Raw genomic sequence first — 72,089 nt, 5'->3', positions numbered from 1 at the left:
CAGCTCAGTGCTCAGGACCAGAGGCCCATTATTGATGTTTCTGTGATGTGTGTGTCCTTGCCTGTGCTGGTGAACCTTGCATTTGATGACTACAATCCATCTCACTATTGATAGTTGAGAGTGGAATTTATAATGAGATATCAGTAGTACAACATGCCCCAAAGACTAAGATTATTCTGATTTAAATGAAAATCAGCAAAACACAGCTATTAAACACATTGGTATTCAGTGGTCTTTTGAAGCCTCCATTTAAAATGTAAAGCTCAGGTGAAGTCTCTGCTAGGCCATGGACACTTTTGAGGATTGCTCCTTCAACATTACCCAAAAAGAAACAGAGGGTGAGACTGTTCAAATATTTAAATCATACTTTTTTATGACTTACTGGGAGGTAACTGAAGTTTTTCATAAGCATGGGGATTCGATTCAGATACTCTTAAAATTCCCTCAAAGTAGAAAAAGTAATATATTAGTATGCTTCATTTTAAATACTTTTCTTTTCTTGGCAATGTAATACCACAGGAGACATTGTTGCTAAGCTGAAAGTGTTTACATAAGTAAGTGCAAGAATAATAATGAAAATAACTTCTCAAAGTTCTAAATTATTGTTTTTAATCTTTGAAAGAGGCATGTTTATAAAATAACTGAACGCTTGATACTTGCTGACTATCTCTATTAGTGTTTGACCAGTCTACTTGCTTATTTTTCATGTTCTTCAACATCCTGCTAGTTGCTAATAGCTCATATGTTTGCCTTCTGCACAGGTTGGTTTGAGTGCAAGCCTAACACCTTTTGAGGCAAATGCTATTTTTAGTTATCAATGTATAATTTTTTCATTTTTCATGCCTGCAAGCTCCTCAAAACTTCCTCCTTCGAAAGCCCAGCACTGTCAGGGGACATTGAAAAAGGGAATTTTCCTTAGTATTCTCTAAGCCTTACCATAAAGGGTATGGAGCACAAATGCAAAATTCCCTTAACCCAACAGGGTCATAATTTCAGCCATGATCTCAATCCAAGGAGTTTGCAAATTAAGTTGAGGAGAGGCACAGCAAGCAAAAGGAGCGAAGAGAAAATTGACAATAATATAATATGTCTCTTACTGTTTGGTTTTTTTTTTAATTTATATGGGGCTCTGTTATTCAGCTCTAACATAAGGGGAAAGAATGTGAACAAAAGAGAGATTTCAGGTATGATATAGATACATTGCCATATTTTACTTTAATGTGCCACTATTAGGGTAACAAACAGTAAACATTCTGGTTTAAGCATTTAAGACATGAAATATTCAGATCTATCTTAAATACAAGTAGGAATACCAACCTTACTAACCAACCTATAACTGTTAGTGCACAGATATTTGAGGTGGAAAAATCTGAGTCTAAGAACAAGAACAAAGTACTAAGTAATTTTCTAATGGCCATACAGGAAGCCAGTGGCAGAGATTCTCCAGCAGGTATTTTCCTGAACACCTGCTTACTCAACCTTCTACAGTTGCAGGAAAGTTTTATTTCTCATATCTTCCTCAAAGAAGATAAAATAGGAAAATACCTTAGCTTAGTGGTAACTTTAAAATATTTTGGTTTTCAACAGTAGTTAATGCCCTTTTCTTAGTCTTTTTTATATATATATATATGTAACAAAATTATTCAAAAGTATCCCCAAATGTAAAGAATTATCGGCTTCAATTTTTTTTTTCTTCTTTTCAAGTTATCTTTGATGTCTGTGACCAGAACTCCAGTGCTGCTGCAGTCACGGCTTGAAGTACTTTCCCCAAGATTTGTGCCATTTCAAACATTCCCTTAATATTAAAACAAATGAAAATCAGGAGGTATCTAATTGTCCTGGTTTTGATTTTGTTAATAAAATGTGAAAGGTTAAAATGGAGCACAACCATTCCTTAAAGCTAAAGCCATAGCAGCACCAAGGCTTCAAAGATGACTTGAAAATGAAAGGCTAAAAAAAACCCCAAACCAACAAACCACGTTACAATAAAGCACAATATTTAAAATAATTGCAGGCCCTCAGTTTCCACTGAACTTAAAGGGAGTTTCATGATGACTTGGTTCCTAGGATCAGGCCCAGGCTGAATAAAAGCATATGAGGATTCTGCAGCAAGGCCAGCATCTGTGTATGTGCTTGTGTTGCAACATGCATTTTGTAAAAGAATGATGCTTAGACAACAAGACTTGTATCTATTTGTAATGCGGCCACCCTGTCCAACAGATAGATTGAAATACAAATTCACTGCGGATCATCTGAATATTTATTTACCTCAAATCATATTCCTAGCTTATCTTGTAGTGGCAAGAATCCGGCATTTCACTACTCTCTGTAGTGCCACAGTCTCCATCTCTCCCCATTTCCACTCCCAGATGCCCCTTCTACTAACAGTCAGTGGGACTGTGTGAGTGCCTCTGTTATTGCTCAGGGAAGCATCTAGTTCACCGAGGCAAGCTTTCTTGAAAGGGAAACCTATCGTCACACATACAAAAAGCTTGTCCATTAAAACCAGGAAAGATTAGTTTCTTCTTTACAGGAATTAAAAGGAAAACAAGAATGTTGCCTATCCTTTCCCTGTCCAAGTCATCAGAGCCTTTCCAACACTTGCTAGTATGCAAGTTAATCCTGTACACCAGAACCAAAGGTAAATCCATAGAAAAGAACCAAAGTGTACAGTTGCCACTACAGATGCACTTTGTATTTCAGTGCGTTCAGACAGCTTTTTTCTCTTTGAAACAATCATACGGAAAATAGGCACTCAGTTCTGCAAGGTGCTGATAAGATATCATTAGAAATGTGAAAGAGGTTTGTATGAGCAAAATCTGAAGGCATTGGCTCTGTATGGGTGATAGTCTAGGTTTTTATAACTTTAGCTATGCTCTTAGTTTGAAGGTCTTAGTTCAGTGAAACAGATGAAGATTATTCAGATGAGGCCAGCTGGGACCCCTGCCACATAGAGCCAACTATATATTTAAACAAGTGCTTCAGATGCCTGTGTCCTCAGGAACAGTGTATTATAAGGTACTATATACACTATTAGTAGCAGGGAACTTTTTTTTCCCCAGTCAGCTATGGAAAATCTTACAGAGATTAGCTTTCTGAAAATGAGAAATTAAATATTTACAGAAAAACAAGTTCTTCTGCTCTGGTGCTGTAGTTACTGACAGTGTGCTTGACTCTTTTATCATAAAGAGCAAAGCCTCCTTTAGGATATAGGCAGCCACTTATTACAAAGGGGTGATTAAGTGGCTGAGATATTTCTGAGGCAGAGCATGGTTTAGGTATTGTGTCCTTTTTAATCCCATAGCATGCTCCCTTGTAAGTGAAGTGGCAATTTCTTACAGGCCAATCTGAGTCAACAAGTGCTTTGAAGCCCCTGCAGACAAATGCTGTCTACAGTGTTATTTTTATTTCTTGATACTTAGCTATTCAAGTAGGGTTTGTTTTTTTTTTAAAGCACACCATTTCATATTAGTAGGAAAGCTCTGTTGCTTCTGCTGGTATCCATCTTTATCTATTTGCATAGCTTTTTGGTGGGGTCTGAGCATCCCTGTCCACCATTACAGTCAAATACTTTACAACATCTCTGAAAAGCAAGTGTTTTGACAGCGTCAATCATTTCCTACCTAGAAAAATTTTCAGTTCTTAATCAAGGTAGAGGTTTAGAAAGAGCAGTGACTGCAGAAGGACTACTAAATCTTCCCTATTAAGCAAAGACCCTGACTCAGAGGTCATGGAAGGAATGATAATGCCTGAGTCCTAGCAGAGAAAGGACCAAACCGCCTATTAGAGGAAGATGTTCAGCAGAGGTAGTATCTAATCACCTCTTGTCATAGAAGCAATACTGTAGAGTTTAGTACAATACTGCATTTTTAAGTCCATATCAGGAATTATAAAACAAAAACATAAATGTCTGCTAAACTCTACAACTAGAAAAATCTGTAGGAAGAAGCCAGGTCTATATGATATCATGTATGTTATTTTACTGATATCTCAATAGAAATTGATCTAATTGTTTACATTACTCATTGTTACTATAATTTTCTATTAAATTGTCCACTCTTTCTGTCACATCACCTTGTGACCTGCACCAGCATCAATGATTGTTTATCCCCCCAGTTGGGATTGAGAGCAGCCCTGAGGAAAAGGACTTGGGGGTGTTGGTTGACAAGAAGCTCAACATGACCTGGCAAGGTGCTCTTGCAGCCCAGAAAGCCAACCATAACCTGGGCTGCATCAAAAGAAGCGTGGCCAGCAGGTCGAGGGAGGTGATTCTGCCCCTCTACTCTGCTGTCATGGACCCCACCTGCAGTACTGCCTCCAGCTCTGAGGCCCCCAACATAAGGAGGACTTCAACCTGTTGGAGCAAGTCCAGAGGAGGACCATGAGGATGATCAGAGGTCTGGAGCACCTCTCCTATGAAGACAGGCTGAGACAGCTGGGGTTGTTCAGCCTGGAGAAGAGAAGGCTCCGAGGAGACCTTAGAGCAGCCTTCCAGTACCTAAAGGGGGCCTACAAGAAAGCTGGAGAGGGACTTTTTACAAGGGCAGGTAGGGATAGGACAAGGGATAATGGCTTTAAACTGAAAGAGGGTAGATTGAGATTAGATGTAAGGAAGTAGTTCTTTGCTGTGAGGGTGGTGAGGTACTGGAACAGGCTGCCGAGAGAAGCTGTGGATGCTCCCTCCCTGGAAGTGTCCAAGACCAGGTTGGATGGGGCTTTGAGCAACCTGGTCTAGCAGAAGGTGTCCCTGCCCATGGCAGGGGGGGGTGGGACTAGATGATCTTTAAGGTCCCTTCCAACCCAAACCATTCTATGATTCTATGATGATTATAGAAAGCAAAGAAATATTTTAAAGGTATTCAACCTCTTTGGTCCTTTTATTTCCACTGGTGAGACTGTTAAACTCAAAGAGAGAGAAAACTAATTCATCTAATCTAAACTTTTCCTTGCTTGCTTGTCAGCAAAAGTCCTATTATGGTTTTTGGTTTATTCAGAGCACTTAAAAGCCTCTGTCATAACCCTACAAATTTTAAGGTTGTATCTCCTCCTATTTCTGTTTTCTCTTTTAATAAAACAGCACAGAAGCTTTCATGTAAGAAGCAGTTTTACACGCAAAGGTGGTCTTCTTTAGTGGCAGAAAACATGCAGGATTTACAGGAATTGTTTTTCAGGTGATCCAGATGGACAGTGTTGGAACCCAAATTCAGTCCATATATGATGGAGTCAACAGGAGTTTCTCCATGGTGTGCTAATGTTCTGCATCATTGTCACTTGGGAGGAGGTATCTTTTTGGCAGAAAAACACTCCACTTTGAAGTGGCAGGTAGAAAGACAAATGCTGAAACTGTTCACAGGATTCCAATTAGTGCCAGTGTTGATGGGTTTCATTGCCTGTGTGAGCTTCAGCTAAACAACTAAGGCCCAAAATGGCATGCAGGATTGCAGAGTAATTAAACACTTTGTTTCATACTGCAGATAGCTCCTTCTGTCTTCTCTTAACAATATATGCACTGGGAACATAAAAAGAAACATGGAAGATTTTGCACTTTTCAGCTTATTGTGGATACAGACCAAAGACCTTACAGGTGGAAGACTCCATATCCAACAGCAATCCCTGGAGTCATGAAACCCCTGGGATGAAGCACAGAGGATGACCAAGTTAAAACCAGTGATTTACCCGACAGGATGTCAGGCAAATACATCATAAGCACAAAGCCTACTTTAGCATATTGGCAGCTGTTTATTGCAAAGAGGTGATTAAGTGTTTGAGATGGTCCTGAGGCAGCACATGGCTTAAGTTTTGTGTTCTGTTTAATCCCACAGCATGCTTCCTTGTAAATTATGTACTTGTGTTTGCAGGAGACAGATTTAGAATATTTGCTAAGTGTCACAAAGTCTGCATGGATTTCCTGCACTGTAGCTGAAAGCTGACTTATTTGAAAGCTGGTAAAAAAAATGGGTTGATATTGCTAACAAATTTCTAATCATTCACATTGTTTAATCATTTACAGGAATATCTCATGTGCATAAACTAATTGATAAGTCTAGCTCATTCAATTAAAGAAAATAATTGAGGTCCTTTTCTAAAGCCACGTAGGTCAGGCCAAATACTAATAAAAGTAGACTACTGTTCCTACCTGTCATTGACTGTGTCAAACAGTGCTTGAGTCAGCTTATTTTTCATAGGAAGCATTTTTTTTTTCTGTTCATTAGTTTGATCCATGCATTTTATATCCATTTGCGTGGACAGATACTTCTTTTCTGCTTCTTACCTTTGGAACAATACCTCAGTAGACCATGACATAACACCAGGCAGTTGTCACTGCAGAAACCTACATTTACTAGCAGAATTGAGTTCCCTACTTGAAACCTATTTGTTTTCATCTCCTTGCTCTACCTTTGACTTCAAGAACAGTGTGCTCTGTTTATCCAAGAGGAGGTAAAGACAAGACTGTCATCCCCACCCAAGATGTATATGTGCACACAGCTCATGCTGGTATGTACACAGGTGGAGTAAATTCCTCCACCCTAGGCATACATATCTCATACTTAATCCACTCTCCTGTCTGGGCAAAGATGTATTTCTACCTTCCTTTCTCCTCCCATAACAGTAACAGGTCTACGTGAAGAGAAGATATGTCAAACAGATGGCTTGTAAAAGCTGCAATCCCTGATGCCTGACCCCATCCAGCCACCCCTTCCTCCAGGCGAAGAGCCAGAGGAGGGGTTGAAGCAAGGTGTTGGAAAAGCTTATGTCAGATGAGCAGACACAACTGTATGTCCCTGATGTTTAACCTGCAAATGATTTCAGATCCTGAGCCTGGCTGCTGTCCAACCTCATACCATGATAAGATTTGAGCAGGTACCATCCTCCCTGTATGCAGCATGGCTAGTGCCTTTGGTGGGAAGCTGAGCTTGTTGACTTGAGGTATTTCAATGGATGAAACTCTTTTCTCCCTTCCTTTCACAGAAATAATTTGGCATCTTGTTTTGTTATAGTAGGCCAATGACACTTTGCTACCTCAAAGGGTGTTATGCTGGTATGCTTATGTTTGTAAATGAGGCAGGGAAAAATTTTTAATGAATAACAAATTTGCTAAAATATCTTTGGAAACCAAAACTATGTGAAAAAATTGTCTGAAATTAAAAAAAATATACACCTGGGAATATTTTGAAATGCCAAGAACTTTTCTTCGACATTTTCAAGTAAAACTTCTGGGCTTTTGTGTCAGGCAACTTTTTTCATTAAAGAGAACAACAAAAATTTAAATGAAAGAAGGAAAAATACAGGATTTAAATAATCTTGAAATATGTAACAAAACAAAAATGATGCGCTGAAAAAACAAGTTTTGAATTCATAAAATCCTAATAGGGAAGAAGTAGTTTCTCTTCTGTCCCCAAAAAGAACTACTTTCCTCAAAACTGATTTTCTTCCCTTATATTTTGGCAGGTATGCAAGCCACCAGACTGAAACATGCCATTATTTGCTCACCTATATTCATAAAGCACTTTGAAATACCAGAACTGCCAAATGTCATTTATATATTCTTAATCACTTTGTTCATTCCAATTACAGGTGACATTATCAAACAGGAATTGCTATTATTCTCTGTGGAAACAATTTCCTCTCCTAATAACCTTTATTAGACACTCAAATATCTGGGATAAACTGTACTAAATAATAGTAATCAAACAGTAAACTAAGATATTTGCTATTGAGCTTAATGCAAGTTCAAATCCTTTGTAAAAACATCTTATTAATCTAAAATATGAAAAAATATGAAGGAAGACACTGCAAAAAAAGGAGACCTTTGAATATAGTTGCAGATATTATATCACTACTATGTCAGAGGCCTCTCCACACAGCTTTATAGCCCACAATAAGTCTATTGTTTAATATAAAGACTTAGCTGTGGACAGAAATGTCCAACTGCATAGCCATAAATGATTAAAGACAAGTTTGGGGTCTGTGAGATTTATTTGTTTATGAATATAGTTCAGAGTGCTTAATCCCAACAGTGGTCTGTAGAAGACAAAAAATGAGAGAGTCATGTAAAAGTCTTTGTGGCCTATATTTGAAATGGAAAAAATGCCCTATATCAGCATTGAATATAAGTTGAAGATGGAGCAGTTAGGTGATTATTGGAGCAGAATGAAAGCAGCTGCAGTACAGGGTAGAGGGATTGCTGGTCTGGTCTGCTTTGTGTTAGAGGGTTTCATTGTGTCCTGGTTTCAGCTGGGATAAAGTAAATTTTCTTCCTAGTAGCTGGTATAGTGCTATGTTTTGGGCTCAGTATGAGAAGAATGTTGATAACACACTGATGTTTTCAGTTGTTGCTAAGTAGCATTTATACTAAGTCAAGGATTTTTCAGCTTCTGATGCCCAGCCAGCAAGAAGGCTGGAGGGGCACAAGAAGTTGCAAGTGGACACAGCCAGGGTAGCTGACCCAAATTGGCCAAAGGAATATTCCGTATCATGTGATGTCACTCCCAGTATATAAACCTGGGGGAGTGGGGGCCTAGGGGAATTGCTGCTCGGGAGCTAACTGGGCATTGGTCAACGAGTGGTGAGCAACTGCATTGTGCATTACTTGTTTTGTATATTCCAATCCTTTTATTATTATTATTATTGTAATTTCATTATTGTTATCATTATTATTTTCTTCCTTTCTGTCCTATTAAACTGTTCTTATCTCAACCCACAAGTTTTACTTTTTGTTCCGCTTCTCCTCTCCATCCCACTGGGGGGAAGCGAGTGAGCAACTGCATGGTACTTAGTTGCTGGCTGGGGTTAAACCAAGATAATCTGAAAAGCCAGAGGCATACTTGTAATCTGTCAAGTGGCAGTGTGTGTATACCTTTGACCGGGGAATTTTGCCTGCTAGCTGAATCAACTATTGATATGTGCATATAGCTGGAAAGCAGTGATGCATTTTTATCTGTTCATTCAACCTTAAAATGAGTTAGTGTTCAGGAATCCTTTTGATATTATTGCAACCTGTAATGGAGAAGACACTTTCACTCATACAACTACACACATGTTCATAGTCATGTAACTCGTGTCCTTTTTAGCTGTTCTTGCATAATTTGAGAAAGAGAATATGGGGTTTTTTTCTCTTTATAGAGAAGAGAATCTAAGTCAAGATAGCATCTAAGACTAAGGTATAAATCCGTCCCAGATTCACACTTTAAGTTGTGTTTACTATGGAAAAATCCTCGCCAAGCCTCATTCTTTCCCAGGTCTCACTTCTGCTAGGATAGCTATGTGCTATCTTGCTCACTCTTCTCTTGGTGGAAGGAATCACCTTCAGCAGAATGAAGATCCCTTCATCAGTAAGCTTATTGTTTGATGCTTAAGACAGTCTCCTCAGAAGCAGAAAGCAGAGGTTTGAAACTTCCTTCACTCTGGAGAGAAGTGATCCAAGTATTCACACTTCCTGAGTGCAGTAACCACTGAAGTCTCACATGAAAGACGCTTTTTTCTTGAATCGTTTTTAAAAGAATCTTCTAAAAACAAGTCCTGTACAGTTTGGTTCGGTTTGGGGCGGGGTGAGGGTGGGGGTGTTTTGTTTTGGGTTTTTTTGGTGGGTTTTTTGTTTGTTTGTTTTTGGTTTTTTTTCCCAGAAATGCTTGTATGTCTTTGTGGGATCTAGTTTGAAGATTTTAAATTAGTATCAGATGGCTTAAAAAAAGCACTTTACCTGAAACACCAATGCAAAATATTGTCTGATGTTCATTGGTCATTGGTCTGAGTTATGGAGGTCGAAGCAATCAGTGATGTCACCAGTCTTCAGATGTAGGAATCTAATGATACAGAGCAAAAGCATGTAATAGAAAGAGTGCAATATCTTTATTGATATATTCCCATGGGCAATAAAATCATTTTAAGAATTAACATGTAGTGTTATCCTGGCACACTTGAGCAGATCAAGACTTTGTGCTGAAAATATGTTCCCTTTTTTAAAACAAAATGAAACAAAAAATCTCTTTATCTGCAGGATGAATGAGCCCCTTCAATACACTGTAAATGTTACCCTGGCTGTGATCCAAGGGTTGTGATGTGGAAGGACTAAGTTGCTTAATTTCTGCATTTGAAGCCTTTGTTAAAAAATGTTTTAATCTTTTCTTGACTCCGCTATAGTTTAAAGCCTGGTTTAACATTCCAGCCAGGCCACAACAAAGAGCATCATTGTTTGACATGCTTTTCCTACAGAGCCTGTCAGATGTGCTGCATTATCTAAACAATGTTGGCGACAAGTACACAAGTAGCAAGTGTGAATCAAATCAAAGATGTCCACAAATCCAGACTCCAAGCCTGAACATTCCCAGACTCCAAGGGTATAGCAAGAGTGTCTGGTTATCAATAAGCCTAATCAATGATAATTCTATCATTTAGGATTCGAATCCTAAACTTGATGTCTTCCTACTGGTGGGGAATAACCCACGCTACTGTTTGACTTTGTGCTTCTGTCCCACGTTGGAACCACCAAATTAGGAACTCTTCAACTTCATTCTTTACCTCAAACACCCAGAAATAGGGCTGGTCCCAGAAGAATGTTGTCTGATCCTTGCTGACACACAATATTAAGTCCCAGGGCACAGAACAAACAGTGAAGCTACGGGTTTGGCTGCTGATCCTCTTGCACTGGCCTCGGCCTCACCTTCCAACCTACTCCATCCCGCTTGGCATCATCCTAGCAGCAGCAACCACCTTGCTAAAATCTGCCTACTCAGCTTTTTGGGTGAGTTTTTCCTCACCTATTTCCATCTAAATGAATTAAGCTAGCAAAGATCTCCTATTTAAACTTTGAAACTGGTCTGACTCACAATGAGTAAAATGCATTTGGGACTGATTGTATGAACAGTTCAGCTTGCAGGTGTGAGGAAAGCAGCACAGACAAGCCAGCTACGTTAGGTCTTTGATGCTATGAATATAGGCACCTTCCGAGAAAAGAAAAGTGTCTGTGGAAGAAATTCAGAACTTCATGAATTTATTTTATTGCTGTACCATCCCTACTTCCAGTGCATGATACTTTGACAGAGATTTTATTTTTAAAAAATATGGCTTTGAAAGCACACTTTAGTATAAGTTACAGTACCCCTAAAATAAGTTTTAAAGAGTGTTTGTTTCAGGGAAAGTTCCACTAAAGAACGAAATCAAGTGGTGAAAACAAGATTATATATATTCAGTGCAATCAGCTAATACTAGTAAATATGAATTGTGGTTCCATATGTTTGTCATGCAATAACAATTAGCTTGAGGTTCTGTGAGAGTATTAGAACTTTTACTGTGGGAGGTGCTACCATATAACACACAGTTTAAGGGGCCAGGATGTGGTAGATGCTAACTGAAGATCCTGGTCTTTGCAATAGGGTAAAATTAAGTTCAGCTGTGTGGTCTTAGAAGGGATAGAACCTGCACTCTATTTCAGCATACCACAGCAGGCCAAATCGTGCCTAAACAGCCTCTGTGAAAGAAGAGGATCTTCCCTTTACCACCTCATTACTCCATGTTGTCAAATATTTTACTTTCTACACTTACAAAAAGAAACCCTTATTAATTGACTGCTATATAGCATTTTGCTACTGTGACTAAACTTAAGCATAAGTATAAAAAGGTCTCATCTTGTACTGCCTTTTGGTATTATTCTTCAAAAGCCAGCTCTCACTTTTACATTTTTATTTTCTTTTAAACAAAAAAATAAATCTTCTATTGTGACTTTAAATACACAGCAATAATTTTAGCAGGATTCTGTAGCATGGCAGGTATTTACCAGCAATCCAAAACATACCAACTTCAGTTGTTCTTCAATGTCAGGTCTGCAGTCTTGCAAGCAGTTAAAAAATAAATTATAGAATACTTACTTATTAAACAATTTCAGCAAAGATTAAATCTATATATCTATTCTTTCATGTACTTTTAAAATAAGACACAAAAATTATATTACTTCATTTAAGTTTGAGCAAATGAGAAAAAAGGGTGTTTTCTTACTATTTTATGAAATTTGATTTTGTGCTCGACAACAAAGAAAAAAGTAAATACAGATATGAAGGACAATTTTTGTCTTTTTTTAAGAGTTAAAGGACTACACTTCAAAATTTTGTCTGTTCCTTGGAAAAAAACTGGTTCAGACAGCTAGGAGGAAAAGAAAATATTCTTACTAGCAGTAAGAATAAGTCTGTTCATTTAACATGGATTTTCTAACTCTTATTTTTGTTCTCCTTAATCTTTTAATTATATTTTATTGTAACAATGAAATGCAGCAATACAGAAATAAAAGATCATCATGAAAATGGAGAAAGACACAAGAGAATCTCCAACAGGATATAATAAAAAAGGATGACAGTATGCCAACAAGTGTGTATGTATCATTTCATCTACTTTGTAAGCAGGGCAGCAAGTTCTGTCTTTGTAAGAATTATTGGTTTTAAATTAAAACAATATTATGGTAAAAGTAGGTTAATTTATGGCTGAACCTCTTTATTTATTTTAATACTGTAATTATTAGTTTCAATCTTCTAAAAGATTTTAATTCTTGTTTTCAGGAACTCTGCATTTCAAATAACTTCTAAATGCCAAATTTTATAGGAAGGAGATATTTCACTAGAAGAGCGATGTCAACATGAATAAAGCAGGGCAAGAGGAAACTCAAATGAAAAACAAATGACATAAACAATAGTAAAGAGATTTAAGAAAATATTTGTTAATGTTGCCAATATGATTCATTTTCTTCTGCCTGAGGGAAAACCATGGTTGACCATTGAATATAGATGCAAAAAATTGTTTTATGTCCAAATTCTTATCCTAACTTCATGTCAAATCACAAAGAGAATAAAGACTTGCAGCTTTGCTTTCTCCCGTCTCTGAAACTTTAAACAGGTTACTTTTCTAAGAATTTTCACAGGAATAGAAATGTGATTGTCTCTTCTCTTCAAATGTGCTTCCCTCTCTGTTTCTTTGCTAGAATTTTCCTAAACTTGAATGCATACAAAAAACTAAAACTAACCAGAATCCTTACAGTCAATGACAAAGAAAGGCTTTGCATGGTGGATCTGGAAGAACAATACATTTCCTTTTATCCCAGCACTTGGGGTACTCTTCGAGATCTAGAAACAACTTTTACCTATCATGAGCTACAGGTCATCCAAGTAAGAGCGCACACGGTATGCAAGGACTGCAAATGCCAATCTCAGATCTGTGGTACTTCATTCTCAGAGAAATGAAATTTTCATTTCAGGCTTCCTCTTCCTTTGCTCATCAGAAAAGGACTAAGCAGATGAATGATGTAGCATGCTCAATGCACTAGGCACACACCACTAACTGTGCCACCTGCAAACACCAGTCATGAACAGAAAGTTGTCTGTCCTCTTCCACCCCTACTGATTCTGGAAGAAAGGCAGCCAGATCTTGAACGACACAAATTCCTCTTCCTCCACATCAGTATACCTCTATTGAGCAAGCATGTAGTTGATGCTCCATTTCTTTCTCTGTCAACCTGGGCAGAAGAGGAAAGCAGCCTGCAAAGCCTGCTCTCCTTCCTAGGCAAAAGTCAGCAGGGTTGATAACTAAGTACCTGGAACATTCATGTCTAGCCACCATTAGAAGAGGCCAACATCTCCTCTTAATCACCTAGGGCTGCTATGTGTGATTTCCAATCAATATTCCAGCTCAAAACTATATTAGTTAATTGTGACCAAAAGTTATTACATTTTTACATGACTATAAAATACAGATAATACATCCGCCCTCTTAGATGGCATCTCTAACAATTGCCATTGAGCAGTAATCCTTTATTGAAAAGTCTGGTTGGAGTTTAATGAAACCTGTGTAAAATTTTAAACTGTAATTATTTTAATCTTGCTTCCCTGGCAGATTAATGAGGAGCATTTAACACCCTTTCTCACTGATCTCTTTTAATTTATTCCTGCAATATTTATTCTCATTCTGTTTTAAGACTGGCCAGAAATGATATTGGATTAACTCAGCAGATATGGAAGAAATCAGGTAACTGCCTTGATTCTTTTGAAGTTGTGTTAAATTGCCCAATAACTGGCAGTGACCAGATGATGCTTTGTTTTTAAAGTGCTTGTAAACTGGCAACATCCATTTGTCTTACACAACTGAGTCATTGTTTTGGGGTCACAATCCACTTACACAGCATAATCTTACTGGCAGAAGGTGGCACAGGCCTCCACAGCCTCCAAGAATTTTCAGACCAGGGCCCTCATCTCTGGTAGGCAAAACCCTTCCTTTTACACATGAACTCCATTTCTTCCCTGCAATCTGAAGGAGGCTAGGAATAGGTCATTAGAAACCATAAGAAAAGCTGCATTTTTAGAAGTGAAAAATGTGGCAAGAAATGTCACAAAAGAAAATCCTGGGTAGTAATGACTCAGAAAAAAATGGTCTTAATCATAAGAGGGTTAAATAACTCCTTATAAAGCTCATCTTCTGTGATTTTAGTGGGCATTAATATATTTCAGGCTTTCCATGAGTGTCTTTGCACAGTAGAGAGGAGAGATTCAGAGTCCCCCTCTACAGGGAAACGTCACAGAAGGGGGACACCATTGAAAGGGTGTGCAACAGGCAGCACTGACAGGCCCACCTGTATTTTGAGGTGTTTCCTGAGGACAGTTTGTGCCAGAAGTGGAGAATTCAGCCACAAGACAGACACATGTTGTGGGAGGTCATGGGAGCCCACCTAGTCTTCTGGGAACTTCATGCACATAGGCCAGTTATGGGCTGGCATTGAACTAGCAGGTAGCCCAGATTAATCTGACAGATCTCTGATAGCATTACATTATCTACATACATATGGCTATCTGTTTGTGCCTATGTTTGTCAGACTTTCTGTTTATCTGACTGTATCCATAACTTTTGAACCTGTTGGCCAACCTCAGTCAGTGAGAAAAGGGTGTCAAAGATAAAATTCTACAAGTTTAGTAAAAAGGCATTGCTGTCCAGAAGAAAAAGCACTCCTTAACATGCTCCATTACTTCAGATGAGCTCACACCATGAGGGAGAGATGGCCTAAATGCCTGAAAAGCAAGAAAAACTTTTAAATGGGGCTTATACTTTACTAGACACCAGAGAATCCAACCGTGAGGCACAAATCCGTAGGAAACCAAGCTTCATTTGTTCCGCTCGCTGCACAGGGAGCTCCTTGTTTGTACTAAAAGCAAGGATGACTTTCAATGCAGTTTCACTTTCCGCCAGTATTGTTTATTTATACCACACTTCAAATGTGAGTGACATTTTGCCTTTCCTCCAATGTTTCTGTCTTGAGGACCTTGGCCTACGGGCCAAAATTTTGTCCTCAAATTCACTTGCTCCAGGAATGACTTGCTGTTAACTTGATACGGGAAGTAAGTCTTTCCATTGAAGTCAGTCAGAATATGTGCCTCTCCCTTCCATGGCGTGATGAGGATTCGTGACGGGGATAGATGGGAGGAGATATCTGATACTCCAAGTTCCAAGTCTTGCACAGGGGGCTCTGAAACAGTTAAGACAGAAAGGTGAATATTTTTAACTTGTAAGCAACTTGTCTTTAGAGATATTTGGATTTCTTGTTGAATTAAGCCCGTAGTTAAATATATATTTGCAGAATATTAGACATGTTACCACTTCTTTCATAGACGGAAAAAACCCTCCCTGAAGAAAGTAACATGTCCCCTCCTACATTTATGGACTCAGAATATCAAAGGAATTGTGACACAGCCCCACATGTTGACCTTGAATGCTGCCTTTCTATGCTGGGGTAAATCCTGCCAGAGGCTCAGTGCCCCTGATTCACACTGGAAGCTGAAGACACTTGTCATCTTGCCTGATGCTCAGCACAGGCTTTCTCCACAGTTTTTGTCAAAAGTAAAGAGAATTATTGACTAGGCATTATGTATTTTCTTACCTAATTAATACAAAGGCTTGGTCATTTTGCAGAAGGGTTGAAACTAGCACAGCTGATGTAACAGCAGTTCTGTGTTGTAATAAAAATGAGGAGTATTATTATAAATACAACAGTATATTAATGAGTGCTTTTACGGTATTCATTTCAATTGCTCCATCTTTAAAGAAGTATTTCCACTGCTAGTTTGATACAGGAAGTACATTTTTCCAGGTCACTCAGACCTTTATTCCTATGAACCACGCTTCCATATCGTCTTGCAACCACAGGGACTGACTCTCATTTGTGAAGGAGAAAGCTTCTTCACATTGTTTGGTCATTTAAAACCATTTCAAGGCTATTTTGTAGGGAAAAGAGGCTACAGAGTTTTACTAAGTATTCCAGCTGTGACGTTTAAGCACTGGGAGCCCTTGCATGGAGTTGAATATTTAAATATGTTCTAAATATATTGCTAGTAGGCTTCAATTAAGGCATGTGAGAAGCACAGTGTAGGGAGAGCAGAATATTCCTAACGTGTCTTAACCTTACCAACACGAGCTTCTCTCAGAGTTTACTCATTAGCTTAAGTAGTATGAAAGGCAAAGTCCACTATGTATTTAGACTTACCACATACAATAGTATGCCCAAGCTAGGGGAAAAAAAAGTGTGTTCTGACTCCATGCCAGGTAAAAAGAAATACAGAATTCTAGTGAAGATAGAGTTTTCACGTGTTTAAACAAACTGAGAAGAACATTGGGTAGGAGTTTATGGATTACCTTGATTTACCAGAATTTAGTTAAATTATACCTTCAAACTTCACTGTATGTTAATGACTATAACCTTCACTAACATAAGATAGAAATGTAGCTTTTATGCCTAGTGGAGACAAGGACTCAGAACACTGTAACAAGGTTGCTTAAGTAGCACAGTTGTATCATTGTATACATAAGACTAAAATTTTCAGATGTATTGTCAGCTTAGCATTCTAAACCAACTTTCACTTCTCATTCAGGTGTCCAAGAAATTCTTAATAAGTTAGGCACCTGTATTAATAGACTAATTAATGCTAATCTTTCGGTTCTAGCAAATTACTCAATTTCACTAAAGAAAGGTTGTGTCATTAGTGATGTGAAGATGGAATATGTATACCAATATATACCTATATGGCCTTAGGTGCCTGTAAGGAAAAGTTGAAGAGAGGAGAAAGTCATATTCTTCAGTTTGGGAATTTTCTGTTACAAGGCAAGCACCACAGAAATCTCTGAGTTCCATGGGCTCTTCTATGCTCTCCTCTTTTTTCAGAGAGGGGAAAGGCAAGTCTGGTATTAATTCTTTTGTACTTATGGTTAACATTACAACAAAGCAGTTTTCTATTAAAGTTCATCTCCTAGCTTCCTTTAACCATTGACTTCATCTGCCTGTCTAGGCTCCTCCTAAAACAAGGGAGATACTTTCTCCGTAAAATACTTACTTCCTAGCTGTATGGGCTCTAGGGTTCCTCAGTTTTCTTTAGTGTCTGCAGAGGAAGACTGAGCAACAAATTTTGACTAAACCTTTAAAAGAGCAAAGTTAAGTGAGATGAATTGCAGCCCCAGAATCTGAGGAGCAGAGGTGAAGAAGGTCTACTGACATAATAGCTTGTAGAGATGTTCTCTGGGAAGAGCAAAGAGGCTTTTCCAGTAAGGGGACATATAGCTGCTTCCTTACAACCATCGAAAGTGGAAAAAAATATAATGTTTTTGACATATGTTGAGGAATTAATTTTTTTAAAGTAGTTTTAAAAGACTTATTTTGGGTTTAATCCAAGAGTATTGCCTCAGTAATATCAGATCATTCTTGTCTGATTTTGACCATTAAAATGTTTTACTAAGCTTTTATTTATATTTAAAGACAATGAATTCTGTTACAAAAAAGATCTTTTGAAATGCTAAACTGAAACATACCTGGCCATTTCTGACCACCTCAAAATGCTTTTTCCCTTTTTATCTTTTTTTTTGAAACAAAATTTTGTAAAGAATACACATTTTTAAACATTTTGCCTTGAACCAAATAGTCATTTTCCACTGGGGAATGGTTTTCTTTCTAACTTGAAAGACATACAAGTCAATTGAGCACTGAGAGTAGAGAGGAAAGTGCAGGTTAGCCTGTGGCACTTGCTTGGCTGGTTCTACAAAATAATGCAGAGAACAGTATTACATCAGAATCAAAAGATGCCCTACTTCTTACAAAGAGCAGGTATTAAGGGGAACACATCCCTGTCCTTACAGGAGACTCTTATGTGCTGCCACTTTGAGAAGAAGGGGTGTAGGAAAGCAGGAGGAAAAAAGTTTTCAAATCAAACCCGAAATGAGTGCCACAAGGAAGTCCCTGAGAAATGCACAGTCGGTGGCATCCGAGAGCCCTGGAAGGCTCAGTGAGTTACAAAGGTAAGATGCTTCAGTGTGAGCACTGCCCCAGACTCCAGTTCAAAAAACCCAGCAAAGAAATGAGGGACTGAGGCCAGAGGGCTGAAAGGATCCAACCAAAGTGGAACAATAACTTGTCCAAGCACAGATCAGCCCTAAAAATTAAGAAAGCTAAGGTTTTACATAATTAAAGGTGTGGCTGCTCCAGAAAAGTACATGAGCCCAGGGGGATTAAGACTGGTCTAGACCAAAAAGGGTTACTTGGTGATAAATAACTCTTAGAAATGGTAATTATGTTATGCCCTAATGTTATTTACTGCCTAATATTGTTCACTGTGACTCCTTTAATTAATCTACCTGACATTCTCACTAACTCATTCCTTTTATCCTTTGCTGAGATTAAAGGTCCTTTTTATCTTATTGCTTTTATGTTCATTCTTGGGTGAATCCAGTATGAAATGAGATGCCCATGTGCATTTTGAGCACCCATGGCACTCACTTTTGGGGTTCACAGAGATCTTAGGGCCCCTTCTAATATTATTGAAAGTTCTTGACATTCCTGATCACTTTGAAATCATTTTACCCAAGGCAGGAAAGAAGTTCCTAAAGTATAACATTCCGCAGTTCACAAAATCCCTCTGAGTGAGTTCTTCCAGTCACTATAAGGCTAACAGAAGACCCCTGTACTTTTTTCAAATAAAGATTTCTCACTAGGCTCTGAGTCACTTTGAGAAGCTATCTAGCTAAATTACCCAGTAATTTTCCTTGGCTAGTTTGCCCAAAAAACTCACAAACACCCCACATTATTATTTCCCAAGACTGGTTTTGCTCTTTTAAGATATCTTTGAACTACTTTCAATTACTCTGACTGGTCAAGCTCTCCACTGAAAATGCTCCAGTTCCCTGAAGCAGATCCTCCTGATGACTTAGGCAAGAAATAAATATAATTATTTTACCTTGTGGTAAATTGCCCATGATCAGCTCTATGCTGCAAAGCATCATCTCATGGCCCTTTTTAATTGTGGTATCTAGTTCACCAGCAACCTTTTATCCTGTAACACGTACTCCAGGACAGATTAGACAAACAACTTGTTTACAAACAGTTTAATAAGGAATAGCTGTGATGCACGCAACTGTTTCATTTCCCTCTGCATATGCAAAGGAGCGTGTTTCCTATTTTCTTTATACAGATGGCAACAGCAGATTCCTCTTTGGAGGTGCCGTGGTTGAATCCCAGCCAGCAACTAAGCACCACACAGCTGCTCACTCACTTCCCTGGGGTGGGATAAGGGAGAGAATCAGAAGAGTAAAAGTGAGAAAACTCATGGGTTGAGATAAAGACAGTTTAAGAGGCAAAGCAAGAGCCATGTGCACAAGCAAAGCAAACCAAGGAATTCATTCACCACTTCCCATGGGCAGGCAGGTGTTCAGCCATCTCCAGGAAAGCAGGGCTCCATCACACCTAACGGTTACTTGGGAAGACAAACCTTGTAACTCCAAGTATCTCCCCCTTCCTTGTTCTTGCCCCATCTTTACATGCTGAGCATGACGTCCTATGGTCTGGAGTATCCCTGTGGTCAGTTGGGGTCAGCTGTCCCAGCTGTGTCCCCTCCCAACTCCTTGTGCCCCCCCAGCCTGCTCGCTGGTCGGGTGGGGTGAGGAGCAGAAAAGGCCTTGGCTCTGGGTAAGCACTGCTCAACAATAACAAAAACATCTCTGTATTATCAACACTGTTTCCAGCCCAAACCCCAAACATGGCCCCATATCAGCTACTAAGAAGAAAATTAACTCTATCCCAGGCAAAACCAGCACAAGAGGCCTTTCAATGAGTGACCCTGCAGCAACAGAAACCCGTGTCCCACTGATTTGCATCTGCCTCAGCAAGGGTGGAACAACTGCCAGGTCCAGCACTGCCCATCTCACCAGATAGTGTCTCACCTGCCTTCAGCCTCTTCCCTGCATGTTACACGCAAACTCCCCATATGTTACAGCACAAGCTCCCAGGACTGTTTACAAGGGAACCTTTTCACAGAGCGCTCCTCGAAGCCTAGTGCCAAGCTCTCAATAATTGACATGAGCATCCAGGCCCATGTCTCTGTTTCCCCCTCTCATGAGCTCTCTTTCTGCAGCCCCAGCAAATGTGTTTGATTCCACCATCACTCAGAGAATAACCTTCTGTCGTGGTTTAAGCCCAGCTGGCAACTAAACACTACACTGCCGCTTGCTCACTCCCCTCCCTGCCCAGTGGGATGAGGAGGAGAATAAGAAGAAAAAGGTAAAAACTCAGGGGTTGAGGTAAGAACAGTTTAATAGGACAACACAAGGAGAGGAAAAGTAATAATAACAATAATACCAATAAAAGAATGTATAAAGCGAGTGATGCACAATGCAATTTCTCACCACCCGGAACCCAATGCTGAGCCCATTCCTGAGCTGTGATCCCTCCTCCCCCTGGCCAGCTCCCCCACTTATATACCAGGCATGAGGTCGTGTGGCGTCAAATATCCCCTTGGCTGGTTTGGGTCAGCTGTCCTGGCTGTGCCCCCTCCCAGCCTCTTGTGAAAGTTAACTTTATCACAGCCGAACCCAGGACACCTTTTCTCACATCACCTAATTGCCGTTTCCCTCCTGTTCGCCTGTAATGGTATTTTATACCTGTGTGGTACTTTAGCCATTTTAAGCCTTACATAATAACAATTTCTCAGTGGTTTCTTCACAAAATGTGATGGTGAGCCAGACTGTTGCTCATTCTTTTACCTGGCTTGCCTAACAATGTTGTCTTGTGCTTTGATTTCTAAGTTTTTGGCAGGGATATCTTTTTGTTCTAACAATATAACACTGGGTGCAAAGGGAGATCTTGCCCAGGGGTAGAATGGTTACACATATATTCTCTGGAAGTACTACTAACAGTAATAATAATAATGATAATAATAATAGCAAAATTTCTTCAAGGATACCACACATGGGGAGTAAGACTAGTCAAAGGATAAGTGTTATTGAATTTCTGATTAAGTAGTGAGATGTTTCAGTGGAAAAAAATCATTTAAAGGCAATATTTTTTGCTCAATTTCTGTTTTATCAGAGACACTGAAAATTCAAATTCAGTTAAAAATTATGTTTTGTGATTATTTTTGCTGTTCCTGTGGGAGTTTTCTATAGTAAGTCTTCAATTAAGTTGAATTTTGTAACTTGCCTTAATGACAGTATTACTATTATATCTTATCAAACTGTTGAACTAAAACACAGAGAGACATCCAAGATTTTGATGTAAAACTGCAGCTGTTTGAAAATGTGCAGTGAATGTCATCTTTGGAGCATACTTTGTGATCATCATCCTGCTGGGCACTTAGGTATCTTCTGTTTTACATATTACACATATTTAAAACATATAAAGCAGAATGAAATTCAGAAAAGATAGATATCAAGCTACTTGCATGACATTACAACTCTACATGACTACCACCATAATAATAACTAATACCCAAGGCTATGAGTAGCAATAATTATACCAAGCCTAGCGTAGATTGTGACTAAAATGATGATCTCTGTTCTGATGCCTACCGATATTAAATACCAATAAAATCTGATCCCTTGTTGGGAGATACTAATCAAACATATGTTCTGCCATTCTGATCTATCTCCACTATTATCATGTAATGATGATACTCTGCAAGGCACAGAGGGCAGTACACAGCTTGATTCATTACCCATTGTCAGGTAATACACAAACTGTACTGACTATAGTATGAAATTTCTGTGGATGAAGGGGGAAAATAAGTACACTAGAGTTAAAAAAAAGGTAAGGAACAAATGGGACAAATACCTGGCTGCCAGGGTGAGAACTGTAGGCTTAGAATCTTAGAATCATGGAATCCTAGAATGGTTTGGATTGGAAGGAACCTTAAAGATCATCTAGTTCCAACCCACCTGCCATGGGCAGGGACACCTTCCGCTAGACCAGGTTGCTCAAAGCCCCATCCAACCTGGCCTTGAACACTTCCAGGGAGGGGGCATCCACAACCTCTCTGGGCAACCTGTTCCAGTGCCTCACCACCCACATAGTGAAGAATTTCTTACATCCATTAGCCTAGGAAAGACCAGGATTCCTGTAGTTATATTTTATTGCTTATACTGTCACTATGTAAGATGACTTGTGACAAGGTAAAGGTCATGAACAGAAAAGGCAGCTGTGTAGTGGAGCTATATTCCACTGATGTTTACTTACGCTTCCATAAAACAATAGAATAAAGCCAGAATGATTTGCATCCAATTTAGAAATCAGAATGGCAAGGTAAATCCTAAAAGATATTTTGAGCTGGTTTATTAAAGTATCCTGCTTTCTCTTGATTCCAGCTTCATTTTTCCCTTCCTATCATTCTCTTACACTACATGTACTTGAGTCTCCCTGCTGCAGGCAGGAATGGCTACAAACATAGAAGCCGTGGGATTAATATGCAGTGAGGAACAGTTTCACTGAATGCTGCTATCAGTTTGCTAAAACCTGGCCCTCTCACCCATGTAGACATTAGTAAGAGGAAAAAAGTGAAAAGTAACTGTGCAAAAAAAGTGAAACAGAGAAAAGTACCTCTGCCTTGCATGATAACACAGACCTTACTAAAACTTGTCAGAAACATTAGCCAAAACAAGGAGTTTTGGACAATGTAGCTACAAGTTCTGAAATAATATAGTGAGATGTTAATAACCTTTTTTTTCCTGCTCATTTTGCATTGCACTTCATTCAGTAACATCAACAAATTAATGTTATACAACTCAGTGTTCTGGTAGGCTGTATTAAGATGTTTCTCATTTTCTGTTTGTTTTTTTTTCCCTTGGAAATAATAAATAGCACTACTCTTATTTTTAGCTTTTCAACCCAGTGTTACTCTATGTCACTTGGAGACTTTGTCAGTTTTTGCAGTACTAGTCATTATCTTTACTAACCAACGCATTTTAGAAGTTAATGTAGCCAGACATTGTAAACAGCTACAGTCTTGAAGAGCAGAATTAAAAATTAGCCTAGTTCATGGCTTCAGGTCCTCCTGAGGCCATAGATGCTTGTCTTAGTTTCTGCGCTTTGTATGGAAGAAGAGATTAAAGACTCTAAGCCAGACAGAAAACAGTAGTTGCAACAAGCCCAGGCAAAAAGGATGAGGGGACATAACAAGCCTAGGCAAACCCTCAGCCCCTATGGGCACCAGTTCAGCAAGCCTGGGCAGAGACTCAGAGATACAGCATCTTCTCTGTGCAGACCTTGTATGGTCTAATGTTAGCCATCTAAAGCTTCTGCATTTGGCATCCATGTTTCAGCTAGAGTTGGTGGAGGAGAACAGCCTCTTGCAGGATGTGATTCCCTGCTGTGATGACCCATGTACTAAGCTGACACTTTCACAGCGTCAATCATCCCATTTGTTTTTCTCCTTTTTTCCTGTTTTTCTCCTTTTTTCCTCTTTTGCTCCTATGACACCATCATTTATACTTAAATAATGTATAGGTCTGCATGCAGAACTTGCTAATTTTCCTGGCTGCACAATTTTGAGGGAGGGCATGTGTTCCTGACACAACTGATCAGCAGTGCTTCATATTCTGAGTTTAACAGCTGGGTAACTTTATATTCAGTATTATGTCTATTTGCGATAGGCATTGGGGTGCCAAATACCTGATCCAGGCAGGTGGACTTTGTCTTAAGGTCCTCTCATGAACTAGGGAAGGAAACTCAGAGCACAACTTCCTTGCAGCATCCACATTCCGCTAGGGACTCTGTGCCAGTTGTGTGCAGAGAAGGGGCAAATTCAGCATCAACTTTCTTTTGCCCACCAGTGCTCTGTTATTGAAAAATACACTTTATGTGGCTGGATAAGAAAAAAAATCTCACCAAAGCTCAAACATTTGTTAAAATAAGGCTATTTAAATAGTTGTTTGAACTCATAGTCACACACAGAATGCCCCTTCATTGCAAATGAAACTACTTATCATCCCCCCCTCCAAGAATTTTTCAAAGAAATTGGATTTTCTTTGTTGAACATTGAATCCTGGAAAATCTTTGGGTTTAATACTGAAAACCCAGTTTTGAAAAATATAATTAATATTTGAAAACTGACTATTTTCCTGTTTTCATTTATGGGAAATGTCAGCTTAAATAATAAATTAAAAACAAGCCTTTTTTTTTTTCTCTTTCCCAACTTTCCCATGAAAAACAAATAGTATTTTCCTTCAACTCTACTGGCAACAGAAATGTCAATATAGAAAGCCTTCAGGCATCAGACTGGGTTTCTCTTCAAAAGCACAAGGTTAATGAGCATATTGAGAATCATCAGGAACTCACAAGTCTGAAGGAATCTCAGATCCATCTGCTGGACTATTCGCTCTATGACTCACAGAAGGGTGAAAGGTTGAATTACCAGCCCTTCCCTTCAAGAGGATAGATAACATTTTCTAAGCCTTCGATAATTGATCCCTCCCAGAACCAGATCATGCAGCTGGCTTCCAAGACATTAGAGATTCCCTGGAGGATGAGGATGTAATCTGAATGTGTAAAAGGCCTCACTTATCTACCGGTCAGAAATGGTTTTATTGGTAGTAAATAAAAGAAGATATCAGAATTGAGAGGCTTTGAAAATGTGTTATCAAAAAACTTGTGTTGAAAAATAATCCTAAGTAATACTGCCAATTTACAACAGAGACAGAAACTTCTTTTTTCCCCCTTTATTCAGAACTATTACTTGCTTTTCAAAATGCTATTTAAAAAAAACCCAACAAAATAAAACAATAACTATAATACATATAATTCCATGTGTTAATGGATAAAGATAGCCTTATGGGAGGGAAAAGGTGAAATAACTGATCATCAGGACATCCTCTGAAGTAAGAAGCTGTTGCTTTTCCTGTTTTGTAGAGGGGGAAATGTTTTTCATAACCCCATCTGCACTAAGGAGAACTACATGTTGTCAGTAGTGCCACATTTGTACAACTGCAGAAGTAGTAGCTGTAAATGTAGAAGAAGATACCATCCATTCTGAATAAAAGTGTCAATGCCTGGCTCAGTGACATTACGCGGTCAATGTTAAAGCCTGGATCAAAATTCAAGACTTTTATTGAAAATCTACTGTATACTTTTGTTAATGAATTTTAATCTTGTTTGGAAAATATGTAACTGCTTAACAAATAACTTAAATTTTTACTTTAAGGTGTTTTTTTTCCGCGCATTGTGTGAGTGGCTACAATGTTCTATATGCAATAGAAATATGGTAATATGCCAAATATGCTATTTTGCATAGTTAGATCAGAGTTATATTTGAATCACAGTTTGGCATTTCCTTTTTTGTCTGAGCTGTATTTTTTAAGCCGCTGTCTTTTGAATAAAAACCTGTCTTTGTCTTAAATCCCAATGTTAGCTGCCATGCTAATCAATTAATAACATTTGTGCTCATCAGGCAAATTATTTTTGTTACGCTGATTTTTATCATGATCATTGTTCTGTATGTGTACCTGATTATTATCACCCTGCAGGACGTGTCTGTGCAGAGACCGGGATAATATACAGTAGATCCTTACAGACTGCAGTAACAAAAACTGAATTGAAAGCTCTAGGCACTACTGGAGCACCATGCCACGGAATAGAATCTAGCTAAAATGTCACACTAAGATTCCTTCATGTAATCTTAAATGCTCAAGAGACTTGGGAGACTATCTGATGTATCTGCACAAACTGACACAGTGAAAATCTCAGCAAATAGTAATTTTCTGGATTTACTGCATGACAGGAACATGAGGTGGTAAGTTAAATAATGCAAGGCACAGAAATTGAGTAAAAATCTTCCTGTGAGCCTGCTCATCACAGACATATGAGCAGCTGGTTCCCACTGCAATTCCTATTTGCTTCTAAGCCTCCCCAGCTGGGATAAGTGAAAGCCTTATCACGGTCACTGACAATCTGACAGCCATCTGAGATAGGCTGCGAGTCAGGCCTCCGTACAGCAGGGAGGAACAGAAACTTCCTCGGGAGGTATTGACAGCAGGCAGCGTGTTTCTCACTTTAATTTGCACTACAGAGTACCGTGCCTGCTCACAGAGAGTGCTGCACCTCAGCACGAAGAACGAGGGAAGATTATGCTGGTATCTCTCACGTACTTCAGAAAAAGTTAGCGTGTAATGTCTGAGCCTGTGGTCCTTCTCAGAGCACGGGAGCTTTTCACAAGAAAGGCGAAGGGATATTCCTATAAGATAAGGGATCGAACAGTCTGAGACTCACACTGTCTCTGTGAAAATTGGCGGTGGCATTCCCATATGCCACACCATAAGTAATGCCTTGAATGGAGAGGAAGATAGTCACGGGCTTGGGCACATCACGGGTCAGATGCCCAAGTGCTCAGCACCTTCTGCTGAGGCCGGATTTGGAACTTGATCAGCTCAGAGTGAGACACCTTGGTGCAGGCGAGCGGGCTCACAGCCACCACTTGCGCCAGGAAGGTATTTCATTCTGGGTGCTGAATTCTTCCAAAAGTAATATGTTTACCATGTGCAAGAATGGTTTAAAAAACACTTTTTCTGGTAGACTAAATAATTCCAAGTGTAGATAGAGGAATGGCTTACTGTGGACAAAAGAAAGATATCTATACAAGTACTATTCATCTTTTGATAATTATTTATATATTAATTCCAAGACAACCGGGGGGGTGGGGGGAAGGAAAAAAAAAGCAAGCAAGGAGAAAAGAAGATTCCCAGTAAGTAGAACAATTTCTGTGTCACAGTCAGGCAGAGATACCTACTTATTGTACAGGTTGATGAGATGTATAGATGAGATGTTAAAAATTCCCAGAAAGACCAATCCAGCAGTCCCACTGTGTAAAGACGCTCAGTGACATGCCTGGCAGGTAATCAATGGAGATTTGCTAAGGCCCACTCTCAGCAGGTACTTAATGCCTCTGTAATCACAGCTTGAATGAAGTTTACCTCCAAACCTTGCTGCATGTTTGTGGTATCTAACAGGATCCCTACAAACATAAGAGATGTAAAGATACCAGGGTACAAGTGGGCAAGAAGCTGACCTCCATTTAATTCGTGTTAGTTGCAGAAATTCATGGGTGTTCAAGAAATGCAGGATTGGGTGCAAAGGATGATTTTCTAAATTATACCAAGTGGAATATTCTGTGCAGCTGGACTAAATAGTCCAGAGACTTTCGTATGAAAATACATCACTGGCAGACTTCTGTGGCATGAAAGATATATGCACCCATGTGTGTGCATGTGTGTGTGCGTGTGTGCATGCACAGGGGAATGTTAAATTGTTTTATATTGGTGAATATTTAAGCAGGAAGCATAAGCAACTGGATTACAACTAATAAGCTAATCAGTTTAGATCTGTGCTTTTCAAACAAAACATTATATTTCTCAAACAGCCATAACCTGATACAACATTTCGTCAAAAACACTGAGTAAGTATTAGAATTTTTTTTCCATGGTAATATCAGTATAATTTATGTCTCCATAACGAAAAAGTTAGAAGCCTGTTCATCAAGCAGATTGTGTCTGGGTGAGATTTTATGCTAATAAGTTAGAATTCCAAGTTTGATTTACTTGATTGATAATATAAAAAGAGTAACAGTGAAAGAGAAATACATTTTTAATATACTGCTCTGCAGTCTCTGCAGTAAACCAGCAGATGAACTATGAAATTTATTTTTTAGATTTCATTAGGATTGTATTAAAATGTATGAAAGATTATTATCCATATAGGTAAAATAAAAGAAGATCTGTCTATTGTGACAATTACAATTCTTTAAAAATCCTTTGGGGTTGGAGTTTGTTGGCAGGTTGGAAAAGCTGGCTCGACTTAGTCTCAAACTACAGTAGATGCAATAATTTATAGCATCTAAATGGTAAAACAGTAATCCGGTATTTAAATTAGCCTTTAATAGATGGCATGAATCATTTTCATACTCATGCTTTTGCACATTGTACTGCACCACTAGAAATACAATGTTCTTGGTGACATTGTTTAAGGGTCTAATCTTATATTGCTGCTTCAGTAAGTTTCCAAGGGCTGCAGAAAATGAGATGGGGTACACTGAACAAACTAATGCAAAAAAACCTTATTACAAATAAAGCATTGCTCAGCTGTTTAGATAACTCTTTCGGAAGAAGACAATTTTGAGTTACATTTCTATCACAGCAGCAGTATACCAAAAATTATTTTTAATGAAAAGTAAAAGAAGAAAACAACAAATTGTATCCAAAGCCAAGTTTGTGACTTCTTGCAAAACAGTAACTTTGAACCATGACTCTTTGTAATGTGATAAAGTATAATGTAAATTTAATGGCTTTCAAGACACAAGCTATTAAATACCATACAAATCTGGTAAATCTATTTGAAAAGTCAGTTGCTAGGCTCCTAGATCTTGCTACACTTTCAGAAACTGCAAGTTTAATTTCCAGCACCCCCAGTTGGGATTCAGAACTACAGCAAAAACAATGACTTTCTTTAAGGTTTTACATACCAGTCAGGAGAGTCACTATTCCAGGAGATTGCCAATATATACACAGACAAACACATGCAAAGAGGGAAAGCCACATGATGGGAGGGATGAAGGGCTGTCTCATCACTGTTAACCTACTGTACCTCTGTCTGCAGCCAGCCCAGCTGCCATGGCAGGGCTGTGAGACAGCTTTGCCTGAAGTCATTCCCCAGCCATTGGCTGGACTGAGACTGAACTGAAGGAGGGTAAAAAATATACTGTGTAGGAAAAATATTAAACCCTTCTTAACTGAGCAGCAATGAAAAATGCCCAGTAAACAATAGCACCAGTAGACCAAGTGATCCATAAATATGTTTCTGTTCCACAAAAACAAAAAACAAACAAAAACAGAATTAGCTGCAGAATATTTTATTGTGCTGAGCAAAATGCAAACTGACTACAGGCTGCAATAAAGCAGCCACAGTATACCTGTCTCACCAGCTTTACTCCCACTGAGTTATCTCCCAACACTCATGGACTAAGTTCCCTCAGCATCAGCAACTAAATATTTCTCTGCCTATTCAGCTGAAATGTTTATGAATTTTTAAGATTTTGGACTTAAGATAGTCACTGATGAAAATTCAGGAACTTCTGTTAAAATCGATGAAAGAATCAATGACCATTCCATGAAAAAACACAAAGGTTTCACAAATGTGACAAAGGTACATCCCTTCGTGCGCAGTTTCTTTCGTGCAGATACCAGGTTTGAATGAGCAGAGTGGGGGGACCCCCTCCTCTCCCATCGTACCTGCTTTATTGCTTCCTTCAAAAGAAAGCGGAATCAGTGGTAAACACAGCCCTAGTATACTCCTGTAATTGCTACTGTACATTGCAATCATGCCTTTAGACTTCCTATCCATTTCCTGGAATTTATGATGCAGGATGTCTGATCCTATCTCACTATGATTTTTTGGCCCTGGACCCTCTTTCGCAAACACTGTGTCTCTGAAACGATGTTTCCAATCTGCAAAGAAAAGATCTCCTAGAGAGGTTATATCTCTGTCCTGTGCTGTCATCAAACAGTAGCATTGTAAAGCCACAATTTAAAGCTGGATGCTGAGTAAAAAGTCAGTTTAAATTACTCTGCTTGGCCAGTGACAACAAAGCCTCGGAGTGAAAATGCAGCTTCAGAACAAGATATTTAAGTTTCGTCTGTTGAATCTGATCCACAGGCAGATTATTAGGGTGAGGGTGCCTAGCTACCAGACACCACTACTTTCACTTGACTACCATTCCTCATCCACACACAGGTAAGAATATCCAAGAATGTCAAGACTGATGTTGTATGTCTTTTTTTGTCTTTTTTTTTAAACAAGTATTTTATATAACCAAGACAGTGTGAATCAAGATTGTCAAGCCACAACAAGAAAAAAAATCACTGTGAGAGTATATTTTTTCCAACATATACTCTCATGTTAGAGAGTTTTATTATAAAAAAAACTCAGCAGTTTTATTATAAAGTAAACCTAATGCCATTTTCACTCCAAAGCTCCTGTGCCTATCTCACTGCAGCGTTCTGCTTAGGATCCCTTCCAACACTTCCTAGTGGCTTCTTGTCACTTAAAGAAGCACATCCCAACAAAAATCTAACCTGTAAACGTTATTAACTCCTACATTGGCAGTAACAGACTAGGAAGAGCAGTGACCAGTTATTCTGCAAAGGTCCCCATTCTGTTTCCCAGCCTTATTGTGGAAGTGGGGTGCAAAATCATTTTGAAAAAGATTAAGAGAAACGGGACTATTTCCTTACATGACATGAAATTCATGCTGGTACGTTGTCATTTCTGAGTTTGTGTCTTTAGAGTAAGAAGGCATACACCTACCTAAGAGCAAAGCACAATTTAGAAAATTTTTAATCTGCCATTACCAGTAAAGTAAATAGTTAAGGGTGAAATAACAGTGGGCCAAAGGTTTGGATTAAAGTCTTTGCATCTGAGTCCTAAAGTTAGGCTGTTAATTCTGTCTTAACTTCATCAAAGACTGAGCTGCTTGGATTCGAGAGAAATTTCCAACATAATCAGGTAATTTCCACATTTGTACATATTTTATCAATAGATTAATATCATTTGCATATACCTTAAGCTATCAGCTAAAGGTATACAGCAAACTTGAAAATCCCATTTCTGCCTAAATATTTTGAAGAAATTATAAGTAAAAGCTAAAGCTTCAGTTTAAAAACACCTATGCTCACATTCAGTTTTCCCCAAGTAACCCTGCTGAAATCAACTCTTGAAGCATTTTCTAATTTGCTAAAAAATACTCTTTGGGACTTCAGCAGGAAGAGAAAAAAGCTCAGAACATATTGCTGTACTGAGGATCTATCATGAAATTGAAACTATTTACAATGCCAGCTGACTGTGACTAGAATAAATATTTTCTTTAAGTTTTCAAAGTCCAAAAAAAATAGAGCTGACAGTCTTTAAAAGTGTCTAACCAGATCTCAGGTGCAGAACTGCAAATTGTTGTGAATTATTACAAATATCTTCTCAAGCAAAGTTTGCATAGAAAAGTAGGTAGTGAGACCAATTGATTTAACTGGGGAAAAAGAAATAGGCTTTTGGACATAAAGATGTTTTTTGAATACAGAGAATTACATCCATTATTTACAACTGCTGTGTGGCTATTCAAGAATCTTTATTCACTTAGAGATAGCATCCAGAACTGCAGAAAAATGGGATAATTTTGTATACAACTGTGTTGAAAAGGGAGAGTAAGATCACTTTTTATTTTATATAAAAACATCTCACATATGTAGGTCGCTGAGTTTTCTGAGACCCAGGAAACACTTACTAAAAAGCCAGGAATAACTTGCAAAGGAAATACGTTTGCAAAAACTTAGTTAATTTCTCTAAGGAAGTATTTTGCAAAGTCTCTTCATTTCCTACCCTCTCTGTAAATTGGGGATACCACAGTAGAGACTATTTTTGTGGTATTTACAACCCATTCAGAATAAAAAAAAAAAATATTGGAAGCCTCCCACTGAAGGAATTCTGTACTAGGCAAAAAATAAAGGAAAGCATTAAAGTCTGTTCTGCACAAACAAAATAACTCTGTGTCCTGTCCCTCTATCTAGAAACATTAATAACTCGGACAAGTGCCCAGTTAGCTTTGAGATGAGGTGGCTCCTGGACTGCAGTGAAAATAATTTGCCAAGCACTCGATGGATTGAGGCAGAACTGACGTATTGCACTTTCCTTTTAATTCCTAAAATTGACTTACTTGCTGCAAACAGCCTGGCAGAGGATGTACAATTTTGTTGTCAGTGCTAGGCAGAGTTTTGCTGGAACTCAATGTCTTTCTTACTTGGTGCCTTTTTCTGAGTGAAAGTACTTCTATGCAGCTCCTCAATGGAGAAGCTTCGTGGCTCTGAATACTTAAAATTTCCTCTCCTAGAAGAAAGTTTTTTCCAAACCAGAGAAACATGAAATGATCAACAATACAATTCTGCAAAGACACTTTCTAAAACAGCTTTTCTTCTGGAGGAAAACATGGTCAACCAACTTTTGCCTGTGCTCTGCAAAGGCATTTTACCTTGCATGATCTTAAGTGTCAGTTTCTGGAACTCTAATTATTGTTTAAAGGGTTATAAATCACATTGTGTCTTTCTGCCTCCTTCTCTCCCCCCGCAGATTGGTGCAGCAACCTACTAAATTGCTGAAAGGAAAGAGTTTTCATGAAAGTTCCAGGTTTTTTGCTGTACAAGCAGTAATAGACATTTTGAGTCTGAAACAGAGGTTGTTAAAAAGTCACCAGCCCACAGGTTTTTTTTCTCCATGGGATGCAGTAAAGGTCCACTGGTGAGCTTGATTCAAGATGTTCTTTAGGTATAAGTGATTTTTCACCGAATATTACACAAATGAAATGCACCAGGTAACTGTTTTAATCTCTAAATCCTCCTTAGCGTCCACCCCAGTCTCATGGCCTATGAGATATTGGCGATCAGCCATGGTAATCTTGTTTTTTAAGACTGAACAACACTTAGCTCATTCTTCATATCCCTCCTATGTACCAGTCTCACTGCTGTATCATGAAATACAACCTCAGTCTGTCTCAGGTGGGGCTGCAGCAGCACTTGGGAGGATGATGCCCCTAATCCAGACAGAACCTCTGGCCAGTGTAAGACAATAGATAACAACCATTTCTAACAGGAGGATTTTTAAGATGGTGCCCACGTTTTCTTGGAATAAAATCTGAGAAACCATACTGTCACGTCAAAGAAATCCCTTAGAAACTTTTAAAAGGTTCATTTAAAATATAACTTTTATGCACTTTTAAGAGATGGACATTCCTACTTTGAAAAACTTGATGAGTAAGCAAAGTCCTGTCTCGCTATTCAATGTCGTATGTACATACCTAATGATAAAACCTTTGTGTCCCATAGGACAATTCTTAATAAAATACTCACTTAATGACTCTGAGGCAAAATGCTGCAACACACACGATCTTGATCTGTGCAACCAATTTAATACAAGTATGATTAAGCATTGGGCTCCCTTTTCTCCCTATGGCATTCAGAACAGCTCAGAGCTAAACACAAAAGGACAGGAGGGTTTTTTTCTCCTCAGCACATAAATTATTACATTCCTGGGACATAAAATAGTATTTATAAACCCTTGCCAGCTATTGGGATCAGTAACAGGGTATCTATCTGTTTGCCTGATGACTCTACAGTTTTACCCAATTCTCTTCCTCACTTCCAGGCCACCAGTATAAAGCCAATTGTTGCTATTAAGCTATTTGAATGATGTCAGGGCTATGACTGAAAGGTCTGAATGGATCTTTGCCACAGTAATCACAACCTGGGTTTTGCCTACCAAGGACTGTGCTTGTGGGGATGGGGCTGCCTTGTCCCTCTCCCAGGTGTCCTGTGACTTCTGGGGTCTCCTATAGCTGCTCAGGGAGGGGATAAGAGGAGCCCAGTATGCAGAAGCCGATGCTGATTCTACATGCAAGCTTTCAAAAATATTTTTGTTTGATATGAGACCACCAGCTGAAGTGGAATGTCTCAGCTAGGTGAGCAGGCAGAGCAAAATCATCTACAAACTGCCTCAGTCCATGGTCAAACCCACCACAGCAAACAAGATACCAAAGAAGCACAAGCTAGCTCAGCCTTTTATGGCAGTGTGATATTACTTTTCCTTCTCTCTACATTGAAAAGGACAGTTTGGCCTGAGTCACAACATAAATGTAGCACAGCAAGACAAACTTGACTGATGAGCATAAGAATAGAGCAGTGGTTCATTTAATCAAATGCTTTTATAAGCAACTAATGTAAATTAAAATGCTGAAAGGAAAAATCAAAGTTACCCAGGCTGCTTGAAGCTGCTTTAAAAGCATACCAACACCCATATCCACACCCATTTTTACTTCTTTAGTTCCTCCTGGAACTATAGTATAGTTTTTTATAATTAAATAAAAACCACAAACCAGACCTTTCGAACAGGATTGTACTTTGCATTAACAAAATGCTCCCTCATAAGTGAGTCAATCTGCAATGCCCATTAATGGCTAACAGCTCCGTTAAAAAGGGTGAGCAAAAAAGCCCTACAATGTTTTATTGTTTAACGTGAAAGCACCCAGAACAATGGATGGGGATTTTTTTTCTATGAATCAAAATAATCACATTTAATTAATTAAATGCACACAGCATCTGATTCTGTAGCTGTTCTGTGCATGGAAGTCAACTGGGTTTAATAAGATGCAACACAATAGAGTCAATTAGTGCATTTGCCTCTAACCTACAAAACGAGGGCAGTTGGTTTGCTTTCATGTAAGCTTACTCCTGAACGAGTATGGTCTCCAGTGACAGCTACTCCAGACAGGTTTTTTTTTAAAAGTGGCTACGAGTTATGGGTATCTCTGGCTTTAAATGTCAGGCTAGAAACAAAGCAGGAGCTCATCCAAAAAGGATTCAGCAGAATCAGGGGGGTCATTTTTATCTCTGAGAAACAAGACAAAATGTTAAAAAGTAGATGCCTCAGAACAGAAAACCTATTTCTGAAATACCTGTCTTTAGACTATGCTATGTTCCTTCCACATTTAGTCAGGAATTTTCAAGAAATTGGAGTGTTTATGATGAGTGCAAATATGATCAGAAGAGTACAGAGTATGAAACCAGTCAAATGTCTGGAAAAAAAACCCAGTTGTTTAGGAGCTTATTTATTCATCTAGTCAATATGATTGCCTGCTTACTGAAAAGAAATCAGAGAACTGTAATACCAATATCCTGACCATGCAGTATACCTACTGGGAAGTCTATTAATTTTGTGTTAGTCTATTGGATATACCTGTCTGTAGTACAAGGGCAGGGATTGATTTTCTGTGTCATGTTTGAAAAGAAAATAATCAGGTCATCTGAAGTCAAGAATATACTGGCAACACTCTCTCATCCCACCCCAAATAAATCTAAGCTTTGGCTCTTAGTTTATCTTGAATGAGAGGGTGATTTAACTCAGGAGAAGGAGTAGGTAGGTAACCTGTATATACCTTTCAGAGTATCTGTTGCCATTTGGAATTAGTGCATAGCAACCAAATATTTACAGGGGAAAGAAATGCACTCTGGAACCAAGGTTTTGCAAATGACCACTTCTAGAGATAATCTAACCTCTCTTCCTTTAGCAGTAAAATGGAGGCTAAAATGGCAAAAAGAGAATCCATCCTGGTAGCAGTTTAGGCTTTGAGAAAACTCGGCTGAGCGGGGAAGATCAGAGCAGATTCTAAAGCATCATTCCTCCAAATCATTTGCATAAGAAAGCAAATTTATACTGTACCTCAGACCTGCTAAAAGCAAGACAGATCATGGCACAAGGTGTTAGAGGAGACTCAAGTGCTGAGCTGTCTTTCAGGAGCAAAGTAGTCATGAATTATTGATTGTATGTGAGTGTGTGTGCACGTACAGGTGACAAACAGGGAAAGTAACTGGCACGGCTCTTTTTCCATCCACATCCAGCAAACACACATTCATATCAAATGTCACCATAACAAAACCCAGTAAACTGATCTCACAGTAGTGACCAGAAGGCTGTTGGTTCACTTTGCTTTGTAAGCACTGCATCAGTTTGTCTCATGTTAGTTTTATATTTCTCTTTAGAGACAAAAAGATTAGTAAAGAAAGCATCAACCTGGTATAAATTGGCCCTGTGCTGAGTTTGGGCCAGACGACCTCCAGAGGACCCTCCCAAGCTAGATAATTCTTTGGTTCTCTCACCTAAAAATTTAAACAATACTGGGATGTAGTGTATTATGTCAGTCATTTTCAAAGGAATGATAATAAAATATATATAGTATTCCACTCAGTCATCTGTTCACAAGGTATGTTATACATCTCCAAGTATCTACCACAACATATCTACCTGGACATTGTTTTCCTTCCTGATAGACAGTATGTCTCTGCACTGGAAAGCCAGATGCTTTGATTTTCATATACTTTATTGTTATAAATGCTAAATGGCCACAACTGTGATTGAACCTTTGAAGGTTGATGTAGGGTCCCATAGCCCATTTGCAGGTTTACCTTCCTTTGTCTACAACACATTTTTTTAGGTGTAGGGGTTTTGATCATAAGACCCTCCAGGGCTTAAAGGAACATCAGCCTTCTGCAGCATAAAAAATTTCATTGGTATTGGGGAAAAAATTAAAATTGAGAACCGAAATCCTTTCATGATAAAATTCTGTTTTTGCACACAGACACCTGTCCTGGTACGAGATGCTATTTTGGATTGGCACCATTAAGGGACTGGATTTCTAATTAAAGAAGAAGGAGGAGATAATTCTCTGCCTGACTAACATTTAAAAAATTACAACAGTTTGGTAAACATAAACATTTGCAAAGTCTAAGGGAAAGATATGAGTGGGAAGAGGGCAGCTGAACTGAACAAAGATACAGGATGAATATTCTTAGCATAGAATTTTGAAAGTTATCAAAGATTATAATTTTTTATATATGCTAAACATACCATATTTCCTCCTGCTTTGCTCCTTTGACTGATTTTCCATCCCTGGAGACATTCACAAAGTGTGTGGACCATTTCCTGAAGACTTGTTGTTGGGCCTGGTTTGATCATGATGTTGAACTAGACAGTCCCTTCCATCTTCCATGGTCCCATGATTTTAACCTAGTACTTCCACTCAACTGCAAGAGCCTTTTGCTTACCTTCTAACACTTTGTGGTCACCTCACTCACCTGCTAACTCTTGTTTTCTCAATAGCACTGTTAGCTTGAGTGTGGCCCAGGATCAATATCTACCCCTACGCTAAATTTTATTGGGCTGAGATTTTTATTCATCAATACTCTTCAGTTCATCTTATTACACTATGCATTGCTGATGGCACAAAATGGCACTTAGAGGATATAGAAAAGGCACCAAGGTCACGTGGGCGGTTCAAAATTATAGTGCAGCAGCAGCTACTAAACAGTTTTCTTAGTAAGCACCCAGCATGCATATGTTAAAACCTTGGGTGAGGCAATGGTATGCTACTTGAGTTTGCACTCAGTTATCTCGAAACTGAAGTGATATGTCAATATCATTAAATGGGCACTTCTGGGAGATTGTGAGAGAAAACTTGTTAGCCTGAGATAGGACCATAAATGTTATGTTCTGATAACATAACTAATTTTCTTCTACATTTGTAGAGCATAGACATCTAGCCTGACCACTAAGTATTTTCTCCTGCTTGCATATTTTATTTGCGAGAAACTCACTCGAGTTAACGTCAACAATTTGTGAGTCTCCTGAATTTGCCACAATTTTTTTTAAAAAACCCTGTTTTTCAAAAATATAAAAATTTTGTTTTGCTGTGTCCAAAATCAACTCTTTTATTTTTCATTTTCAACATTTCATTAAGAAATTAATGCACTTTTTTTTTTAACTAAGGAGAACAAACCAGGGGATTGCAAATGACAAGTTTTGCTTGAACAAAAATGAATTCTTTTTCATTTCAGTAAAAGAATAAAACAAAATCATTTCAGGTCTATGTAAGACAACCTTCTATTTTTCTAGTTCAACAGAGAACTGCAAAAGCGATTATTCACACAGCTCTATTTAACCTATTCTGATTTCATGGACACTTTGGCTCTGTGGCAACTTCATATTGTTCTAATAAGCGAGGAAGCCAGAAATCAGTGGTTTGGGGGAGATCTGCAAATTAGGTGCCCTGTTTGAGTGCTCATTGGTACACACAGAAAAATGAGATTATTTTGAATAGGAGCTATTATCCAGCTTGTTTGTGTCTGCTTTGAATGCTCCTAGAGAAAGCACATTTTTGGCACACACAAGCACCAAAGTGCTACTAGTTCATGACCCTATTCATTCATTATTGAAAAGCATCACCCCAAGCACCTGGGAAAAAATAACTTAGCCTCATGTCCTGAAGTTAATCTAACTATTAAGGTATCAAAGAATTTGGCACTGAGTTAATAAATCATTCTAGTAAGCATTGTTATGAAGTAGGGTGCAGAAAGAAGCAAATAACCCCATGGAAATCAATCTGTCAAGGGCTGAAATGCATTACTGTAAAATGGAATATGTTTTAACCGCTCCTCAGCTGTTTGACTGCTGAGCCATAAAAATACAGACCTTGTCTGTGCACTGCAGACCAGATAGTGTCAATATGTCTAACTTCAGGGCAGATTATTTACAACAGAGCAAAAGCAGCACTAAAAGATATGCTTATGGTCTGGAAAAGCAAATTGAAAAACTGATGAAGCTCCTTGATACTATTGTAAGAAGAGTGTTTTAGAAATATTTAAGATAAAAGATAGTTCTACCTGGGTTAGAATTAGTTGGCATTGCTGGAGCAAGGCATGAAATACTTTCATCATAGCCTCTCTAATGGAAGGCATAACATTAGCAAGCTCTGAATATGAATGTGGAAAGCCGAGAAGGTTAATCATCAAATTACACATAGGGGAGATTCAAACCACATGCTCTGCACATGTGTTCAAAATGGATGATGTTCGTATTTCCCAATCCAGAGTGAGAACAAACCTTGTGCAAGGACTGACTTCATTATATAGACTTAATATTAATACTTGAAAGAACTATCATCAAGGGTCATTGACCTCCTGTCTGCTCTGACTGCAAAGGCATCCTCCTGTTGAATTATGCATAGCTATATTTATGTTCTAATTTAAATATCATTTAATATTTAACTTGTACATTTGCATAGTTAACTACATGGTCATCTGCTGTTTACCAGGCTTGTAGGTTTCAGGGCCATAGAACACAGCCTGGATTGACTTCCCTGTGAACTTCCTACCTCTACTTGCAGGAGCTTACTTTTCTAAACCTGAAAAAAAGGTTAAATCATCTTCATACCTTAAAAAAAAAAAAAAAGGAAAAAGAAGAATGAGACTAACATTCTCTCTGCCAAGGACCCAAAGGCACTCCTTTCCCTTGGAAGCACAAATTAAAGAAATGAATTTAGTTTTCTTAGGTTATTTAAAACTTCAATCATTTGGATGTTTATTAGATGCAGGAAAGACATTGTGAAGATTTATTTTTCAAGCTTAGCGTTTGTTAGGCAAGATGTTAAATCAGCCACCCGAGCAGGAAAGAAAAGAGAAAGTCACAAAATATTAACAGTCCACAGTATATCTTGTCCTAGTAGAAGTCCGTGGAGAAGGAAGAAAGGCTTGGAGGTCTCACCTTCCTAGTACATCCTTCCCATAGATAAGACAGAGAAGCAAATGTTTCCCCTGCAAAATAAAACATCTATGCCTACACTGCACAGTGGGCAGACGGTTTAAGGCAAGCTGAGCACCATGACATACAGACTGTCAGCCCATGGCATGCTGCTCAGCTGTAGCTGAGGCTCAGGTGTCAGCCAAGAACAGTCAAGAAATCATGACCTGTAGCACGACTGGCCCTACCTGTGACCACTGCCTCCAGCCTGAGTGAACAGGGGGTTGTGTCTGTGCTGAGGGAGCTCTAGAAGTGGGCTGCAGCTACCTCATGCAATGTGGATAACGGGCAAGTCCTGTCATGAGAGCAGATTTGCTCTCTCTTGGCTTCCCAAGTTACCCCAGAGGAGTGAAAAAGAGCCAGACCATTAATCCACTTACCCTTGCACCAGCCTGCAGAACTGGCTGGATGCACCAGAGGGATGGTGCAGCCTACGTGCGCAAACCTGCGTGCTGGAGATCTGCATGAGGGATTGTGCCTCAGGGGTCGCAGTCCCTCCTCAGCTCCTCCGGAGCTTCTCTGGCTCCACACCGCTCCTCAAAGGCCCTGGGCTCATCTGCCCACAACAGTCACACGAGCCCTCACCAAAACTTTTAGGATTCTTCAGGCCAGGATCAGTGACCTCCAACCCCCCATCTTCCCTCCAGCCAGGAACCAAGGAAGCCTGGAGTAGGGGTGAGATGTGGGATGCAATACAAGGTAATGCGTTTAGACAAAACCTCAACATTCCTGCTGCAAACTCCTGGCCAGGCTGAAGCTAGCTGAATACAGAAAAACAGTTCAATGCAACCTTAATATCAACTTTAAAACTGTGACAGGGATAAACCAGTGAGTTGTTATCACTGTTATGATTAGAACAAATTAAGAGTGTGCTTTCAAAAAGACACCTAGTACCCAACAAATTTCTGACTGAAGCAAATACCTAATTCATCTAGCTGAAAATCTCTCCAAAAAGCACTATTTCTTGACTGTAACAGATAAGTGCTCTGTTTATGTTACAAGACGAGCAATACAGCAGCATATACCTTTCTTCTAATGGACCTTCTTACTTTCAAAATTAATTACTCCAGCAGGACTGTGAAATGTGAAATACGAAACATTTTGCCTTTTTTTGTCATAGCTGAAAAAAATAATTATATTTGTAGGGAGTTCTTAATTAAAAAAATTAAACCCCTCTTATTTATCTTTGCACTTTAATTAGCTATTATGCAAGTAGAAGGAGGCTTGTTATGTCACTTCTGAAAACAAAATAGGGTTATCAAATCACGGCTGTCTAATGACTTTCCTGCAATACTTTAGGAATATGGATTTCTGAAGTGGGCGCTGATATTTTTCATCTCATTTGCCACATTGCAAATCCTAAGGCTGGGGAAGATTCTGGGGGGCATTGTGTTTGGGTTTTTTGTTAGGATTTTTTTATGAGCTGCTCAAGTTCAGGTATGACTCCATGGAGGTCTACTTACAATTCAAGAGAGCAGACTATGGAGATAGACAAGCTATCTAAACAACATCTAAACAAGCTGTGCTGTATGGCACCTTAAACAGCCAGGCAGGCTCATGCTCCCAAAGCAGTCTTTGAGCAGGCTGGTAGTCAGATTCCTGTTTCAGCTGAGTTCCCCAGCTGGGACGTTAACCTGGGCGGGAATCAGCCTCGATACATTCTCCACAGAGCTCAGTATATTGAGTTTAACACACTTGAATAGAGCAAATGAAGCCACCTAGGACTTTTTTTACTATTGTTGCTATTTTTTTTAAGACCAGGATTGGAAAAGTGGCTTTCAGAAAAAGCTGAGGAGTCAACCCACTGTAAGAAATGCCATTAAGGCAATAGGAAGAAAATGAGAAAATAAGCCAATCAGAAAAGCCAGGGAGAAGATGATGAGGGAATCCTGTGGTCAGTTGTGTCAATAGCTGTATCAATAACAGTCAAACAGGGTAGATTCCAGCCTCAGGGTAAATCTTGTATCGACACCTGAGATTGCATGACAGAGCACAGTTATTTTCAGTATATATTTAAATGTAAACTGTTATTAAACCTGATATGGTGGCTTGGAAACTTCTGAAGTGCCAAGCAAATACAATTTGGCTATCATTCAGTGGGAACTAATGTACCATTTGCTCAGGAATAAGTAAAGGTAAACTCATGGGAAATCATAACAGTGAAGGGGGAGAGAAACATGCTTTATTCTTCTAACTTACAGAATGGCCATTTCAGCACTATTGTGTACTGAGTCCCCTAAATATGAAATACGCAACAATGTAAAATACATGCAGGCACTTCTAGACATAAAAAAAAAATCAGGATAAGGAAACTCTACAGGAATGAAGAATTTGGTATGTAAGCTGCTTACTTGATTGTCTATGCCAGATTTTTCACTAAGACACCAAAACCAGTATGATTTCTCTTGACAAAAGTCCCCATTTCAGACCAGAACATCCCCAGTTCTTGCTTGGCTTTAGGTTCAGCCCTGTGCTTGAGCCCAACTGACTGCTTCTGCCACTGTCGGTGTCCCTTCATTTCTCTTGCTGTTTTAAGCATTTGCAGATTATGATAGCTAGCAAAGAATTTGCTAAGACTATACTGAGCAGTGATTATCTACATCCTGAAAATATTCAGATTCCACTGACAAGCTGAGTTGAGTCCTGCTGGTATTCATGGGAATTAATTCTGGGAACTAAGTATGAAGCCATACACACTGTGGCCAACATGTGCAAGTGCCTTGGCCCAGTGTCCTGGTTTCAGCTGGGATGTAGTTAACTGTCTTCCTAGTAGCTGGTACAGTGCTATGCTTTGAGTTCAGTATGTGAAGAATGTTGATAACACTGATGTTTTCAGTTGTTGCTCAGTAGTGTTTAGACTAGAGTCAAGGATTTTTCAGCTTCTCATGCCCAGCCAGGGCACCTGACCCAAACTGGCCAACAGTGTATTCCATACCATGTGACGTCCCGTCTTGTTTAGGAACTGGGAAGTTGGGGGGGCAGGGATTCGCTGCTCGGGGACTGGCTGGGTGTCGGTCGGCGGGTGGTGAGCAATTGCCCTGCGCATCATTTGTACATTTCAATCCTTTTATTACTACTGTTGTCATTTTATTAGTGTTATCATTATCATTATTAGTTTCTTCTTTTCTGTTCTATTAAACCGTTCTTATCTCAACCCAGGAGTTTTACTTCTTTTCCTGATTTTCTCCCCCATCCCACTGGATGGGAGGGGAGTGAGTGAGCGGCTGCGTGGTGCTTAGTTGCTGGCTGGGGGTAAACCACGACACCCAGCCAAATGAGAGAGATCCAGGTCAGCCCTTTTTACCCATCTTCCACACTTCTGAACTGCACTTTCCTGCTGCCTATCCAGATCATCTCAGTCAGTTAACAGACTCTCTGTAAGTCAGTTCAGCTCATTAACCTGATCGAAACTTAACCTTGTAGAAAACTAACCCAACTAAAGAAAGCCATCAGGAAAAAAAAAAAAGAAAAGAAAAGAAAAAAAACCATAGGTGAATGGTTCACCAGTTTGGCTGGTAAACAAACCTGGCTCTCCAAAGGTATGAAGATTTTTAGGATCAAAGTAAAGTAGGCGACTGTAGACTAGGGGAGGAAAGAGGGTTGATTGGAAGAGAAGATCAAGTGAGATCCCTCCTTTTCAGCAGTGGGTTGTTATTCCAGTTCACCCTCAGCACAAAATATTAGCCTGAGATTATAAAGGGCGCTAAGGTTTCTGCAGGCTTATGGCCTAAGACCCACTTTTACTCTGTGTTAAAATAACCCAAATCAATCAAAATACCAATTTAATAAAAAGAAGAAAAGCTAAAAGGGTGTGCAGGCAGACTTATTGCATACTATTATTAAGTTAATGGAATTTAAATAATTAATGCTGGGATATACAGAACATCATTTATCAATGAGAAGTTGTAACTTCTGTGGAAAAAGGTCTAAGCAGCTTCAAAAAACAGGTCAATGGAAATGTCTCTGTCTCCCCCCTCCCACACTCTGCTCAAATGACAGTTTGCCAACAGAAGCAAAGTTATCTCTATTAATTGAAGTGATCTGCATTAGTACATTGTGAGGTTATACGACTTTGCCGAAACCACAGCAGTCTGTAGTAGGCGATGGCAAAAACCTAAGAGCCGTGCCTAGCTCACCACAGGGAGCAGGGTGGCCTGGTGCGGATCCTGCCCTGTAGCCCCTGCATTCACCCCCAAGAGACTCAGCAGTCAGTTACTGGAGCCCCTGTAAAAGCAAAAACATTCTCTTTTACTGCTATGGTTATCCACAAACCTGCAGGCTTCAGTTGTGTTCGAGCTGTAAATGCAGATATTATTTGACGTTTCATCTCTCATTTCTGCTCCAGCCCGAGCGGGTCATGGTACAGGTCAAGCTGCAGTTCTGCAGTGGATCACTAGAGAAGCACATTCCCCTGGCACATAACATTTCAGGGAGAAAAGGGCTGTCTGCCAATTAAAGATGCAAAAAGAACTAGGGATATGCCTATCAATGATATTCAATACTGCTGGAGACCATTTGCTTTTCCCTACCTGTTGCTATTCAGCCACAGTTAGCTGATGAATGGTGGAGGAGGGCTGGCAAGAGAGAGGTAGAACATTACCTGATGAACAGAGTGGTTAGCAGAAGTAATTGCGTCAGTGCCTCTGGATGGGGGGACCACTGCATCAGCTGCCATCTGTGGAGCAATGGACTTGTGCCAATCCTTCCACCACAGGTTGTCAGCAATAGGTGAAGAACAGAAAACACAATGAACCAGAATACCTCCTTGGACTGCCAAAATAAGGTGTAACACCACAGAACATGAATCAGCCAACTCTGACTTTTCCCTCAGTGGATGTACTGCCAAACACCTGGCCAAAAACTAAAGGCAATTGTATATGGAAAGAAATTTCAAATCAGACCAAATCTCCCTCAAATTATTTGATTTCTTCATAATCTGGTTTTAAAGATGACTATCAAAGCACTAAAGCATCTTCATGATCCTTAGAATCTTAGTTTCTTTTCTTCCCTTGGCTTTTTTCCTTCTTTTATGTGCTTACTTATCGTCACAAAAACCTAATGACTCATTCTGGTTGATTAGATCTCACTTGGAGTGCCTGGCTCATGGACTTTCCCTCAATTGCACAAAGAGAAACCTCTACTTTGGTAGCACGTCTCCAAGCACTTGCTTAATTTCACCCCACTGATTTGACCCCCAGAGCTAAAAGACTCCACTCTTCGACCATACAATAAAATAAGTCTGCCCACAGCAAGACCAGTGTAAGCACAGAAAACTTAAGTTGATGTTCTACTGCCTCCAATTTTGGCATAAGTGCACCTCTGTGGGTAGGTGAGAAATTTTAAAACTTCATTTTATGTTGCTGAAAGATGGGATGCAGCTACAGAGGCCAGAGAAGCTCCTTGTGTTGGTCTATGCAGTATCTACACTGTAAGCACAACAGTAGCTATAAAGACAATTGTAGCTGTGAAGTGGCATTGATAAGGCTTAAATGATGGCATGTTCTCAGTAGGTGTCCAAATTCTCCTGAGGTGCAAGCAGTTTTAGTATTATGTATAAGGAATGCATTTAATTAAAAGCATTATTTCTTTTGATCCTTTTCCGACTCACTTTTGACTCAGCAAGTGGAAACCAACATGCAGCCATCTGTGCTAATTGTTTTGTCTTTCTCTGAGTCTACTTCAAAATTCCCAGTTTGTGCTCCTCCACCCTGTCTTTTTTTTTTTTTCCACATTTCCTGACATTCAAACCTCAAGTCACACCCAAACCAAAAATAATCATATTTTGAATGAGCCCAAGCCACATGATCTCATTATGAACGTGACCAAATGAGTCCAGCAGTTCCACTGCCCCTGGTGCTTATGAGCAGTCCACATTTCCCCAGTGGGTCAGCTGAATGGCAGTGAACTCACACGCTCAAAGGAGACTCTTTGTCAATGTCTAAATCTTTGGCAAACATCTCACTGTTCTTCTCAAAATATTTCTGGAGTTACAGGAGATCTCCAGACTATTGGATCATTTTTATGTGTTTGGAAACATCTGTATTTAAGAAGTTCTCATCACCTCCATCAGTATCTGTTCTACACGCCACCGGTTAATACGTAATCAAAGCCTAGAAAGTTTGTTATACCTTATTCCAAACAAGGCCACTACAGAGTCTGTAGTACATCAGACTTTAATATTAGAGCAGATTACTTGGCAAACTAAATTTGAACAGTGTCAAATACATTTTAATAAGACATAACATAATACCCTAACTAGGTTTTATCATTTAAATTCTTTCATAATCAATGGCTATATTTAATGTGGAAGCTTAACAGTAAGGAAAACATCAATCTTCTTTTCATTCACAATTTACAACTCGAAAAGAGTTGAGGAAGAGATATCAGCCATAATGTTGCTTTCTTGGGTTTATGCTGTACAATGTATTTCATTACTGGTTACTAATAATATGATGTAATGTCCAGTCTAGCTTAGAATTTTTTTATGCATTTCAGACTGTGTGGTGAAGAGTTCGCTGTCTGTCAAGAAACCCTTTTACATACAGTTTAAGGTACACATCCCTCCATAAAAACTTACCATAAAGTATAGTAAGTTTAAAGACAGAATTTTTAATGAGGTTTTAGCTAAAAAGAATGACAAATTTCACAAGATTAATTGCTCTCACAACATTTTGTATTCTTATGAGTCAGAGATTCTTGCCAGTTTTGGGACTAATGTAAGCCCAAAATTATGAAGATATTTCAGATTTTAGCAATAGTGTCTGATCACCCACCTGTTTCTCAGACAACTATTTTTCTTATATGCCAGGAAAAATATGTGCATTTTACTTGATTTTTAAAAGGCATGTGTCAGATACACTATCCTGTCTGAATGCTCATTGCCAAAGAAATAAATTGTCATCAGAGAAGCTTTTCTGAAGGGAAGAGGACAGACTTGTACCTGTGCCAGGAGTGTCCTTGTTTGAAGTGAAAGCAGCTCCCATACTCCACTGGTGAACATTTATAAAGGCAAGTTCTCACCTCGGGGTATTTGCCATCCTTCATTCAGGCTGAAGTTTCTGCTGAAGACAAAGATGATTAGCATCCTCATTTCAGAATACAGAGATTGAACAATCTGTCTTTAAGCGTATGAAAATCTATTTTTATTGTATTTGACAAAGATGGGTCTATATTTTTATCCAAGTATAATTTGAGTCTGCCTGTCCCTAAATCAGAGATCTTTTTTTTAGAAAGTCATTGTTGTTCTATTATACTTTGAGCCTTTTTCAGGTTCATGTCCTGTATTTATGCAATACCTCTTACTGGTGCAGGTGTGGATTTATATTTTTCTTTATGTCCCTTTTGTTCTGACAGCATCTGAAGTAACAGTAACACAGAAGAAGAAGTGAAGGATAACATTATTCAACAGGGATCCTTTTAACACTTATCTCTTATAAAGGTTGATTTAGATAAAGCAAAACACTTCAGGGATCATGTTTTGATCTCAAACGACTTCTAACTTTGCCTCATCATTTTTAATGGAATCTCTCCTGCTTTACACACATGTAAATGAAAGCACAGTCAGACCCAATTTATTTCTTCTTATATTGAAAACACCGCCTGGATTGAGTGGGAGCCACAGGTCATCACAGTTTACTATCAGCAATTAGGATATGTGCTGAACTTTTCTTTCATGATCAGATTAATTTGTCTGTTGTATTCTCATTATTCAGTATTTGATAAATAACATTTCATATCCTCGTAACATTAATTTTGTACATTCATCTGGTGCATTCAATCAATCGTATTAGACCTGTATTTGAAATAAACATTTTTTACTCTCAAATTTCTGCCTGATTCTGTTCCAGTATTAAGAGAACTGGTATACAGTACAGCTCTAGTGTCTGGTGTAAAACAGACACCTTAGTGAGCTGACACCAGCTGAAGGACTAGCACCACCAAAAGACTTTGGCATCTATGTCTACCCAACACCAAATGCCCACAGTTTTAATTCTCTCTCCACAGATGTTTGGCCTATGAGATGTTGCAACTCTATGGGTATCTCTGGGTATCTATAGGTATGTGGAGACCAATGACTAGTGGCATTCCTCAGGGGCTGAAACTGGGACCAGTGCTGTTTAACAAACATCTTTGTCGGCAACAGGGACAGTGGGATTGAGTGCACCCTCAGCAAGTTTGCCAATGACACCAAGCTGTGTGGTGCAATCGACACACTGGAGAGAAGGAATGCCATCCAGAGGGACCTTGACAGGCTTAAGAGGTGGGCCCATAAGAACCTCATGAAGTTCAACAAGGCCAAGTGCAAGGTCCTGCACATGGGTCGGGGCAATCCCAAGCACAAATACAGGCTGGGAGGAGAATGGATGGAGAGCAGCCCTGCGGACGACTTGGGGGTGTTGGTTGACAAGAAGCTCAACATGACCTGGCAAGGTGCTCTTGCAGCCCAGAAAGCCAACCATAACCTGGGCTGCATCAAAAGAAGCGTGGCCAGCAGGTCGAGGGAGGTGATTCTGCCCCTCTACTCTGCTGTCGTGGACCCCACCTGCAGTACTGCCTCCAGCTCTGAGGCCCCCAACATAAGGAGGACTTCAACCTGTTGGAGCAAGTCCAGAGGAGGACCATGAGGATGATCAGAGGTCTGGAGCACCTCTCCTATGAAGACAGGCTGAGACAGCTGGGGTTGTTCAGCCTGGAGAAGAGAAGGCTCCGGGGAGACCTTAGAGCAGCCTTCCAGTACCTAAAGGGGGCCTACAAGAAAGCTGGAGAGGGACTTTTTACAAGGGCAGGTAGGGATAGGACAAGGGATAATGGCTTTAAACTGAAAGAGGGTAGATTGAGATTAGATGTAAGGAAGTAGTTCTTTGCTGTGAGGGTGGTGAGGCACTGGAACAGGTTGCCCAGAGAGGCTGTGGATGCCCCCTCCCTGGAAGTGTTCGAGGCCAGGTTGGATGGGGCTTTGAGCAACCTGGTCTAGCAGAAGGTGTCCCTGCCCATGGCAGGGGGGTTGGAACTAGATGATCTTTAAGGTCCCTTCCAACCCAAACCATTCTAGGATTCTATGATACTGTGATTCTATGATTCTATGATCTTAGTGAGATTTTGAAAACCCTGCACAGACCTAGACTTGCACAAGTCCTGGGCAGCTATGCACAAAAATCCAACAGGGATCAACATAGTATTTCACTTGCAAGGTCTGCAGTCAATATATTCACAAAGAACATACACTCTTTAGACTTGACAAAAAAGAATGTCCTGGGTTCAAGTTATAGAATAGGTCAGTGGTAATGATCCTTCTCAAGATGTGAAAGATGTGAGTTCAGTGACCTCACTTGCCTAGGGTGACTTCAAACTGCATTTCCTACCTTCTTAGTGGAAATGTAAGTGACCAAGATATAAAATAATCTGTGGCAAGACATTCTCAGCCCTCTTTTGTTTAAAGTCTTTAAATTTGCTGGAATAATTAAATATTCACTGGGCCAGAGCAGAGGAGTATGTGATTATGGCTCTATTAGACTAGTGTGTGCTTTGGGAAACTCACCTGACAGAGCAGAGATCTGTATTTCAGTCCTTGTTTCAGCTTATATTCAAGTATTCTAAATTAAGATTTAATTAAATCAAAGCCATTGGATCAGTGGCTAATACTCAGATAAAACTCATGGGTCTTAACCAATAGTGTGTAGATCAGTGTTCACGCTCTTGGTCATTGCAGTTTCAAGAAAAGGGATGGAGAGCACCCCTTTGACATGCGCTCTCTCGCCTCCTGGTTTTAGCAGCTGTATAGAATGTGAAAGTGCAGGTTCAGACAAAAGAAGGAATTTAATCTTGATCTATTACACCTTAGGTTGATGCTCTGATGACCTAGTCATTACATGAGAAGAAAGAAAGAAAGAAAAGGAAACAATTCAGCATCCTTCTTTTGGTGGAAGAGATGGAGGAGTGACTTCACTCCAAGATGGCTTCTCAGGTTTTCACTTCCAACTGAAGACAGACCCATCCAGTCCACAGCAAGAGCTACACTGACTATCAGTGACCATTAATTTAATGCAGACATAGCACAGTGCTAATGTATCCACATCGTTTGTGTGCTCAGGTCACACTGTTGTGCTCTCAGTCAGGTGTGTCTGTCCAGGGAACCCCACTCTTTCTGTTGCAAGGGACAGCACCTGTGGGATGAGCTCAGAGGTTTTGACACCCTCTGGTCAGACTTACTTTTAGGTGTCTGCTTCGCCTAAAGCCATTTTTAGGAAAAAAAAAAAAAAAAGAGTCAGAGTTCTGGATTGAATGACTGGGTCCACAAAGCATTCCAAGTGTTCCTGCACTTCTTTATAGTTCTTATCCACGATTTTTAACTTGTGCTGTCTCAATACCTCAGTATATTTGGGGGGTCTGATTTGCAGATCTTTGGGGTTTAAATGAATCCTACCCATAGCCAATACAAATCTAAAAATCAGACCAGCTTGTTAGGAAAAGCTGAAGATAACCAATCTTATACATAATATTTTGGCTGTTGCCCCTCATTTACAATTAAATATTTCTCGAAAAACTTTTAATGTTAGGAAGAAAAAACCCATACTGTCAAATCTTCTTATCACTCTGAAGCTTAACATAATTAGACAAATTATTTCTAACAAACACAGGCTTATTACATAACTTTCTAAATCAACAATTTGTTTCACTAGAAGTAGTTAAAACAGTCAAGTATTTAGTTGCACTCAGCTAATAAAAATGTTTAATTCTAAGTTGATTTTTTACAATGCTACCAATTAGCTGTGTTGTTTTAATTTGCTGTCTAGGTGCCCTCGGTATCCTGGCTCAATTACTCTCAACTCTATGGTTCAATTACTGTTTATCTCTTGATGGGAAGCTAATCTGGATAATGTGGTTACCTGTCTGATGGCATTTGATGACTTCTCAAAAATATTGCGGATAGCTTCTAAGCCTGCTAATGCCTGGCAGGGTAAAAAGAAAAGAACTGCATAACCAGTTACTGTGGAACCTGTGTAAGAATTTTATTTGATGACTTCTTTCAAATCATTCTCTTCTGGTACTTCCTGAGGAGTAGCTTTCCTAAAATATAACTTGCCACTCTCTTATACAGATACATCCTTTTCATGGATACCTTATCCCTGAAAATTGGACATAATGAGGTCATATTAAATTTGTCTAACCACTAAGGGGAAAAAAAGAATAACTATGTATTTCAATGAAATAACAAACACTGGGAGGAATTCACACAGCCCAGTTGCAGGCATATGGCTGTTGTGTTTAAATAAGGACATTAGTTTCACTAAACTTCCTAGATAGTAACTGCAGATAACTAAAGTGGTCTGCGACACCCACTAAATAAAACTGTCTCTCTGTTGATTACAGAAAGACTGGGGACATGAGACTTCTAACCTGGATGCAAATACTTTTAATTTTGTTAATTACTGCCAATAGAGTCTATAAAGATGAAGACATTTATCTGAGAATAGACTGAAGGAGTTCTACCTCATTCTGTGGAAGTCATTTATTCCAGCTGTGAATAGTGAATTGAAGCTGTGGTATGAGCAAAGACAGATAATTTTGTAAATTTATGGGCATATTCAGGCCCTTTTCTAAACAGGATTTACAAAATACCTGCATTCTTACAAAGGTACATACATGAATTGTACTTATTCAAGGCACGTAGACAGATTTTTCAACTATTGTCAATACCTTGGGCCACGAATTCTTAGTAAATGTGACACAAAGCAAACCTGCAGATAGAAGACTTAATGAAAGTAGAACAAGCAATACCACAAAACCAAATATTCAAGTGTTTGTGTGTATTTGTGTGTGCACATATATGGCTACATGTTTATTCAAAACTCAAGATACGCTGACCTGTCAAAGTTTTTAAAAACTCACCACGAAGGGTTGAATGTCATTTGTTATGTCATATGCAGACTCAAAGCCTCTTTTTCAAAAGTATTGTCTTCTTCTAGAATGTCAGTGTTCTGCCTGCTTATAAAAGTTTGCCTTCTGTCCAAGGAATGTCTGCTCAGCTTAATCATGCTTGAGTCTTTTGAAAAACAGACCAGAAAACTGCACATTAACATCTAAGCTTTTTGTTCCGTTGTTTCTTCTCCTTCTTCTTTTCTTTCCCACAAAGTACTTTCTCTGGTTTTGATGAAGGCGGCAGCACACACCAGAAATATTCAACTAGAATTGCTAGTACTCTCACTTTGTTATTTTCCTAGCAAGAAAGTATCATGTTCCTAACAGGCAATAATTCTGTTCATCTGTGGCACTTCTAAGATGATTTGTGAAATTGCTGTTTTGGAAGAGTTTTTAAAAGAAATTTGGAAATCTTCAGACAAAAGACAGTACTACCTCTACTATCTGGATCCTGTCCCAACAGAGAAGAAATGACAGTCAGCCTAAAATTTTTCAGTGATAGTTCCCAGCCTTATGTTTTAGTAAACTATGTATCTTCCTCTTCTTTGGTCCTCAAACAGCGAAGTGGTGTCCTTCATCATAGCAGCACTTTTTACTGTGTTCTCTTTAATCCAGAATTACTTTGTTGTTCTGCTGCTCCACACCAAGTTCCTATAGCAAACTAGCCAGTTTCCTCCTAAATTCTGTCCAATGCATGCAAGCAAGTAATCAATTCTACATCTTATACAGTGTAGCAATTCCATACCAAATCAACATGGTCTTGAGTTATATCCAAGGGTGAGGAAGAGGTCAAAAGATCACACAGTCTCAGTGTGGCAACATGAGAGTGCCAAAATTAGTTTATTAGGAATTACCCTGCCAGGAAGTAAAATGTGTCTTTAAGGCATTTTGACATCTATAGTGAAAGCATGCGTATAAATGACCTAAAGGTGATGTAGGACACCTTAGGTGACCTGCAAGATGTTGAAAACCAAGTCATTGGAAGGGCAGGAAACTAAATAGAAACCATTTCCAGACTCCAAAGCAGCTGACCTAATTAGCAGATTATCTGTTCTCTTTGATGTTTGTCATCTGTTTTGAGAGATATTAGGCCAGATTGAACCTCTGGCTCTGTTAACTGCTGCATGAAGATGATAGCAAGAGTTTACCAGGCCCCCTACTCCAGCTTTCATAGCAGCAAGGCTTTGGCCTTAGTTATTTAATCAAAATTTACATTTTCCATACCAATGCGTGTTCTTCAGACTGCAAACTAGAGAGTTCCAAAATCTGGGTGGGCCACCATGCTCGCTAGAACATCCCCATTGTGTTTGAGACTGGATTTCATTTAAGTTCTGTCTCTTCTGTCTTGCAAAGGATAATACATGTGGACATCTTATGTGAGATGAAAAAAGAGCATCCTATGAATTGGCTGGGAGAAAACCGTTCAAGACCAGAACTGGGCTAATCCTATTCAGGAATGCTTTCCTCACTTCTAGGACAATCTCAAGATCTGCCCATAAGGAAAGGAAAATTTGGTTTTATGCCATCTTTGTGCTACGCCTTAATCAGATCTGCAAGGATATGCTAGAGATGGCTTCATCTGGTTTGGTTAAATCTGCATTGCATAGGCTCTGCTCCCTACAACTGGTGCTTCCTTCCTTGAAAGGCATTCATCTAAGCTCAGCTCAATGGTTTCTCCTCCCTCCACCAGCCTAGTCAACCGACTACAAAAGTCCCTACTTTTACCTTATGTAGGAAGACAACCCTTAATAAGTCCTTGTCTGTATCTCTATATTTCCTCAACCATAAGAACCTGGGATGTTCCTTTTATAGCATAGTCCAGCCTGATAGCAGAAACTCCAAGTCAACATTTGCACAGTTGCAGTGTGGTCACAGGTAAAACATTTTGCAGTAGATGAAGGGCTGTGAACACAAGCATCATTTCAGACTCATGTCAAAGACTGCTTTCAGCTATGAGATGATAACCAGCTGAAAGTAGACAGACTTTCAAACTTACTAAGCAAGCAGAATAATACACAATGAATGCCAATACCACTTCACAATGTGCTGACTGCTACAGGCATGGGTGGTAGCTTGACAATGGTTGCTTCCTAACTATCCTAGACTGAAGGCAGAGCTTGGGATGTGCAATCTGAAGCAACCACAGGTCTCTTACAATTTTACTCAGATATCTATAGCTTCAAAAGACCGTTATAGCAGCCAGGAATACATAGATTTTGGTGATGTCCTGGCCAGGGCCTTTTGAAATACCAAAAAAATATGTAACCCCTCCACTGAGCAGTACCTCCATTTCAAAACACCAGAACTCACATAAAAGGGTGATGTGACAGCCCAGGGCTGTCACAATCAGCAACAATAGTGTCAAAAATAGTGTCTGGGGCTAAAGTGAAGCCACAGGAATATGAATGGAGAGGAAATCAGGGATCAGTAATCTAACATTTTCAAGAATTCTACCTTAAATATGGTTGGTGCCCTTATTGTTTTTTCTTTTTTAAATTTTTTTCCTAATATCTATTGGAAGGTTGACAGTTTCACTTAAACTTGAGTGCAGCTGCATCATGATTAAACAGGACACTACAGTGATTCACCTTGCAGCAAGGAAAGGCACACAAGCACTAAATTTATATGTAAATCTTGAACAGAACTGATCCCAATATCAAGTCATAAAGGCCCTTCATTTTTTGCTTTCTGCCAGAAAAAATCTCCTTCGCGTAGATATACACTATCTGTATGTTGCCACACATCTCATTATTAAGCCTTTTCACCTATCTGGTATTGATGCCATCACCAATGACCTTACTCACCAGCTCCCTGAGAAGCATTTTGTCAAATGTTTTGCTGAAGTCTGAATAAATGATGTCAGGCCTGTCCCCTTCTGTTATCAGCCAAGTCACTGATAATCTCTCCAAAAAAAAAAAAATGTAAGCTCAAACATTTAGCAAGATATATTCATTTGGTGTTTGCTCAATATCTCTTTTTCTTGTCTTCCTAGTAGCTGGTATAGTGCTGTGTTTTGAGTTCAGTATGAGAAGAATGTTGATAACACACTGATGGTTTCAGTTGTTGCTAAGTAGTGTTTAGACTAAAGTCAAGGATTTTTCAGCTTCTCATGCCCAGCCAGCAAGAATGCTGGAGGGGCACAAGAAGTTGGGAGGGGACACAGCCAGGACAGCTGACCCAAACTGGCCAAAGAAATATTCCATACTGTGTGATGTCACATCTAGTATAGAAACTAGGGGGAGGGGGGGGCGGGGGGATCACCGCTCGGGGACTAACTGGGCATCGATCGGCAGGTGATAAGCAATTGTATTGTGCATCATTTGTATATTTCAATCCTTTTATTATTGTCTTTTTATTAGTGTTATCATTATCATTATTAGTTTCTTCTTTTCTGTTCTATTAAACTGTTCTTATCTCAACCCATGAGTTTTACTTTTTTTCCCAATTCTCTCCCCCATCCCACTGGGTGGGGGGGGAAGTACGTGAGAGGCTGCGTCGTGCTTATTTGCTGGCTGGCGTTAAACCACGACATTAGGTATTTGTAAAGTACCTTGCAGAGTAGAATCTAAGTAGAACCCCATATCACTGAGTTATATAACCTACTACACAGAATTAATGATAATAACAAAATGTAGATGGATACAGTGGAATAATAAGGTATAGTATGAAGTGTTGGTTAAACCATGGAAGCAGATGAAAGGAGGAAGTAAGCGCTCTGAGTGGTAAAGTTTGGAAGCTCAGGCCTTGCAAGTCATACCTCTTACTACGGATGTAAAGCCATAAAATTTTGTCCCCATTGTTCAAGGCTAAGGAGCACATCAAGGAAAAGACTTTTTGTAAGGATTTTCTTGGAATTTTCTTTACAAGTGCAGGCTCAAGCAAACAATCTTTGTCCAAGCAGAGGAGTAATCAGACCCAAATCTCTTTGAAATAGCCTCCGATTTATTTATTTTTTATTATTTTTCTTCCTGAACGACTTTGATACATCTGTAAAGATTGACTTAAACCCTCTGTTTTCCTTTATGACCATGTACGCTATTCTTTTCTGCTATGTTCTGCTTTCAAACCATTTAAGTTCACACAGAAGAATTCTTTTTATTTTTATGGAGTAATTTGCTACGCAGAGGCTGGTCTTTTCATTTTCAGATTTCTAATGTTTTCAAGTATCTAAAACAGGAGGGCTTTTTTTTCCACTTTATGGAAAAAAGCCACGCTGGCAGATTTCAGGGCTTAATTTCTTTATAACAATAGATTTAATACAAAACACATTTTTATTGTAATAAAAAAATAAATAAAGGAAGCAATATGCATTTGAAATTTCTGCCAAACAAGGCAATGTTTGTTTATTCTTAACAAGAACATCTAATATATTTTTATGTTCGTATAGACTTTTTATACGTATTACTTTTAGATATACGTGTGAGTATATACACAAAGACTGCAAGTTAATTTGATTTAACTATAAAGGCCTCTGTAGCCCATCAGACTAGAAATAAGACTTATGTTGAGGAGCTCTGTATGCTATTATTCCTTTTTTGTTGTTCTTTGACTAATCATTGTGATAATTTTTTTTTCTTGTTACTGGAGATTGTCTTTTTTTTTCCATTATTCCTACCTTGTCGAATAATATTGGTGCTCTTTCTGTGGTCCAAATACAATAGAAAGGGTTAGTGTCTTCCTCAAAGACGAAACAATTCAATTTTCTGAATAACCATTAATATGCAGTCATTAATTTTGTTGGAAACTAGCCTCCCATTGACTTTCATAAAAGTTGGCCTTAAGAGAACAAGAGACTTGAGGAATCTTCAGACTCAAGTTTCTTCAATGCTAGGCTTCCTTGCCAATTAGGTTGCACAAATATTCTGAGCTCATCCAAATCTTAGTGAAACATGTCCGTTGAGTTCACAGTTCCTGGGGCTCAACACCTTTAGTGACCATATACTAGGCAGTAACTATATTGCTGAAAGTAATAGATATTTCTTTAAAATGGTGTACCACCTCTTTCAGTAATATGACAGAAATCTAATGAATTTGACAGATTAATAAATATTACAAATCTGCAGGAATCAGTAGACCTCATTAGACCTGAAGGTTCAGTGCATTGGTAATAGAATGGAAGAATCACCACTGAATCAAATCCAACATTGCTCATTAGTGGTAGAATCCTGTTGCCAGCTGACCTGGAGGTATTTGAAGCAGGTAAACAGTCTTAAATCTATTTTTTGGTTGCCCGATAGACAAAAGATATTGGATTTTATCGCTATCAGGAGCAGCATCTATCAGAACATAAAAATTATTGGAAGTGATTGCCAAAAGCAAGACCAAGTGATAGTACCTCCTTAACTACAATAATGTCTTCTGACTCCTTAATCTGTCCAGCAGAGAAGAATGTGAGAAGGTCTCTCTGCCAGGCACAGTCAAGTTATTAGTCCTTGAAGGAATGGGGACAAAAAGGACCACCTATCTTGTAGTGTCTGCCTAGTGGCTATTGTAAATAGGTCCTTTCAGAAGGTTATTAACTCCACCTTAAAAGCAGGTAGGTGTGTGTTCATGTTATTTTTATTGGAAGCATATTTTAAAAGTTGATTGCTGCAATTGCTAGAAACTTCTTAACTTCCAGATTAAAATTTCTGATGACCTAGCCTGATGTATAGGCTACATAGATGAATGTATAGAAACATTACAGTATAATATAAACCTATATGAACCCTACAGAGCAATTATCTTCCCTCTAAGATAATACTGCAGTAAATTCAGTAACTTTTCATCTTATTGCAAAGGAATACATTGCAGCGGGAGGTAAACTTGGTGGAAAATAACTTTCCTGTTCCAGGAAAGTTTTTGAAATTGCAAAATTCACATTCTACACTGAGCCAAACCCAAGACCTTTCAATTTTTTTGTATTTTTTCCATGGGAAAATAAGAAGAAAACATGATCGGAATAGCTGCAAGTCCAGTAATTTAGGACCTTCCTCTGGGACATGGGAAACCCAGGTCCAAGTCTACGCTGTGAAGTAATCTAAACAGGGACTTGAATTTCATTCTCCCACATCCTGGGAGATGTGCATAACAGTCAGGTTACTAGTGGTTCTGGCTCAATCTCTTTTTGATCAGAAATTCCACAGTAGACTCCAAAAAACCTTTCCTGTCTAAACGGCATGTACTTTCCACAGAAAGGCTGGATATTGATGGACTGACATTTTTTAAGAAGAAATCACTTTGCTGAAAAAACTCAATCTAACTGAAGATAACAGCTCTTAGATGTAATGAAAAATTATGTTCCTTACCACACTCAGTCCTTAGCATTTTGGTGGCCCACTGTGCCAGAATAGTGGGGTTAGTCTTTGTATTCTGATCATTTTACCAATTTGGGTAATTATTTTCCCCCCATCTAAGTTTAATCTTACATTTCAATTGGATACAGGATTATTCTTCATTTCATGACTTAAACTATAATGTACTGTTGTTTTGTACTGTTAAACAGCTGCTTAGCTCTGTGAAAATAAGAACCATGTGTTCCACCCCAGAGGTGGCTGGCATTTCAGTGGTAAATGAATTCATCCTTGCTTTTTAAACTGTTTTTGGATTCAAGTGTTATGTAGATATAAGATATTTATTGTTTCAGTTTTATTAAGCTTTGCTCCCAGCTAAGAGGACTAGAGCCAGAATCTGAAGAAAGGACCACCCCTTATGATCAATAATAGGTCAACATAGGATTCAAAGAGTTCCTCCATGGTAGGTAAATAAAAACATATTAGGCAGAAAAAGTATCTTCAGGCAGCTAAGCCTACAAGTGAAGGAAGAGTGTGACAAATTTATGTCTCTAGAAAACATGGTATCATTAACCATTAAAAGATAACCTCAAGACCTTTGATTCAGGAACTTATAACTTGCAAGTCACCCAGTCAGGACATAAAAGGCAGCAATCGTATTGTTAACATTAGTCTTGTTCTTCTCCAACGAGAAAACATTTATAATTACTCCATGTACTATTCCTCTGAAAAAAAAAATTGTCCTTCTCTTGCAAAAGACCTCCACAGAATCTCCATCAGAATTCATCATCAGGAATGGAGCTTAGAGCTTATGAATTCTTTGTGTCAAAAATGTTACGAACACACTACTTTTCCCTGTTCCAGTTGCATCTAGTTAAATTAGTGCCATTCATAAACCAAAGGCCTTTAAAATTATAGAAATTTTCTCTTACTGCAGTGAAAATTTAATTAGATCTGTAGGCTGTGGCTAGACCTACCCATAATAAATCCATATCATTCAGAACCTGTGGGAGCACCCCTCTCCAGACCGTGCTCCTGAGTTTCTGAAACCTAGAGAGGCAATAGAAAGAGCATAATAGTTAGGCCTTGCCGTAATACAGAGGTGGAACATAACAGCAACACATGGTTGCATTTAAGAGCTGGGAAACTCTGGTCGAAAGGTCTTGACTCCATAATGCAAAGTGCTAATAGTAGTTTTCAAGTAGGTTTTGGCCCGAACACAGAGCTCTCATCAACAACCAGGATCATACCAAGAACTCTTCGGCAGATGTGGAAGTGCTGGGAAGCTTCATCCTCTGCTGGAGTGAGGGACTGCTCAAGGCAGCAATTTCCATGGCAGAGACACACTTCATATGCTGGTGGCTCTGGCTGGCTGCAAGACCAGCAATGAGTATTCAGGCCTGCCAACTGCAGCTGGTCATGATAAAAAGGCAGAATACGGTTTGATGAAGGAACTGTGTATTAGTCTAAGAGGAAGAAGAGAAACAGAGTAAAGAAACTGCCTGCTCTTTTTCCTAGAGAATTAAACAAAATCAGAATTTATGCACTTTTTAAAAATGTAGAGATAAAAACAAGTATATATGTGACTCTTCTCATCAATGACTACTCATAAAAGATGGATATTTCTAAATCATAAAATCTTACTTGACTGACTACACTACACATGAAGTAAAAATCTTTTTTATTTATAAAATACATTTAATGCAGTACATTAGTCAGTTCAGTTGAAAACTCACACAAGGGTGATGAAAAACATCACTTTTCTTCCTCTTAGCAAAGTAAGCCATCACCATACCCATCATTTTCTGGAAGCCTCCAGTCATACACCAGTGAAATCCCACAGACTTACTTTACAGTAACTTCTGCTGATTCATTTCCATATGTATCTTAACTTCAAAGAGTTATTGTTAAATTTAAGGTTATCTATATTTTCAATCTGTCATTTCTTTGGACAAATTAGAAAGAAACACCTGTATTTTTGGCAATTTCATGCTATATGAACCACTCATAGATCATTCATTCTGAAAGATGCTCTAATACATCCAGATGTGAACCAAACCAAAGTTATATCCTATCTCAGTAATTCTCAAACTGTGTTCAGTGTCCCTCATGTAGTTCATAAGGCCACAGTAAGTCCTAAGCAGTTGACCTGCAATTATATTAAAAAATATTTTCTCTTTTCAACTGACAATACAGAGAATACATGAAACCTGCAAAGGACAGTTTACCCAAAGGTCTTTCAGCCCACTGACCTATTTGTGAAAAGACAGAAGGCCAAACTTGCAGTTTTGCATGTTGATCTGTGTACATCTAGAAATGTGTATCTAATAATCACAGACATTTGTAAGCTGTGTGTATGTATAAGGGCTGATTCCATTTACAGTTGTGCAATGTCATTAACTCAAATGGATTTGTATAGCTTTAAATGGGGGCAGAATCTGTCCTAGATAATATTATTGAAATGTTTGGAAACATCTTCACATACTGTTTATTTTTATTTTACAAAGAACAATGTGGTTCTCTGTTCCAGTTTCAAATCAAAAGTAGTAGGGTGCAATTCTACTGACATCAATGGAATCGCAATTACTTACAGCAGGTCTGAATTTATCCCTGTGCATCTATATTCATTTAGCCTTTCTCCCCTGGGGAGAGGAAGAGGGAACTAAAATGTGACAGATATTTGTCATATTGCTTAATGCACTACTGGAAGAAGATCAGATGTTATGCTGATGAGTATGGTATAAATGAACCTTTAAAGAAACTGAAATGTTCACCAACAAACATGAAGGGACATGCAGGGTCTCTTCAGACTACTTTTCCTTCTTCACTGAAGGACTGCCACTGTCAAAGCCATCAAGAAGGGCATGGCATTTGATAACCAGACACCTGCTCTGTATTGTCCTCCATGATCTACACAAAGTCAGCAACACAGCTTACCATGAATGGAGATTTGTATCCCAGAGTGAATAGTAATTAGTTCTTTTTACATGTAGTGTCTTTTTTAAGACAAGTCAGTAGGTATCTTGTTAATTTGCTCGTTACTAGGTGGATGAAAATGTTCATCTCATCTGTGAATACCAATTATTCTTCAACTTAAATGAGGTAACGTCAGTAAGACAGAGACTCATCTTTATTTATATTTGCTTCAGTACTAAGTTTGGCATATATGATGCAATATTTTCAAATGCATTTCTAAAGTGGGTTCTACTTTTTTCCTACTTCTCCAAATCAGTGATTATTTCTCTGTTTAGGAAAATGCTAGGAAAAGAATTGTGTAAGAAAGTGAAAGAGAAATAAAACACAAAAGATTGGAGGTTCTTTCTAATCTAATGTCATTTACAGTCAGGAAAGAGCTATTGTGAACTGTGGGCTACCTCAGTGCCTACTGCAGCTAGGAAAACTGGTTAAACTATTGATAACAGATGAAGTAAATTACTTGAGTTGTTCCCTTCTGTTCTGACTTCATTCTCATTCTCTCATTACTTTTGTAAATAGATCTTGCCTCTGTAGAAGTGAGTAAAAGTATAGTACTGCCACAGTGTGATCCTAGAGGATGTGAGGTGACCTTAATCTTCCTGCTTGATCTCGGCATTTAACAGCACATGATGGAAAAAAGAAGACTGGCCAGATTATGCTTATTATTTATAATTGTAGTCCAAAAGTTTTGATTGTGGGAATTAAGTCACACAGATTGAGACAGACTGAAGCCAGCTCTTCAAATCTAAACAGTATTAAATTTGAGAAGAAATTCCAATATGTATCTGAGAGGTATTTCATTTACACAATCTCACCACCACAACCAAAACATTTCAAAAGATAACACTTAACAATTTCATCTGACAGAAACAAACCCAAAAGCTGTTTATTTTAATTTAATAGTCATTCCTATACAAATGTAAGTCCTACACCTTTGTCTGATAGGATTCAAAGATATTTAAAGCATTTGATTTCATGAAAAACCCTTTGTCTTTACAATACCCCCTTGTTTCCTGTCTTCTTCCATCCCACTCCAAAAATAAACAAACAAAAAACTTAAGGCTTATGAAATTTTCCATTAACGCATCTTCCCAGCGTGGTGTTCCACATGGCCTACTGTTATTAATTGTCTCCATGTGAGTAGATGCAATCATTAGAATAACACAGTAATCATAAGGTGGCTTTTATTCTTGTGATCTGTTGAAAATTTGCATCACTGTGTATACCAGTGTTAGGTGACTGACTAACAAGTCAAAAGGAAGAATGTAGCTGAGCAGGCAAAGGTCAGACTCCTCTGTGATTATACAAAACACCCCAATGATGCTACAGCATTTATCAAATAAATGGATTTTCTTCAATATTTCATCAATCTTCTGCTTAATTTTAAATCCAGAGGTTTTGTAAAAACAAAGCATCTCATAATGCCTTGTAGGAGAGGAAAAAACACCCAATTGCATTTGACCTAAATTTTGGTATGAATTTAAGTAAATCAAATGCAGTTACATAGCTGGAAGTCCACCTGAGTTGGGTTCAGTACATCTTAACTTTTGCTCTTAGTGGTCATGCAGACATAAACAGCCATAAGTGCAAAGATGGTAGCACCATATTCCTGTAATTGCCTTCCTGTGGCAGAAGTTCAATACTCACTTAAAGAGATGATTATTATTGATCAAGGCACCAATCTCACTTTAATACCCAGGCCTCCCTTGAAAATCTTCCTGCCCAAAATTGATCTGGCCAGATAACCATAGAATCATAGAATCATTTAGGTTGGAAAAGACCTTCAAGATCATTGAGTTCATCCATCATCCATGCCCACTAAACCATGTTCTGGAGTGCCTTGTCTATGCACTTCTTGAATACCTTCAGGGATGGTGACTCAACCACTTCCCTGGGCAGCCTGTTCCAAGGCTTGATAACCCTCTCAGTAAAAAAAATTTTTCCTAATATCTGACCTAAATCTCCCTTGCTGCAACTTGAGGCCATTTCCTCTCATCCTATCTCCAGCCACCTGACAGAAGAGATGGACCCCCACCTCACTACAGCCTCCTTTCAGGTAGCTGTAGAGAGCGATAAGGTCTCCCCTCAGCCTCCTCTTCTCCAGACTAAACAACCCCAGTTCCCTCAGCCGCTCCTCATAAGACTTGTGCTCCAGGCCCCTCACCAACTTGGTTGCCCTTCTCTGGACACGCTCCAGCACCTCAATGTCTTTCCTGTAGTGAGGGGCCCAAAACTGAACACAGTACTCAAGGTGTGGCCTCACCAGTGCCAAATACAGGGGAACAATCACCTCCCTGCTCCTGCTGGCCACACTATTTCTGATACAGGCCAGGATGCTGTTGGCCTTCTTGGCCACCTGGGCACACTGCTGGCTCATATTCAGCCGGCTGTCCACCAGCACCCCCAGGTCTTTCTCTGCCGGGCAGCTTTCCAGCCACTCTTCCCCAAGCCTGTAGCGCTGCATGGGGTTGTTCTGACCCAAGTGCAGGACCCAGCACTTGGCCTTGTTGAACTTCATATGATTGGCCTCAGCCCATCAATCCAGCCTGTCCAGATCTCTTTGTAGAGCCTTCCTACCCTCAAGCAGATCAACCCTGCTTCCCAACTCGGTGTCGTCTGCAAACTTGCTGAGGGTGCACTCAATCCCCTCGTCCAGACCATTCATAAAGATATTAAACAGAACAGAGCCAAACACTGAGCCCTGGGGAATGCCACTTGTGACCTGCCGCCAACTGGATTTAACCCCATTCACCACGACCCTCTGGGCTCGTCCAGCCAGCCAGTTTTTCACCCAGCGAAGAGTACACTTATCCAAGCCATGAGACGTCGGCTTCTCAAGGAGTATGCCATGAGAGACAGTGTCAAAGGCCTTGCTGAAGTCAAGGTAGATAACATCCACAGCCTTTCCCTCATCCACTAGGTGGGTCACCTGGTCATAGAAGGAGATCAGGTTGGTCAAGCAGAACCTACCTTTATAATGCAGGACCTGTTTCATAATGCTTATGAACTCTACCAATACCACACTGTAATTAAAAATGCAGAAAACTAATTAAGTTCAAATGAAAGATCTGAGATATTTGAAAGAAGTAGAGAAGATTCAGCATTCTGTTCAACTGATTGATCTGCGAGTTCTTCTCCCTTCCTCAAAATTGTTTGTCTTATCGCTGTCAAATAAGTTTTGAAAGATAACAAGCTAGACCAAAAGTTATCACTCAACTTTAAGAGGCAGAAAAGAGGACAAACAGGAATTATTATACAGGCTGTTTCAACTCTGAGTGAATATATGTCCACCAATATTTAACCTCAGATCTAAACATGAAGGCCTTGAAACCTAAGAAACTGGTGATCGACCTTATGCTAGAACATCAGTTTGCCAATATTCTTGGGCGTGAACATGATCTTTAGACTAGAAAATGACCACGTCTTTATTCAGAAGTCTATTGTAGGTTGACTATAATCTTCTTTGATGTCCTATCTTGGGAAAGACACTCACCAGAGACATGAATTCAATAAATAAAAGGAAGGATATCAACAGGGAGATTACAGACTGTATAAAGCCATTTGTGGTTATCCCAAGTTAGTAAGTGAATTTAAGAGAAGAATTGTCTCTTCCTGACTTATATAGCTGGTAGCTTTCTTGGAAACTAGAATTTGGGTTAGGTGGAGGCTTCTTTTGCCTTGCATAGCAGGTCTGTCTTGTTTCTTCCCATTAGTCAATTTGCTCTTTGGAAGGATGTAATGTTTTACAGTTGTGTCTTTGAAATGTGTTTTGAATAAAGCTCCAGCCAAGAATGTTGTGTATGTCATTTGTGGGGAAAAGCTAAAGACTGCAGGAGCCTGCCATGGTTATGTAACTTGCTTATTTTTATATCTGTTAACTACTGCTTTTATTAATAAAGTTTATAACAAAAAGTTTTATAGATTTATAAAAACCTAATAATTTTAAAAACAGTCACATATTTTGGCATTTTATATGAAAGTTCAATTGTACAAATTTTGCAAATAAAAAACAAAATCCCAGATGATTAACAAAATATGTGTTTATTTAAACATACAAATAAATACATTTTAAGGGGTTTTTACTTAGAAAAATCTGAATTCAATATTTGTCTTGCAAGACTTAGAAATCTGAGCCATGCCTTTGGAACTCTTAATGCACAGCAAAACAAAGAGAATGGAGTTTCCAAAACTGGAAGGCATATAGGATGACACTTGAGACAATAGGGATATTTCCCAGAAGAAACATGAAAAGGTATAAACTGAGCTAAAACAGACTGTACCCTTTTTGCTCCATGGCATTAATCTCATATTGTAATCTGTGAAAGTCTAAAGATAGATCAGAAATGATAAATCTAGTCAATATGTCCTACACAGTATTTGGATTGACAGAGCAACATGACTGTATTAGGAAAACGTAAAGCCTCATCCACCCAACATAAAGCAAACATTTATGTGATCACTAACCCTACAAGTCTAAATAAAATCAAGGAATTTGCAGCACCAATGAACTAATTTTCATTCTTAAAATGTAAGAACCATGTCTCAAAATACCATTTCTGAAACACATTTCTTTATCTCAGTACATTAAGACACTTAGAGCTGCTCCACACCTACTCCAAAAAGGAATATGCACAGTCATGACATAAAAAATGCATGCTAAAATAAGAACAAAAGAAGAACTAGTGTGCTGAAAAGCCAATGTTGTCATTATCACAAGCCCACAAGGTTTTCAGTATGACACTACCTAAATCAGAGACAGTCAGGCTTGACTATTGGCAGGACACTATGCTGAAATCTAAAGAACAATATCTAATTTAGAGAAAATGGAGTACATCTCAGTTGCTATAATTTTGCATATCTAGACATGACTAACTTGCCCCAGAGTGTGATACTCAGCATGACACAAAAGCCAGCCTGTTTGCATCAGGGCTGGAGCACTCTATAGTCAAGAATCTATCATCCTTTAAAATATGAATCATGGTTATGTTGTAGAGCATTATGGACTTTTTTCCAATGGCTGGGTTTTGAATAGCCATATAGATACACTCAAAAAATCCTGAATTCATAAATATTCTATTAATTTCTTAAAGCACTTTAAATCCCGAGCCATAACTCAGTTTTCATTGTTAAAAATATGTCTGGATTTCTATGAAGTAGTTAAAAACTCGAGATAAATATAGATGAAAAGTTACAGATTTTATTCAGATTTGCAGTAGCTGTGTGGAAATTCTTTCTAATATAACTTTAGACAGAACAAAAAAAAAAACAACAAACTTTTTAAAAAGTTTCTGTAAATAGCAAACATATGATTTGCTTGACTCATTTCTATTTTAAACACTAAAGTATATAGTAGCCATTTCAAACAAAAGCAGACTACTCTAGAAACTGGGTTTCACAGGCATCTTCAACCTTCCAAAGACTGATCAGAAGTGACCTCAGTATACTCACAGTAAAAAACCAAGCAAAATAAAACAACACCACCTACAAAGTCCCAAGTTACTTGAATAACATGAAAATTATTACTCCACTAATAATAAGGAATTATTTAAGTATGAGAAATCATTCTTTATTGAGGAAACCTCAGTTAAAACCCATCTAAATGCCTCTGCTTTTTCTCAGATAAGGGTTTGGATTCAAACTCTGTGGGAAGGAGGAGAGACAGGTTTGTCTCAGTGCCAGTGACAACCTGAGAATGAATCTTAGGCAAATCCATGGACTATTTCTCTTGTCTTCATTTGTACTGCCTTTCCATTTTCCTTTCTACTTTGGAAATGATGCCAGTCTTGATATCCTATTAATTCCCGCCTCCCCAGATCTCTTTCACCTCCACCCTATATTGTTAATTCTATTCTCCCAGAATCTGACTTTCTTCAAATCCTTCACCAAAACCCATTTCAGCTGCAACATCGGAAGAGCCCTCCCAATTATAACGGTTCATTTACCAAGAAGTGTTAACACACGCATGATTAGAATGAGTCATCATATGGTCAGATTCTTGACAACCTCACTAAAGTTTTCCACATACCTATCTGTCTAAACCCTTGTCCCATTCAATCATCATATCTGTCTAATAGTAGCTTCAGGTCAGGTATCTTGTCCTTTTATCCATTTCTGTACAAACTTGAGCACACTCGTCAACGATATTCACTGAATAATGAGGCCTCCTAAGCTTATTTGTCCAGTCGTCATACTGGTATGCAGTACAAGCTTCTTAACACACAGCTTGAATAATAATCAATGTATATCATCATGTAAACAACACAATCAATACATAATTCTACACCTGTGAGAATTTGGATGAACTCTTAGCTTCCTATATAAAATCTCTTGATAATTTCATTACAGTTTCAAGCAATATAAATTACATAAACTGTCCTAATGACTCACTTCACGGTATGATAGAGGATGCTGTTCTATAAGTAGCTTGCAAAAGAAGGATCTACTCTGATAAGCTTGTAATATATCTTGGATTTAACACAACAAGGAAAGACAAAGTTAAGCCATATTAGAGGCCAATGGCTTTAATTATAAAATTGACCTTGAAATAGGGGGATGTCTTGTTTATTGCCTTAAAAATAATAAGTAATGGTAGTATATTGAGAATGCACCTAGCCAACATCAACACAGAGAATAGGGGAGGTTAGATATGAATGAGTATGAGTGGATGCTTTTGAAATATTAAAGGAGGTTTTTCCAAAATGCTCAGTTTATGACCTACCTAGACAAACTATTTCTGTCTGCCTTGCTTCAAATAGTTGCAACCCTTATACTCACCTATCTATGACTAATTTAGATGGTGAATACCTTGGGAGACAGTCCATGCTAAATAAATGGTAAATAATGATTATACATACACATAGAAACAGCATAAACCTTCACTGGAGAGTATTAGATGTTTGAGGCTGCTGCTAGGCAAGCCACAGGGTAACATTTCCAGCAATATGCAATATTTATCATGTTTTCAATCATAAAAATGATATTCATGTAATATCTTCAAGCTTATCTTATTTGAGCTAAACCAGTTATCCACAGTACCTGGGTTCATCCTGGCTCCTAGGCCTAATTATCGCATCATATATGTAAATCATGCCTGACTTAATACTGCAGCTGTACATCAAAAAGGAAAAATATACAGTAACGTGTTCCCTTGGGATAATATGTATGAACTGGAGTTCTGCCTAATTAACCTGATGTCTGAAAGGTTAAAAGGGGGGTGGTGTGATTATTCTCACTATAACTTTAAGGGTGTTTATTCATGGTGTACTGAAATAGCTATTGTGTATAGGTGTCATTGCCCTCTACTGGATCAAATCAAAACAGCTCAGTTGTTTATCTCATGGGGTTGATAGAATTCTTTGTAGAAATTTTCCTCAATTTAAAAAAATTAAGTATCAAGTTCATGTTGTTAGACAAACAAGCATATGAATTTTATTCTTGCAACAAATCCTAATGGCTCAAGTGGACTTACAGAAGCACGAAAATCCACAGAAGAATATAGCTGGAAAAAGCTTAAAAGACTATACCATTCAGTCTCCATGACTATCCTTGATGTATATAGTAGCACCTATTCCTTTTTGGCTCTCACTTGACTTTATATACAAACTGCACTCTTCTGCAACCAGCATTCCAGTTTGGTGTTATGTTTCATCATCTGCCACTCTCTTTTCATCATCGTTTCAGTCTTCAAGCCACTGAATCCTTACATCTTGTGCATAGATTCTTGGCAGATTGCCCTGTTATTTTCATTCTTGTCTCCAGCAGCATTTCTGATTTCTGCTCATCTTCAGATTCCATCCACACGGCTAGATCAATAATTGTTGTTGTTGTTGTCTGGGTTTTAATTTGCCTTTGGACTTTTGCCCTCTGGGCTTTTGAAACAAGTTTAAAGCTCTTTTTACTATGTTAATGAGTTTGTGCCCCAAAATGGCCTCCTTCTCTGAGGGACACCATCTATCTTCCATTCCTTTCACACAAAACACTTCAGAAAAGAGGGAAGCTGAAAACTCTACAGGCAATATCTTCAGTTGCAATCAAATTCCACAGGTTTAAAAACAGAAAGTTTTGGGCAGAAGATAAGAAAAACTCTTTCTCACCTCTTACTCTGATTTGTTAAAGGAAATATGAGGTTTATTCAATTTGCATGACCTTTAATTTGGCTAGCTCATAACGATTATAAAATTTTAAAAAAAACAAACAGAATTTGGATCAGCATGGAACAGGTATAGCCACTTCCCTTCTCTAACCATCACTTTTCCTTACAATTTCAAAAAGAGAGAAGTCATGTAAGATGTGCTGGGTTTGACTGGGGTAGAGTTAATTTTCTCCACAGTAGCTGGTATGGGGCTATGTTTTGGATTTGTGCTGGAAACAGTGTTGATAATGCTGAGATGTTTTGGTTATTGTTGAGCAGTGCTTACACAAAGCCAAGGCCTTTTCTGCTTCTCACCCCACCCCACCAGCGAGCAGGCTGGGGGTGCACAAGGAGTTGGGAGGGGACACAGCTGGGACAGCTGACCCCAATGGACCAAAGGGATATTCCAGACCGAGGGACATCATGCTCAGCAACAAAAGCTGGGGGAAGAAGAAGGAATGGGGGATGTTCACAGTGATGGCGTTTGTCTTCCCAAGTCACCATTACGCGTGATGCAACCCTGCTTTCTGGAGGTGGCTGAACACCTGCCTGCCGATGGGAAGTGGTGAATGAATTCCTTGGTTTGCTTTGCTTGCATGTGCAGCTTTTGCTTTGCCTATTAAACTCTCTTTATCTCAACCCATGAGTTTTCTCAGTTTTACTCTTCTGATTCTCTCCCCCATCCCCATGTGGGTGAAATGAGCGAGCGGCTGCATGGTTCTTAGTTGCTGGCTGGGGTTAAACTACAACAAGGATATGACTGTTTTCTTCAGATCCCTTTAAGGTTACAAGAATACTTTAGAGTTCAGGCAATAACCTGAATACCAGTAGATAGCACTCAAAAATACATAGCATAATTCCTAATTTTTGTAGGATAGTTGTACACTGAAAATGGTTTCTTCTGACTGTTCTTTATATCAGTGTCTATTTGTGTGCTGCAGAAGCAGAGCCCTCTTTCAGGGTTTTCTTCCTTTTTCCTATTAGGGAAAGTTTATAGACAAATGCGAAGGGCAATCTTGTGTATACTGGTGGCCAGATCTGATAGAATTCTGTGGAAACTGTATATGTATGCATTTACACTGAAATGGAAAACCTCTTTGTCTTCTGCATCTGACCTTGTTTTCTAGTTTCTGATTGACCTCTTCAAAACTGACTCAACTATTTAGTCATACAGCTACAATTAATTTAAAGGAGGAATTGTAACTGTTTAACTTCCACTATTTTAAGATTTATCTTTTGCTGAGTATGATGAAAAGGAATCTTCATCTTCTCAGAAAGCGTAGGGGTGACAATGAGAAAATCCTCACTACTTTTCACCCACTTCAGCTCTTTTAGAAATTAATTCAGATATAGGACTACCTACTTAGCAGATCTCTCCAAGTGATGACCTCATAATCAAAATTTTAATATGAAATATTCTCAAAAAAATCAAGCTCCTTTTTTCAGGGGAAACACCAGAATTTGTCTGTCTTACTTCTACTGATAGGAATCACACTGTCAATCATCACCTTGAAAAGAAGGGGCATATGATTTACACAGTAAAGTTCATCCAGAATTAACACAGTTTCCAAAAAAGAGAGAGTTCCAGACTTTGCCTCTCATCTAAGTTTCCTCAAAATTCAGAGATCAAAATTGAGATCCAGAGGTTTGATTCCTGTTTATCTTTAATTAAAAACAGAATGAAAATTTCCCAATATTTCCATCAGGCAAAAACACTTTATCATGAACATCAAAAATAATCTCAAAATCAGGAAGATGATACAAAATAACACAAATTTAAACTGAAATGGATTGAAAGTTCATTTTGGATAAACATTCAGAGTTTATGAAAATTATCCAAACTATTCAGATAAGCAAACTAGGAACTGATGTTTCCTGAGCTCAGGCTTTCTGCTTGTTTCTGCCTAATCCGGGCTTAGTATGAGAAAGAATAAAATCAAAGCAGATAAAGAAATCTAGAGAAACCTAGCAATGTTATTACTAAATTAAAGCTATTCTGTCTATCCATATGATGAGATGTATAGGGTTCATATTATTAAGCAATTACTTTTTCATTTATGGTTAAGAAGTCAGAGAGTAACTTAAGGAATAATATAAGCTACATGGAAAAGTCTGGTAAGCAGAGCAGTTTGGAGTTGTCATAAAGATGGTCAGCTTCCCCTTTCTTTCAAGAGATTGACCTCAAGGTCATGTCCTTATTATGCTATAGTGAACCAGCAACTTTTCAGCATCAAATTATCAATGTTTTGTTGCATCACGTCCTTTCTGCAGTCCCAGCAATGCCATGAGTCCAATTATATGGTCACCTTCTTCATTCAGTGGACAGGTCACGTGTTAGGTGGCAGCCATGCATTATTTCCAAGGGGGAAACTTTAAAATTTTTTACAAACATCAGGACAAAAAGGTGAATTGAGATCTCATACATACAAACAGGACACAAATCTACTCTTCCCTACATTTTGCAGACTATCTAAGAAATTGCCATGTTTATTACTTTTTTCTCAGGTCATATACATCCTAGAGTTTATCACATAGAGATCTCTGATGGAAATACAAAGACTGGTATGAATGAAGTGTGAATGGAAATATCTGTGTGGGAAAGCACCAGAAGAAACCATACTGCATGGCATATATTGATACTCAAGGCTGCGACTGACATAGTCAGAACAATAAACCTGGAGGAACATGATATTTCCATGAAGACCTGAAGACCTGTACCCCAATGAGGCCACCACACAAATGATTTACCCGCAGGAGACCTGCGCAGTGATAGCAAGAGGGAGGATGCAAGGTTACAGCCCTTTGTCCGTGCCATTCCTCTTCCTGCTGTCCCAAGAAGAAGCCAGGCAGCCATAAAGGTACCCCAAACTAGGGAACAAAACCAATAGCTATTTTGATTAATACACAGGCACACTGAAGTGACTTCAGTGAAGGGCCACAAAGATGCTCAGGGTGGGAGCACTTGCCCTGAGAAGAGGGCTAAGGGAGCTGACCTGCTTTAGCCTGGAGAAAGGATGGCTTTGGGATGGATCTAACAGCAGCCTCCAGTGTCTATGGGGACATTATCAAGAAGATGGAACCAGACTCTTCACAGGGGTGAACAGCTGGAGGATGAGACAGCAGGCATAAACTGAAACAAAACAGGTTCTGGCTGCATATAAGGGAACGCTTTTTCCCCATGAGGAAGTTGAGCATTGGAGTAGGCTGCTTTGGGGTGCTGTGGCAACTCCATCCCAGGAGGATTTCAAATCCCAACTGGACAAAGTCCTGAGCAACCTGTCTGACCTCAGATCTGACCCCGTTTGAGCAAGAG

This window comes from Haliaeetus leucocephalus, unplaced genomic scaffold (assembly GCF_000737465.1).
Source record: "Haliaeetus leucocephalus isolate CR32 unplaced genomic scaffold, Haliaeetus_leucocephalus-4.0 Scaffold555, whole genome shotgun sequence".
Taxonomy (NCBI): domain Eukaryota; kingdom Metazoa; phylum Chordata; class Aves; order Accipitriformes; family Accipitridae; genus Haliaeetus; species Haliaeetus leucocephalus.
The sequence above is the reverse complement of the archived record's forward strand: the minus strand, read 5'-3'. Positions refer to the sequence as shown.